Source organism: Magnolia sinica, chromosome 3 (genome assembly GCF_029962835.1).
Source record: "Magnolia sinica isolate HGM2019 chromosome 3, MsV1, whole genome shotgun sequence".
Taxonomy (NCBI): domain Eukaryota; kingdom Viridiplantae; phylum Streptophyta; class Magnoliopsida; order Magnoliales; family Magnoliaceae; genus Magnolia; species Magnolia sinica.
This window is the reverse complement of record NC_080575.1, coordinates 67,688,083-67,760,171: the sequence shown is the minus strand read 5'-3', so window position 1 is coordinate 67,760,171 and position 72,089 is coordinate 67,688,083. Positions and strand designations below refer to the sequence as shown.

At 38.9% G+C, this 72,089-nt stretch overlaps 2 non-coding genes across 2 annotated transcripts; both read left to right on the top strand.

The window, feature by feature from the left end:
* The first annotated feature begins 24,687 nt into the window (after positions 1-24,687).
* On the top strand, positions 24,688-24,795 carry LOC131241627 (small nucleolar RNA R71). Its single transcript, XR_009169187.1, has one exon. It is a non-coding gene; the product is annotated as a small nucleolar RNA R71 (small nucleolar RNA).
* A 13,151-nt stretch (positions 24,796-37,946) lies between these two features.
* LOC131241736 (small nucleolar RNA R71) lies at positions 37,947-38,053 on the top strand. Its single transcript, XR_009169297.1, has one exon. It is a non-coding gene; the product is annotated as a small nucleolar RNA R71 (small nucleolar RNA).
* Positions 38,054-72,089: the final 34,036 nt, after the last annotated feature.

The following is a 72,089-nucleotide window of genomic DNA, read 5'->3' as shown; positions in this document are numbered from 1 at the left end:
TATCAGAGTATGCAATACAGATCAGCTATGCAAATGATGAGTTATAAATAACCAAATATCAGATGTCGTATCTAGACCATATAAATGCAGAAACACAATAACCCAAAATACCATATGACACAGATGTAATGCAATATGTGGTGTGAATGGAATGACCATGCTAGAGTGTGAAGTCGAGATGATAGTACGTAGTATCACAAGCTATGGGGTCCATCACAAGGGACTTCTATCCAAACCAGTCCCATACCTAAATTTGGGTAGTCAGACTCAATGTGGTAAACTCCTGATCCCAGGTTAGTTGCGCACCCTAACTGAAATCCTGACCATTGCAAAGGCACATATAATAAATAGTTGCGCACCACTAGCTCGAGTGGATAATGAATGAATGAATGAATGAATATGCAACTCCTACCCAATAAGTCCACATAGCAGTACTATTCAACTCTGGGATCATCACTGGGGTCTAGTACACTATACACCAGCTTGCCGCCCCATTAAGTTCACAACTGGGTAAGTGAAAAAGACCTCACCATCCGCCTGACCAGTAGTCGGCCAATATCTACCCGGCACGTCGATAGTGGACTCATTCACAAGTTGGTCAAACTCAGCCTAGCTATGCCTACTCCCTCAAGCGGGTAAGACCACACCACCTTCAAACCAACCACAACACAGTGGGAGATGCGGCCTACTAGTATACGGCCCTCATGTGCTCATATATATCCACTTGATCTCGACGTTTAGGTGTCCTTTGGTACCAAGAGGGTTTAGGGATTTTCACCCGGGGTCATCTATGGCAGCCCGATGCTAATAACATATTTTTGGCGTCCCATCTGGCTATCCACGATATGCCTATGGAGGCTATGGCCCTAATGTCGCTAGGGCGTATAGTAATCACAACACACAATGCCAGATGCAAGAGTCATACAATCCAATCATGCACCAATCCTGCACAAACCGTGCACTCATGTGAGACAATCTCCGCTTATCAGGGAATCTCATAATAACCTGCCTAATGACATATGTAATGGTCAACCACATCTCATAACAAACATGAAGATGATGCGTATGGCATGTATCATGATGCTATGCTGTCACATACTCATAATCGGTATCAATAACCAGCATCGACAATCGGTCTCGATAATGTGGACATTTAACTAACATTGCCTCTAAGGAATGACCCGCATAGAGCCTAACATATAGTGGACCTATGGCCTCACACAAGGGCCTAATATACAACACCATGGGCCTCACTCAAGAGTTTAATATGCATCACGATGGGCCTCTCACATGGGCCTAATATACAACATAACGGGCTCCATCGCTTGGCCCTCAAATGGACCACAATGGGCCTCATCATATAGGCCTCACATACATTACATACGCCTCAAATGCATCAAGCCCAAGGCCGAATGCTCATCAGAATGGGCCTCAAATCTGGGGCCACATATACATCACAATGGGCCTCCACAATTGGCCTTGATATTCGGCCTCGAGAATCGGAGTCGACCTTGATAATCAGAATTGGCCTCAATAATTAGAATCGACCTATCAGAATCAATCTCAATAATCGGCCTCAACAATTGGAATCGGCCTCGACAATCGGAATCGGCCTCGACAATCAGAATCGGCCTCGGTAGTTGGCATCGAGAGTCAGAATCGGCCTTGACATTCGGAATCAACAATCGGCCTAACAAAGGGCCTATGGGAAGGTCACAATGTGGACATTTAATCATCATTTCCCATCAATGTGGACCTTTAACTAACATTGCTCCCAAGGAATGGTGCTCATAGGGTCGATCGTATAATGAGTCCATGGTCTCATACAAGGGTCTAATACACATCATTATGGGCCTCGCTTATGGGGTATATACACATCACATTGGGCCTTACTCATGGGCCAATATATATATAACATCAGGCCATATCAAATAGGTCGAATCAAATGGGCCGAGTCAAATGGGCCGATTTAAATGGACCAAATCAAATGGGCCAAATTCAATGGGTTGAATCAATGAGTCATATGGGCCGAATCAAACAGGCCAAATCAAATGAGCCTATTCAAATGGGCCGAATCAAATGGGCTGAATCAAATGGGCCAAGTCAATTGGGTCAATCAAATGGGCTAATTCAAATATACCATTCATCCATCTATAGAGATCACTTTAGAACATTAACCTAACAATGAATCAGATCAAAAGATCATCTGGACCATACCACAAATAGCAGTGGTGATAATGATTCCCACTGTAAAAATAATAATAATTTAGAGGGCCCACCATAGCATTTATTCCCCACCCAGACTGTTCATAAGGTCATAAAGACTTGAACAGTGAGGAAAACAAATATCACGTGGGTTCAAAACTTGTGTAACCCAAAAGGGGTTTTAATGGTAGGCATTTAATTCCTCTGTTTTGCAGTGTGGTCCACTTGATATTAGATCTATCTTTTTTTTAAAGTCTCAAGCCTTAAAACGAGCTTGCCAAAGGATGGACGGTTTGGATGAAACATATCCACACATGGGACCCACAGAACTTGCTAATGTCAATTAGCAGATGGGTCCCACCATCTAGATGACTTGGATATCACGTCTACAACATGGAGGGGACCCACCATTCAAATGGATGGACGGCTAGGATGTAAGGTGGGTCCCATGTGCAAAGAACACATACATCAGAGGTGGGTCCACACATGTGGACCCACAGCATTGGGGAAAGCTGATATTTGTGGTTATCTACGTCCAGCAGCATCTGCTACTGGACGGTGCACGTTCTGCACCAGAAGACGGTGGGGCCCACCACATTGGACGGTTGGGATACCCCATATACTTCGCAGGTGGGTACCACGTAGGGCCCACCATCAGTTATTATATTTTATAATATATAGATATATAAGTATATATTTTATTTTATTATTTATTTATATATATTATTATATTATTATTTTTATAAAAAACAAAACTGGCTGCAATGTCCAGCGTCTAGATGGACGGTTGGACGAAATGCATACTCATCAAGTGGATGAAATCCACTTCAACGTGGGTCCCACAGAAATATTGTATATATATATATATATATATACACACTATCTACTATATAATATTTTATACATTATATATATAAGAAGGCTAGGTGTTTAGATCCATCGTCCAGACTTGTCTGGACAGTACAAATCACGTATGCTAAAGGTGGGTCCACGTGGTGTGGCCCACCATATATATATTTATATTACAATATATCACATTATATAATAGTATATACATATATATATATATATGTAAGACCCGTATCCTATATTGTATCATTCTGTAGGCTTCCGCAGTGCTACCGGTCGAAATCTGGTGGCCCGCAATCTGTTATCAGCATTTGTGCACGATCTTAAGTCATGTCCAATATATCTAAGTCGGCTCGACTCAAAACTTATACCATTATGACCGCATTGTCGCCGCGGTTCCAACGTCGTATCTCATGCATTAATGCGACGCTTAGATCATAAGTTGTGGCCCACGAATTATAATGACTGTAGACTGCACGTTGCGGGACCCACCTATTGCAATGACATGATTTTCTAAGCCATCATGGTGTGATGTGCTAGGTAATCATTTCCTCTCCTTTTCCCAAAAGTCAACACCCTCCCTTACCAAGTAATTAATGATGACCTTCATCATTAATTCAAGCCATAACTTCTCTCTCTCTCTCTTACCTCTCTCTCCCTCCCTCTTTCTTCCTCATTCTCCTTCACAAGAACCATAGATGTCCAACCCATCCCAAAAAAATCCAACCATCTTCCACCTTAGATCCTCACCAATCCAACCTTTATATCATCATCTCCACCGTTGACGAAGCTTCGTAAGGGCGTTGAAGCTTAAGGGTAGAAGTTGAAGGGGAAGATCTTGATGTGGGTGCTTCTTTCTCTCTTTCTCCCTCTCTCTTTCATCTTTTTTTTTGTGATGATGTGGCCATGTGGCCCACCTGGATGGACCCCACCATGAAGCATGTATTTTTCATAAGCCATCTAGCAGGTGGGGCCCACTTTAAATGTGCTGCATGCAAACCGTCCAGCCGTGAATTGTGTACGGACAGTGTGGTGCACTAGCAGGAAAACAAAACTATCAGCTTGATTCAAAATTTGGGTAGGCTGCTAATACAGGCCCCACCTTGATGTATCAATCCAATCCACGCTATCCATTCCATTTCCCAGCTCATTTTAGACGTTAAGCTAAAAAATGAACCCAATCCAATTTTCTGGCGGGCCATGGCATAGAAAATCTTGATTTTTACCATTAAAATCAACTAGGACCCACCTTGAGCCAAAACATACTGAATATTAGGCTTGTTTAGTCGGTCTTGAGCTATGAAATGCAATAGCTGGAGTGGATTCACCTGATGCGGGCCTCACCTAGGAAAAACCTCAGAAATACATGTTTTTTTTAAAAAAATAAAAATAAAATAACAACAGCAGACGCTGCTCCTGCTGCAGACCAGAGGACAGCGCAGCAACGTCCTGCTACATTGAGGACGCTGGAGGAAGGGGGTCCCAGCCACTGGCCCCACCGTGATGTGTGATGTACATCCATATCGTGCATTGGGTGGGTCCCCTTCGGTCTGTGGACCACCTCAAAAATCAGCCGTATGTGGGACTTAGGTGGCCCACACAATAGGAAACAATGTTGAATTGAACATCTTCTATTGAAACCCTTTTGAGTGATGCAGAAGTTTTGGATCATTATGAAATTTGTTTTTTTCTCTTCATCAGGGTTTGTGTGACCTTACCAACAGATTGGATGATAGGTAAACATTATGGTGGGCCCCACGTGGGACCCACTAATATATGTATTATATTCCACACCATCCACGGTATTAGATGGTGGAACCCACCATGATATATGTGTTTTATACCCAGGCTATCCGTGCCTGGATGGTCTTGTGGGACCCATGCATGAAGTATGCATTCGATCCACGTTGTCCAACCACATGGATATGGACCCCATAGTGATGTACGTGTATAATCCATGCCGTCTGTCCGTACATGAGGCATGACACCCATGATATATGTGTTGCACCTACACCTTCTAGCAGCAGGCGCTGTTGGAGAGGTAGACATAAATATCTACTTGATCTAATACTGGCGGGCCACCACGTGGCCCCACCTTGATTTATATGTTGTATCTGCTACCGCCTAGCAGAATGGGCCGTGGACCCACTCAGACGCCATGAGTTTCATCCTCACCGTCCATTTGAGGATGGTGGAAATCCACCCTGATGTATGTACCTCACTTACACCGTCCAGCTAAACAGTGTTGGACGGTGCTGTGTACTCCACCATGATGGATGTTTTGGATGCACACCATCCAGGAGTGGACCCCATGTGATGTATGGGTTACATTCAACTGGCATCCATTCAGTGCATGTGGGACCCACTCCACACGTGTTGCACGTGTGGAGGTGGGCCCCTAGATGAGGTATGTGTTTTATTCAATCCGTCCAGATGGACGGTGGTTGGGTGGGACCCTCTCTGATGTATGTGTTTTATATATACACCATCCATCTGTTTCATCCACACGGTCCATTGCCCAGATGTGGGGCCTACCATGATGAATGTGTTGCATCCTAACCGTCCAATTCCTGGACGATGAGACATGGCATACCTCACACCTGTTATATATTATAATATTATATTATATTATATATGTGTATATATGATATATATCTGCTGCATTGCAGCCGTGGGATCCACACACGTGTGGACTCCACCATGCTATGTGCATTTCATCAACACTGTCCAAACGGTGGGCCCCACATCAGCAGTATAGATGCTGCTTTGACGCAACAAGATCTGTGGGCCCCTGCTCGAGCTATGTGTTGTACCCATCCATCCACACATGTGAGGACCACACGTGTGGGGCCTACCATGTAATGTATGGGTTTAATCCACACCATCCACTATGTGGGACGGTGTGACCCACTAGGATATTTATGTCTTATCCCCACCGTCCAGTGATCTGGGTGGTCGACCACACTATGATGTAATTATTTCATCCACACTGTCCAGATTGTACTGGACGGTGCTGGGCAATGTTTGGATGGTGCCAATTTACATAGACAATGTTTGGATGGTGCTAATTTACCTGGACAATGTTTAGACACTACTGATCATCATTAGTGAGCCATGTGCCCCATGGAATGGTAGTGTACAATGATGCACATGTTACACCTACAACTATTAAAATGATTTTTGGTGTGGTCTAAGCCCATTTGAGGCCCATTAGTGTAGCCCATTTATGTAGCCCACTTAATGTGTATGAGGCCCTTTAGTCTGTCCCATTTATGCATCCCACATGATGTATATTAGGCCCAAGTGTAGGGCCCACCTATTGTGTATTTAAAGCCCATGGGCTGTGGTCCATTGTGATGTATTCAAGGCCTATGGGCAAGGCCCATCGTGATGTATTGAGGCCCATGTGTTGCGGCCTATTGTGATGTATCGAGGCCCATGGGTTATGGCCCATTGTGATGCATTCAAAGCCAATGTGATGCGGCCCATAGTGATTTGTAGTAAGCCCATGTGAGTGGCCCATAGGGTTGTGTAGTAGGCCCATGTGAGCGGCCCATAGTGTTGTATATTAGGCTCGTGTGAGCGGTCCATAGTGTTGTATTTTAGGCCCGTGCGATGTGGCCTGCTTGATGTATAAAACTCCTTGTGTAAGGCCCATTGAGACTGTATAGTGCCCACCTTGATGTAAATTATGGCCGTTGATGAGGCCAATGTGATATATTTATGGCTCAGTGTGATGTATATTAGGCCCTTGTATAAGGCCATGGGCCCGCTGTACATTTGGCTCTATGTGGGCCACTCTTTGGGAGTAATGTTAGTTAAATGGCCACATTGTTGGGCAATGATGGTTTAATGTCCAAATTGTGACCTTCCCTTAGGCCTTGATCGGCCGATTATAGAGGCCGACTATCGATCGATTCTGATTGTCGAGACCGAGTATCGAGGCCGATTCCTATTTGTCGAGGCCGATTATATAGGCCGATCCCGATTATCAAGGCCGAGTATCGTGGCCGATTTTGATTTTTTGAGGCCGATTGTTTAGGCCGATTCAATTGTCAAGGCCGAGTATCTTGGCCAAGGCCGATTCCGATTCTGATTGTAGAGGCCGAGTCAGATTGTCGAAGCTAATTATCGAGGCCGATTTTGTTTGGTCGAGGCCAATTCCATTTGTCGAGGCCGATTCAATTGTTGAGGCTGATTTTGATGGTCAAGGTTGATTTCGTTTGATGAGGCTAATTCCATTTGTTGAGGCTGACTCCGATTATCGAGGTCGATTCCAATTGTTGAGGCCAATCATCAAGGTCGATTCTGATTATCGAGGTTGATTCCAATTGTCAAGACCTAATGTAATGTATAAAAGGCTATGGAGCCCTTTGTGATGTATATTAGGCCTGTGTTAGAGGCCGATTGTGATGTTTATGTGGCCCATGTGATGTGACCCACTTGATGTTTATGAGGCCCGTGGTGTTGAATTTTTGGCCCTCTTGAGAGTCCATGGGTCCACTATATGTTAGGCTCTATGTGGGTCATTCCTTGGGGGCAATGCTGGTTAAATGTCCATGTTATCGAGGTCGATTATTGATGCTGGTTACTGATATCGATTATGAGTATGTGACAGCATAGCATCATGATACATGCCCATATGCATCATCCACATGTTTATTATGAGATGTGGTTGACCATTACATATGACATTGGGCAGGTTATTATGAGACTCCCAGATAGGCGAAGTTTATCTCACATGAGCGCACGATATGCGAAGGATTGATGCATGACTGGATTGTATGACTCATGCATCTTACATTGTGAGTACTGTACGCCCTAGCGACATCAGGGCCGTAGCCTCCACAGGCATATCATGGATGGCCAGATGGGACACCAAAAATTTTTTACTAGCATCGAGCTATCATAGATGGCCCTGGGTGAAAATTTCTAAACCCTCTTGGTATTAGAGGATGCCCTAGCGTCGAGATCGAGTGGATACATGAGCGCCCGAGTGCCAAATACCAGGAGGCCGCGTCTCCCAATATGTCGTGGTTGGTTAGGAGGGGGTGTGGCCTTACCCGCCAGAGGGTAGGGGGCATAGCTAGGTTGAGTTTAACTAGCTTGTAAATGGGTCCGCTATTGACGTGTCGGGTAGATATTGGTTGACTACTAGTCAGGCAGATGGTGAGGTCTTTTCCACTTGCATGGTCTCGCGTCAATGGGCGGCGGTTGCATGTAAAGTGTATTAAACCCCTGTGATGATCCCAAAGATGAACTGTACTGATATGTGGACTTATTGAGCAGGAGTTGCATACTCATTCATTCATTCATTCACTATTCACTCGGGCTGGTGGTGCGCAACTATTTGTTACATGTATTGTCGCAATGGCCAGGATTTCAGTTGGGGCGCGCGACTAACCTTAGATCAGGAGTTTACCACATTGAGTCTGACTATCTAAATTTAGGTATGAGACTGGTTTAGATAGAAGTCCCTTGTGATGGACCCCATAGCCTGCAATACTACATACTATCATCCCGACTTCACACTTCAGCATGGTCATTCCATTCGCACTGCTTATTGCATTACATCCGCGGCATATAGCATTTTGGGTTACTATGTTTCTGTACTTATTTGGTCTAGATACGGCTAGTGGTATTCGTGAACTCATCAGGAATTATATATTGCATTGCATCCTCAGCATTTGATATTTAGCTCTTTATGACTCCTCATTTGCATAGCTGATCTGTATCACATACTCTGATATCATTTGACTCATGAACTTGTCAGGATTTCTGCTTTACTTTAATATCGTATGATTCATGATCTTACCAGTATTCCTGATATTGTATGATTATGGCATTGTGTTAAATACTTGGTACTTACCTTGTGCACACACTTACACCACCCTCTAAGCTTTCTATAAGCTTATGCATAATAGATGTGTGTAGGTGATGTAAGGTTGCAGCAGCGTGGAGCTTGGAGCATGTAGCTGACTTCTAGAGCTTTAATTTTTATATATGTATTTTCCTTTTAGCATTATATTCAAATGTTTATATTAGTGGATATGTGATCATGATGTTGCCTTTATAATTTAGGTATACTTGTGGTTATGCTTATTACGAGATAAATGTACACTGAAAAAGAAATCCTCCTTGTAGGATCCCAGGATCGGAATCTGGTGTATAGGCACTAGAAGTCGAGATGGGATACTATGGAGGCTGTCGGCACCAGATTCGACGATCGGGGTCCTTGTGAGTCCGATCTCCAGGTTTGGGGCGTGAAATATATATATATATATATATATATATATATATATATACATATATATATATATATATGTATATATATATAATACGTGTGCATATACGTTTGTGAGAGAGAGAGAGTGAGTGAGGGGTGACAGCGTCCAGGCCCTTCCTTTCTTTTTTCTTTTTTTTTCTTTTTTTTTTTTAGGTTAGCTTGTTAGTATACACCCATATCAATACACACACTTCATGTTAACCATCCCCATTAGGGATTGATACCAAGACCTCATGTGTTGAAACGAGGCATCTCCACTCAGTCTGTCAGTTGAGTTATGGACCTGGGTGTCTAGGCCCTAGACAGCGGATGCAGTTCATGGTGGAGTCTCACTGTCCTTGATGGACGGTGCGGATGAAACACAAATTAGTGGGGGCCTCTTCATCAAAACGGATAGAGAGAGATGGTGATGGAGGGGCCCCACCACCATGGGCCCCTCATGATTACAACACATACATTATAATGGGTCCCACCTATAAGTGGGCCCTCAAATGCAAATCGACGGTAGATCACCCACCTATCAGCCTCTAGCTCCTTAGACTTGGAGTCGCCTTAGCTTCGATCTCAACAGAAGATGATGAAATTTTGATGGTTGAGATGTGAGATGAGAGGGTGGGAAAGTGGGCCACACTTAGTTTTTGGAAGTGAGAGCTTGGATGTTAGAGCTCTCATGGAAGTTGGGAATTGCTAGAGAATGAGAGAGAGAGAGAGAGAGAGAGAGGAATGATGGATTGATATGGGATGGGTGTTGTAAGGAAGGGGAATGGGAAAGCATGGGTTTGTTTGAATTTTTTGTAAAAGAGGGATGGGTAGGGAGAGAGAGAGTTAACTTGGGAAAAAGGAGGGATGGGTGTTGGTACTTGGGATTAGATGAGGTGGCATTAAGGTATGGTGGTGTACTTGACATGATTTCATGTGACATGTTTTAGAGATTCTCTCGTAATTTGCAACACACTGTTTCTTTGGAATGAACGTGGGCTCACATCTCTGGCTCAAGTGTTGGATCAGTGCGCGAGTCACGGCGTTGGACCCGCGGTGACAGCGCGGTTGCTAGGGTATAAGTTTCGAGTCAAGCCAACTTTAGTATGCAGGACTCGGCTTAGGATCACACACAAACGTCGAATATAGGTTGAGGGTTGCCAAAATTCCATCGGGAGGACCACGGAAGCGTACGGAACGGTACAGACTATGATACGGGCCTTACAATGGTTGGTGAGTTAAACTATTTTCTTGGACTACAAGTCAAACAGCTCGAAGATGGGATATTCATCTCCCAAACCAAATATGCATTGAACTTGGTAAAGAAATTTGGTTTTGAAAATGGTATGAATTTTAACACTCCTATGAGTACAACACTTAGATTATCAAAGGATGAATCAGGTAAGAGTCTTGACTCTCGACTTTATCGCATCATGATTGGTAGTCTACTTTACTTAACTGCCAACATACCTAATATTTCTTTTAGTGTCGGCATTTGTGTCAGATATCAATCTGATCATAAGGAATCTCATTTATCTATTGTTAAACGGACAATCAGATATGTTGTGAGTATTGCTAACTTAGGTTTGTGGTATCCACATGATACATCTATACAAATCGCAGGTTACACTGATACAGATTGGCCTAGAAATGTGGATGATGAAAAATCTACAAGTGGTGGACGTTTTTATATTGGAAACTATCTTGTATCATAGCTGAGCAAGAAATAAAATTATGTATCATTATCCACTACAAAAGCAGAATACATAACTGCAGGGAATGCTTGCACTTAGCTTATGTGAATAAAATGAATGTTAGCTGATTATGGAATTACTCAAAATACGATGAATGTATATTGCGATAACACTAGTGTGATAAATATATCGAAAAATCTAATTCAACATTCTCGTACAAAACATATTGACATAAGATATCATTACATCGAGAATTAGTTGAAGATAAGACTATCATGCTGGAATACATTTAAATTTGGAAGCAGCTTACAGATATCCTAATAAAGCCGCTTGACAGTGTCAAGTTCTCAAATTTAAAGCATGATATTGGATTATGTATTATTAAATAATTATTTTATTTTTTTCTTGTATTTATTTTCTATCGTTTATTTGTAAATGATGTATGCATGAAAAGAAAAGAAAAATGAATATATATACATACATTATTTTTTATTTTTTATTTTTTTGGAATTTTCGGCAAGCCCGACACTGACCAGAAAATTCGGCCAAACGAGTATGTGCTTAGGCTAGCCGAACTATGCATGAATGCACAAAAAGGGGGCAAAAATCTCATTTGCTCATTTCACCCATCTTCTTCTTCGGTTCGCCGGTGCTTCATTTAGCCAACTCATCTTCCCAACTCTCTTGTAAGTCAATTTTAAGTATTTTTCTTCTAGATTTAGGTTGTCATTAGCTTAATTATCTACATTTTGTAGTTTTTCTTGAATATAGAAAACATTTTCTTGGTGGGTTCCTTCCAAAATCTGATCTTCATTATTCTTGCTATCTTTTTGTTATTTTTTTTTTCTAACACACGGAACTAAGATTTAGACATGCTATACGCAAGGTTCAAGCAAGTTTCTCTTCCCGATCGAGTCCTCGCGATGTGCAAACCCTAAGTGCTCCGGAGGATGACCCGAAAAATGTGTGAGAATTTAGAACAAGGAGTATAATCATAGAGAGATTAGTCAATGTTGACCATATTACTCAATTTGGTCTAGTTGAACTCCTTTATGAGGTTGGATGGGAAAAAATTTACAATGGGGTGGGACAACATACTGGTTCATTGTTCAAGGCATGTATGCCTCTATCGTTGAAGTCTTTTTGGATGATTTATTCTTTAAAATTAAAATTTTAGAAGTGACTATCACCATAACACCTTACACCATATCTTCCTTGATGGAAATTGAAATGGCAGAAGAAGGGATACCTATTTCCACTCTTTTAGATAAAATGAACCATTCTGAAAAAGAGTCCCTTGCACGTGCGTTATGTCGCTTTAATGCTCAATGGAGGTCAGGTAACGCCTTACCCAAGAATAAATTGTTTCCCAGATACCGCGTCCTACATTGCATCTTCACTTCTACTGTCTATCCAAGGGGATGGAATAAGACCGATCTTACTCCCTTTATGCTTATAGTTGTTCGTGTTGTCACCACAGATATTCATATCTATTTACTTTCCTTGATCTATTATATGATTATTCAATATAGACTGCATCCCAAACATGGCTCGAATCCATTTGGACACCTTATGCCTTCACTTGCATTACAATATCATGTTCAAATTCCTTCATTTGAAGCATCAAAATCCAAACTACCATTCAAATCTTAACATGATGCAGCTAACTCTCTTTCCTGAACAAAGAGGTGATCAGGAAGAAACTCAGGAGGAAGACATTAATATGGAGGACATTTTTTGATAACTTGGAAGCTTCCGAAGATACGAGTGACTCAGACTATCACCCCTCTCAATTTCATGAGAGGTTGTCAACATCAAAAGAGAAAATGATGCTTTGCAAGTATCTCAAGAATCATTAGTCCAAACTCAACAATTGAATATGAAGTACATCAAAAAGTACTTTCATAGATTCAGTAAGAGTTTGAGGATTAATGATCCTACAATACATACTCCATCCTCTTCTTAGTCAGAGTGAGATTATTTTTGGTTATTGCTTGCTGGGTCTGTAATAACTTAATATTATGATGGTTTGGTATCATTTGATACAATACTTAATACTCTGTTTGATACACTAATTTATACAGTGTTTGATACTTATATAATATACTCCTTTTGACCTGCATTGATATCTTCCTACACTTCTTACTGATAATGCATCTATATTTTGAATTCTTCCTTTGTCAACTTGTGACAAAAGGGGGGAAAAATAAATCATATACATACGTGATATGTGATTTTGTGATATATGAAGAAATTATTAAATTATGTGGAGAAATTGAAAAATCATTGATGTGTGTGTGTGTGCGTGCGTGTGTGTGTGTTTGTGTGTGTGTGTGTGTTTGTGAATATACTTGAGAATATATTTGGATGGATATTTCTCAGGGGGAGTTATAGGTGAAATACAAATGATTGGCGAATCTACATTTGAACCAACGCTTCATTTTTTATAGTTGAGATCATAAGTTGTGATTATTTTGTGTGTATGAATGGTATGATGTGATGTGTATGATGTATATATATTTTGTCACGAAATTGACAAAGGGGGAGATTGTGAGTGCTTATATTTGTAGCAAACATGAAGTTGTCAAATTTTGCATACAAAGATACCAGTTATATCACAAGTACACTTCAATAGTCTATGGAATCTCATGAAGATTAACTTAAGATGGGCTCAACATCTCAAGACTTAAAGACATCACAATGGTTTCAAGATTAGAAGATCTCTATATAGGCCAACCACCAGGTAGAATGACCCTAGAAAGACTCTAGGTTAGGTGCTTTCAAAAAATGATTAAAATGGGTTAACTTCTGTATAAGCTTACTGAAGTTCGGCCAGCCCAACTTATTTCGGCTAACCTAACTTCAAGTTCGGGTAATTTTTCATTTTTGAAATTTTGAAAAATCTATTGCAAATTCGGCCAGCCTAACTTTAGGTTCGGCATGTCTAACTTGAAATTCGGCCTGCCTGAGGAAAGTTCGAGTCATTTTCTAGTAAAGAATTCTCAGATTTTTGAGGAAATTCGGTCAATTAAATTTTAGCTACGGCTAGTCAAATTTTAGATAAATCTTATCTTGCGCAATTCGATAGTCGTTAGAACTGAATCATTAGAATCTAACCAGCTGAACCTATTCTTAGGTTGATCAAATTTCCAAATCATATGGCTATAAATAGGGACATTCTATCATTCTACTTTACAATGAAATTCACTCAAAAATCTTTAGCAAGTAAGAGAGAAGCTCGAGTCCTCATCAAGTTATTTGTGCAGTATTTATAAATTTCATTTAGCTTGTTCAATTCCTTTTCTCAAGCTAATCTCAAATACATTTTAAAGAGTAATCTATACTCTTCTTGAAAAACAAAGAATTGAGTATGCAACATTAGGGTTTTCATTTTTTTAAAAATACACTAGATCTATATACTCTTTCTGGTTGATCAAATAATGCCTCCTCTACAATCAAGAAAAAAGATCGCTGCTTCAAGCTTCAACTAAATCTTCGAATCATCATTTGAAGATAAGTACATTGTCAATTACTTTATTTTATTCAAGTTTTTTTGAGATAGCCCAAAAATCTTTGTGGGTTGATTTGTGATAGCCCGTGAAAATCAAAAAGGGATTTAATTGTGATAACTCATGAAAATCACAAGAATTGTAAGAGGTTGTTAAGTTAGACCTATGAAAATCTTGGTATAGTGAAAGTCAAAATTATGAGGGTAGTAATTTTGGGAGTGGAGTAGGTATGAGTTTAAGCACCGAACCACTATAACCCCTTGTGCCTCTGTGGTGATTGCTTTTTTCATTATTTGTGATGAATGTTATATTTATTTCATTCTGTATGGTGAATATTGTATTTATTTTATCTTTTCTTGCTAGTTTAAAAGATTGATTTCAAAGATATCGTGATATAAAGTTGTCCTGCCTAAAATACTAGGCGAATGAGATTATTTATTCCGTTTTATTTTGAAGAATTTTGTATTGTCCTATTCAACCCTCCACCCCCTCTAAGACATCGATAGCTCATCTTTTAGAGAAGATAAACATGGACATCTTCTCCCATTATCTGGGAAAAGATGGCATTCCTGGGCATGCTGCTCATGGGAAAAGATAAACATGACCGTGTGAGGATCATGTGAATGCAAGTTAATCCTTCCACATTGTGGGGCCCTCAACTCGAACATCATGAGTATATCGTGCGGGGTGCTCATGAAAAATAGGAGGCCGATGAGACACGTCAGGTGACCAATGCGCGTTAGCAAGCAATCTTCAGGCGTCCTTCGATGCATTATTGTAATACATGGGCCAACAACTCGACAGTCCTATAGACATGGATAATTACTATGGTACATAGATAATAACTTTATATTCCACAATTCTTTTAAACTAAAAATCTTAACACTTGTATTTCCTTATACTAATAATCAAGTAAAAATGTTTATAGGCTCCAAATGATGACACTCATTCAATAGTTGATGGCAATAATGCTCCTTCACCTTGAGTCCCATATATCTCCAACTTTAAACCCATGCATAGCTTTTAATTAATGAGCTATAGTGACCTGATCTTATCATGATGATAGGTTCAAGTCAGTGTAGTTCATTGTCATATATATAACTTCGAGTCCAATTAGTTTGGTTTATCTTCCTCTTTGGATGGATGACAACTTAAAGGAGATATAACTAACCTACATGAGTTCTATTAGAAAATGGACATCTTTTGTGTAGAGCTCAACTAATAGATTTTGTACTATATGATTGATATCTTCTATTAGTGACTTGCACTCACCTCTTTTGGTTAGCCTAACCCACTAATAGATGATCTCCCTATACCAAGATGTACATTTCCTCATGGAGCTTGTGTAGGCTACTTGTTTCTCATTCCTCTTCACATTCATCTAAATATGAAGAAAATAGAATCAATTTAAATCCAAGTTTAATGATGATGAACTATAGTGATCAAAACCTATCACAATGATAAGTATGTAGGCAGCTTTCTCGTTGATCATGGATAGTCCAGTCAAAAAAATATTTTTTTTAAAAAACTTTAATCCTATATTTTTCCTTAAAAAATACAGCAGCTGCCGTATTTTCTTTTTCATACCAAACTATCTATCGACAGATTAAATATTATGCTACTATAAGTAGTACCCACAATAGCAAATATAAGATTACCACTATATTTTAATGGTTTTTAGAGGTGGATACAAGATTGCAGCTATATTTTAATGGTTTTCAGTGGCAAATATATCCGTCGTTAAATATCATCGATACTATATATATTAATGGTATTCAACGATGAATATATTTGCCACAACAAGTTACGCTACAATGGACTAAATTGATCACCACTATATTATAATGTTATATATATCGGTGGATATCTGCCGCTAAATATGTATCGAAGGTGGCAAAAATAGCGGATACATTTTTCACGCCACTATAGCGTACTACAACAGATTTTCACATATATAGTAGAAGAAAAATATGCCATTGTAGGATGTTGTTGTACAAGTGGTGGAGTGTGCGCTTCAAGTAGTATGAGTGCTCTAGTTAGCAAATAGAAATCTGTGTAGAATATAAACTGTAGAAATATAAATGACAAGAATATAAAAAGGACAAATGAACATTAGAGCTGCAAGAATGTGAATTATAGAAGTAAAGGACCAGTCAAAATTGGAGTTATTAGAATTTAAATGGCTAGAAATTAAAGGGAACTAGTATAAACTAAAGTTGCAGGAAAGTAAATGAAAGGAATGTAAAGGATCAATATAAACTGGAGTAGCTAAAATGTAAAGTTTAGGAAAGTAAAATGTAGGACTAGTCTGAAAATGGAATAGAAAATACTAAAACTATAAAAATTCCTTAAAAATGTTAAATCTTGTGTTTTGAGTCGGGCCTTAGCTAGTGGCTACCCACTATGTCACTAGTGGAGTCGTCATTATATAAAATGTAGTCTCGCGTGGACAAGCCTAAGCTCACACCGTATTGGCTTTTGCTCTCCTTCCCTACTATTAATACTTAATGATTTTACAGTTAAGGAGTATTGACTCAAATGAAATAATGTATAATTTTGTAGTCATCACTAGCCAATTAAAGCTCAGAGTCAACAATCGGCTAGAAACTGTAGAATCACTTAACGAAACAAAATATCCAAAAATAATTTCGTTTCAAATAACTCATACGGTTCGTTTATGGCTAAAGATTCTAAGGGCTTTAGTAATGGAAAAGAAAGGAATTAGGCACCATTTTCTACCTGCACAAAACATTGTCTCTACTTTATGAAATTTAAAATTTTTAAGGATTTGAGGAAAGTTCTAGAAGCTACTATGTCCAGGGTCCAAGTGAACGAATGCTAGAAAAAGGAAAGAAAGGAAAATAGAAAGAGATGAAGATGTGGTACCGATATACTATGTGTGAGATGTTGGCGTGAATTAATGGAAATGTAAGAGAAAAACGATGGAAACTAAGGACCCTTAAACTAAAAGAGATAGTCGGATGTCTCTAATTCTATATCTACTCTACTAGTCATTAAACTCATTGAAATCTGATAGCATATTGTTCACAACCCCAAGTGTAGGGCCGCGATGTTGTAATAACTTGATAAGACCGAGGTCGAATCCACAAGAACGAAACTTATATGTATTTTAAAAATAACTAGAACTAGAACTAGAACTAGAAAATTATCTAAATTGAAATCTGATTAATTGAGAGTAATGGTGAATAATGTTGATTAAAACTTATGAATTTAAAGGTGGGAATTAGGGTGTCAAGGATCCACTTGTAGCTATCAAGATGTTACCTTACTTGATTCAAGGAACACAATTGGAATTAGAGTCCTATCCTATCCAATTAGAAGATAAAGCAATTTAAATCAAATCTAAACTTTTCATTGACCTAATTCTTAATGGAGGAGATTTATGGTGATTGGAAGGGATTCCATCACCCTACCGTGCCTAGGAGACGATGGTGAACAACAGGATTTACCAATCTCACAATCTCAAAACAGGAAAAGAAGATATCCAAAGCTATCACTACATCTATTGTAATTTGAGTCACAATAAATCATAAAAAACTGAAAATATTTCTTTAATATCAAACTATAAATCAATGAGATCCAATAAGAACAAGAATCAAAATAAGATAATCATTAAAACACGCTACAAGCTTCACCTCTTAGTCCTAGCTAAGAGGTTTATCCAACCATAGACATGATTGAAACAAAATCTCTTAAATAAAGCATGAAAAGTAAACTAGGGAAGAAGAAAAAATCTTTGGCGGCTGCTCTACCCTTGTGATATGCTCTTTGAGACCTTTTCAAATCCTAGAAGATGCTTTGGAGCATTCTAGGGAGTCCTATTTATAATTGTGAAACTCTAACTCTCGCATGGACTTGAAAAAATCTAAAAATCGCCTCAAATTTACGCACTCTACGCAGTTTGCCAAAATAGACTCAGAGTTTAAACCGCTTCAAATTTACGCACGCTGTACAATTTTTCAAAATAGACTCGGTGTTTCAAAATATGTTTTTTCAGGACAATTTCAGGAGTATGTTTGTTTTTAGGATAATTTCAAGATTCCTTTTCTTCACTTCAAATCTTTGATTCTCTTCATTCCTCACTTAGTTTTCTTGGAACTTTGACATGTGAATTCTTCATTAATGACTTTCAAATCTCCAAATCTTCATTTAGTAATCTTTTGAGCATAAATCTTCCTTTTGGCATTAATTTCACCTTAAGCTCTCGAAATCACCATGCACATGAAACACATGCATAATTAAATCGATTAAGCACTATCACGTTTATAAAACCAAGGTATAAATAAGGAAAAATATGTAATATTTCACACTCAACACACCCCTCAACTAGCAATTTGCTAGTCTTGAGCAAAACATGTGTGCAATGATCTTTAATCTTCAATGTTAAAATCACTTTTAAAAAGCAATCTTTTGTATAATTAAGTATGAATGAGTACAATCTAAAGAAGCGAGAGTGCAATTTTGAAAACCTAGAGCCGAATCACACGAGCAATCAATCAAAAAGTTTCTTCATCAATCATTTAAGAGAATAAGTTCATATATCAAAATTTTCCAATCTGCTTAGTAAATTTTATTTACTTTCCAAAACATACTACTATTTCTTAATGTTAAACATGCTCATTACCTCAAGTTTTATTGATTAATCAAGTACTAATTCTGTATTTATCACATTCTCCTTCTTTTTTCAGTTTTTGATTTTATATAGACGATCCCTTTTATTTATTCATTCTTTTCAAACTTTTCATTCTTTTCCAGTCTTTTCATCATACATGACCTTTTTTTCGATCTCTCTATTTTTTAACTGGTTCTTTTCATCTTTTTAAGGTGGATAAAATTCTACAAATATAATTCTTAATATCTATCAATGATACACATACTAACAATGAGAAATTCTAGTACAATTCACAGAAAGCAATTTGAATGTGGCTTGTGACTTAGATTAACATGATATTTAAACTTCCTCTTAATCAATTAAATGCAAGAATTTAGACGATAGTCTACTCGGTTGATCAAACTCCAACAATTCAAAGTTCAATCTTCATCTTTTCATCATACTCAAAGCATTCATAATTCCACAAATTATCATCTCTCAAATATGTTTTTAACTTGAAAATTTAAAAAAAAATTCATAATTTTTGCTCAAAACTAAGAAAACACTAATTAGTTTACCTAATCCACACTCCCCAACCTAAAACCTACATTATCCTTAATGTAAAAGATATGAGCATGCAATGCACATGAGACAATAAAAAGAAATGGGAAGTAATGGGAAGATAATACCTAAAGAAGGATAATTGAAGCTTTTCCATAGTTCTTAACATGTAAATGGTTTAGCATGAAGACTAAATAAATGAAATCAAACTATCATAATACTAAATCCTAACTACACCTCTGTTAGACTGGGAGGTCAATCCTGGTACACAGGAATAGTCAGAGGCATGGACATGTCCTCTAAATCAAATTTCTCAATAAATGACTTGAGACGATGTCCATTCACTTAAAAAAAATTGTCATTCGTCAAATTCTTTATCTCGATGGCACCATGAGGATAGACATTAGTAACAATGAAGGGATTGGTCCAATGTGATCGAAGTTTACCCGAAAAATGATACAACCGAGAATTGTACAGAATAACTTTTTGCTCGATTATAAATGATTTTCGAAGGTTGTTCCTGTCATGGAATACATTCATCTTGTCCTTGTAAATTCTTGAGTTCTTATAAGCATTGTTCCTGATTTCTTCAAGTTCATTCAATTGAAATTTGTGCAGTGAGCCAGCATTATCGAAATTAAAGTTCAAAATTTTGATAGCCCAGTAGGTCTATGCTCCACCTCCACTAGTAGGTTACAAGCTTTCCCATAGACGAGTCTAAAGGGAGACATTCCAATGGGGGTCTTAAAAGTTGTATGATAAGCCCAGAATGGATCAGTCAAGTGAATCAACCAATCCATACGGTCAGGGTTAACCATTTTTTCTAAACTTTGTTTAATTTCTCTATTAAAAATCACCGCTTGCCCACTTGTCTGTCGGTGGTATGGAGTGTGCACTTTATGAAAGATACTATATTTCTTCATTAAGTTCTCAAATGGCTTATTAAGAAAGTGTGAACCTCCATCACTAATGATGGCCCGAGGCATTCTAAACCTAGAAAGGATATTTTCTTTTAAGAATCGAATGACCGTTTTATGATTATTACTCCGGCACGGTATCGCTTTGACCCACTTAGTGACATAGTCTACTGCTAACAACATGTAAATATTCTCAAAGGATTTGAGGAATGGTCTCATGAAATCGATTCCCCAATAACAAATGCTTCAATAATAAGAATGAGGTTCAGAGGCATCATATTTCAATGGGACAACCCTTCTAATTTCTTACAATGTTCACAAGCTTTACAAAACTCATGAGTATCTCTGAACATCGTGGGCTAGTAAAAGCCGCACTGTAGAATTTTGGTCATGGACTTTTTAGCAGAAAATGACCACCAGAAGCCTGAGAATGACAAAAAGAGATGACACTCTGATGTTCATTGTCTAGTACACATCTTCTTAGAATTTGGTCTAGGCAATATTTAAACAAATAAGGATCATCACAGGAAAACTTACATACCTCGACGAAGAATTTTTTTTTCTTATCTCGTGTAGTCCAATATGGTCGCATGAAACCTGTAGTAAGATAATTTGCAATGTCAGCAAACTAAGGTAATTGGGAGAGTTTAAATAATTATTCATCAAGGAACTTGTCATTTATCAGTGTCAGCTTAAGGGAATCAGGGAGATCAAGTCTTGAGAGGTGGTCAGCCACTACGTTCTCTACTCCCTTTTTTTCTCTTATTTCTATGTCAAATTCCTAGAGTAATAGGATTCATCTTATCAGGAGAGGCTTGACATCATTATTAGAGAGAAGATACTTTAGCGCCGCATGATCAGTATAAATGATGATCTTGGATCCGATCAAGTATGACCTAAATTTTTCCAAAGCAAACGCTACGGCTAAAAGTTCCTTTTCTGTAGTAGAATAGTTCACTTGGGCAGAATTTAAAGTTCTACTCACATAGTGAATCACAAAGGGCTTCTTCTTTTTTCTTTAGCCTAACAGCACCTCAATAACATAGTCAGACGCATCGCACATAATCTCAAAAGGTATGCTCCAGTTGGGTGGCTACATGATAGGAGCAGTAGTTAACATGCCCTTGAGCTTAGTGAAAGCTTCATGGTATTGTTCAGTCCACTCGTATAGTGCATCCTTTTAAAGTAAATCACATAAAGGATGAGAGAGATGGCTAAAGTCCTTTATGAATCGGCTATAAAATCTGGTGTGTCCTAAGAAGGATCGCACATCACTCATGCTCTTGGGTGGAGGTAGGTTAGAGATAAGATCAATTTTATTCTTATCTACCTTAATTCCCTTGGGACGAAATATGTCTAAGAACAATTCCCTTCAGAACTATGAAATGGCATTTCTCCCAATTCACAACCAAATTCTTTTCCTCACATCACTTCAATACATTTTAAAGATTTTATAGACACTCGTTGAAGGATGGACCAAAAATGGAGAAGTCGCCCATGAAGACCTCTAAATATTGGCCCACCATGTCAGAAAATATACTCAACACACATCGTTCAAATGCGGCGGGGGCATTGCACAACCTGAGTGGCATCCTTCTATAAGTAAAGGTGTTAAAGGGACATATGAATGTCATCATTTCTTTATCTTCAAGGGCTATCTCTATCTGATTGTAGCCCGAATACCCATCAAGGAAGTAGTTATAAGAATGACCGGCTAGCCTTTCTAAAATTTGATCAATGAAAGGCAAAGGAAAGTGGTCCTTCCTTATGACATTATTCAACTTTCTGTAGTCAATGCACATTCTCCAACTAGTAGTGACTCTAGTTGGCATGAGTTTATTATCAGCATTGGCTACAATGGTGATTTCAGACTTCTTAGGAACTACCTGAGTTAAACTCACCCATTGACTATCGAATATAGGGTATATGATACCCACATCCAACAACTTAAGTACCTCAACCTTAACCACTTCCTTCATGTTTGGATTTAATCAACGTTGTGGTTTCTTGGAGGTTTTTGCATTATCCTCAAGATAAATGCGTTGAGTACACATCAAAGGATTAATTCCCTTGAGATCCGCAATCGACCATCCAATGGATCCTTTATGCTCAATGAAAGTAGAAATAAGCCTACTCTCCTATTCTTTCTCAAGGTGGGAGGAAATTACCACTAGGTATGTCTCATCTTGACCTAAGTAGATATATTTAAGATCAGCGGGCAGATATTTTAGGTCAAGCTTCGGTGCTTTAAGGTTAGATGGTAGAGTCATTACATCAATTTGGGGTAACTTTTCAAATTGTGACCTCTACTAGTTAACTTCAAGTACCAACTTAACATTAAGCAAGGCATCTATCTCCCTAATCATGTCATCATCTAAATCATGAGAGTGGGCCAAGTACATCTATAGAGTGTCAAAGTAAAGAGTCAGGAGTGCTCTATCTTCCACGAAAGAATTGATCATGTTAATGTCGTAGGTATCATCATCATCCTCTGGCTGTTTGTTCATGTTGAAAAAAGATGTTGAGCTCCAATGTCATATTTTTAAAAGATAAATTCACAATTCAATTCCTACAATCAATGATAGCATTTGATATAGAAAGGAATGAGCGACCAAGAATGACGGGTATTTGAATGCTCACATCTATGATGGGTTGATTATCTAGGATAATAAAATCTACTGGATAGTAGAATTTATCAACTTAGACCAATACATCCTCAATCATCCCTCACGATACACGAACTGAGCGATCGATAAGTTGTAATGTGGTCGTGTGAGTTTTAATTAACCTAAACCCAATTCTTCGTAAACCGAGTAAGGGATTAGATTTACACTTGCCCCTAAGTCAAGAAGTACGTGCTTAATCTCGTAGTTCCTAATTACATAAGTGATGGTTGGGCGAAAGGATCTTTGTATTTTTGTGGCACATCTTTCTTAAGGATGGCACTCAATTTTTCTGTCAAAAAGATTTTCTTTTATATTTTTTACCGTCTTTTGGTCGTACATAAATCTTTCAGAAATTTAGCATATGAAGGGATTGTATAATGGCATCCAGTAGAGGGATGTTAACCTTTACTTACTTAAGCACCTCTAAAATATCTTAAGAGTTAGAGAAAGGTTTTGGTGCAATTAACCGTTAAAAAAATGGAGCAATCGGCTTACTTTGAGGTTTCGGTTCTAACCCATGTAGAGCATTGTTAGGTCTATCATTCTCTTCTATTTCCAGGTCCTTAGGCTTTTCAGCCCTCACTGGAGTAGATTTGTCAATTATCTTTCCACTCCTAAGAGTGGTGATAGACTTAGCCTGCTCCATCTGTTTTGAAGTGCATGGGTCACTGATTTTATATTGTTGTTTTGGGTTGGGGAGAGGCTGAACCGAATGGATCGGTTTCTCCTTAATCGAATTTTTTGTTTCGAGCCCTTGTATGGCCTTTGTAAGGTCTTGAAAGGCTTACAGCATACCCTGCTTAAAAAGCGCTTGGTTTTGTATATGTTTTAAAACCGGATCCTCTTAAGTTTTCCTTTGATTCAAAAATTAGGTAAGGATCCCTTGAGGAGTAGTTGTTTGTTTGTTCCTCCAACTGAAGTTTGGATGGTTCCTCCAGCTTGAGTTATATGTAGTTGAGGTGGGTCCACTGAAAGGTTTTTTTATAGTTGTTTACAGCATTTAATTTCTCATTCAATATCTCTTGAAAAGTAAGAATTGTTGGGCAATTATCAGTTGTATGTATGTTACAAGCACAAATACCACAAAAAACTTCTGCATTCTTTTCAGGTTCTACCTTCTTAAGTTTCATGCCTCAACTTTTCGTATGAGTTTGGCCACTCTTACATTCATATCATCTTCCTCTTTTAGAACACAAATTCCTCCCCTTTCCTTTAATTGAGTAGGTTTAGAAGTGGTAATTATTGAAGAGGTATCCCATGATTGCGTGTTTTCAACAAGTTTATCAAAATAATCTCACGCATCATCGGCTTCCTTATTCATGAATTCCCCATTACACATCATCTCCACAAATTGGTGCATGGGTGAGGTCAATCCCTCATTGAAAAAGCTTGTTATATGCCATGTTTCATAGCCATGGTGTGGACATGAATTTATGACATCCTTAAATTGCTCCCAAAATAGAAAGAAGGTATCATCCTCTTTTTGTGAAAAATTCATGATTGTTTTCCTTAAGGTATTTGTTTTATGATAGGGGAAGAACTTTTTAAGGAACTCCCTTGTCATCTCAGCCCACGTGCCAATGGGCCTTGATCATAAAGAATGTAACCACAACTTAGCCCGTTCTTTCAAAGAGAAAGGAAACAATTTCAATCTAACTATGTCATCAGATACGTTTAGGAAGTGTAATGTAGATATGATTTCATCGAACTCTTTCATATGCAAATATGGACTTTCAGATTCCAGTCCATGAACTTAGGGAGGAGTTGAATTACCCCTGGTTTAATATCCACATTTCCTGCATTCAATGGAAATATCATGCAGGAAGGTGTACTCACCCCTGTCGGTTGCAGATAATCTCGTAGAGTACGAGGCGGGGGTGCATTCTGCACCTCATTTTCCTCTTGAACTTCCTCAACTGGAGGTCGAGGTTGATTTGTGGCCATCACTTCTATTAACTCAGAGGGTCTTAAGTGGTGTCTAATCCTATAATGGAGAGGCAACCCTTCGACTAGTCCTCCTTCACTTAAGAGACGTCAAGTGTTGTCATGATCCCACTTAGGCATGAAACACTATCAGCCCCCAAGTAACTAAACAAACTAAACCTACAACAAATAAGAAATCTAGAAAAGAAAGAGAGAATTGGAAAGAGGTTATCGGATTGGAGTAGCTATGTTATTATCCTACAAAACAGAAAATAATGTTAGTTTCTAAAAATAATTTTAGAAAAGAAATCCTAACCGAAAAATAAAGCAGAAATTAACCCTAACTTAACCTAATACAAAAACTAATTAATCTCAGAAAAATGTAGCCGTAGACCCCGGAAAAGCCACTAAAAGCTTGTTCAAAACCCTAAGTATAGGGTCCTGATGTAGTAATAACTCAGTAAGACCGAAGTCGAATCTATGGGAACAAAACTTGTATGTATTCTGAAAATAACTAGAACTAGAACTATAAAAATATCTAAATTGAAATCTGAATAATTGAGAGTAATGGTGAATGATGTTGATCAAAACTTATGAATTTAAAGGTCGAAACTAGGGTGCCAAGGATCCACTTGTAGCTATCAAGATGCTACCTTACTTGATTCAAGGAACACAATTGGAATTGGAGTCCTATCTTATCCAATTAGGAGATAAGGCAATTTAAATCAAATCCAATTGGGAGAAATGTGATGATTAGAAGGGATTCCATCACCCTACCATGCCCAAGAGATGATGGTGAACAATAGGATTTACCACTCTCACAATCTCAGGAAAAGAAGATTGCAAAGCTATCACAACATCTATTGTAATTTGAGTCATAATAAATCATAAAAAACTGAAAATATTTCTTTAATATCAAACTAGAAATCAATGAGGTCTAATAAGAACAAGAATCAAAGTAAGATAATCATCCAAACATGCTACAAGCTTCACCTCTTAGCCCTAGCAAGAGGCTTAGCCAACCATATACATGATTGAAACAAAATCTCTTAAACAAAGCATGAAAAGTAAACTAGGGAAAAAAAAAATCTTTGGCGGCTACTTCACCCTTGTGCTATGCTCCTTAAGACCTTTCCAAACCCTAGAAGATGCTTTGGAGCATCCTAGGGAGTCCTATTTAAAGTTTTGGAACTCCAACTTTCACATTGAGATGGAAAATTTTAGAAACCGCCTCAAATTTACACACTCTGCTCTGTTTACCAAAATAGACTCTAAAAAGGCAAGCTTAAGAATTCCTAGAGGGGGGGGGGGGGGGGTGAATAGGACTATGCTAAAATCAGAATTATCTTTAAAAAAAATTTAGCTAGTAATGTCATATCATCTTCTGTATCTTTAAAATCAGAATTAGCACAATTTTCTTTTGAAATAGATTTAAAAGATTTAAAAGAAATAGACTTACCTTTAAGAGCTTTAAATTTTAACTCATATGTTTGGAGAGAACCAACTACCTCCTTAACCTTCATATTATCAGTATCTCTTAATTCCTTAATGGCAATGACCTTAGAGTTGAATCTATCAGGAAGATATCGCAGTATTTTCGCACAAACCTCGCTTTCTAGGATTCCATCTCCTAAACCCCACATGGCATTTACTATATCATTTAGTTTCATGTAGAAGTCCATGAAAGTTTCATTTTCTTCCATACAAATCTTCTCAAATCTAGAAGTGAGGAGTTGAACTTTTGATTTCTTGACTATAGTAATTCCTTCATGTGTCATTTTAAGAATATCTCAGGCTTGTTTGGCTGTATCGCATAAAATAGTTCTTTTGAATTCATCAGGTGATAGAGCACAAGTTATAGCATTAAGGCCTTAACATTAACACTACTTTCTCTTTTCTGAGATCCAGTACATAAGTATAATGCAATTTCTCTCATGGGCTTGGTTCCATCTTTGGTTATTACCTCATTCATAGGAAGTTTCCATTTGGTTACAGTGGCTTGCCACACGCTTTCATCTAAGGATTTTTGAAAATTCCTCATTATGGCTTCCCAGTATGCATAGTTAGACTCATCAAGACATGATGGCTTGGTAATAGACAAGCTATCGAAATTTGACATTATAAAAGCTCTAGATATTTTAACTCAAGGAATTTAATCTTTAAAAAAATGAGCAACTTAGCTTTGATACCACTTGAAAATGTGAGCTTAAGAAGTCCTAAAGGGGGGGGGGGGGGGGGGGGTGAAAAGGACTGTGCCAAATAAAAAATTAAAGTGTTGAAATAATAAATAAATAAATAATCTCAATCGCACTAGTATTGAAAAATTGATTCCAACTAATTCGTAGGACAACCTACCCCAAACCAAGTTTAGGTATGACAACCTTATTTCACGAACTGTAAATGCTATCTTGTAAATCTAGCACCCGGAGTTGTCAAATTTTGTTGTGTCAAACTACTTAGAATCTGCATCTTATTTTAATGAGATGGATAGATTAACTTCAAGCATTGTGAGTCATCTTCGTCATCGTTAAACTTTTCTACGTATTCAGGTTGAATAATGTTGTTGAAGCTCAAGGATTACAAGTTCAAGTACAAGAACAAAAGTTCAAGTTGAAAGCTCATTGTTACTACTTTAAAGAATTAAGAACTCAAGCCCTAGCTCAAGCTCAAGCTCAAGATTTGGAACACAAGCTTCATGTATTTCAAGTGAATGAGTTACCGAAGCGATCGATGTTTCGATGGTTCAAACTCATAAATAAGGTATGGATGACCCTAGATTGACCATAGGTTAGGTCATATTCATTGCATATTTTATTTGGGTCATTACATAAGTTTATAGGTCATTTCCTCTACTAGTCCTAGTCTTTGTTCAACTAGTCCAAGCACGGGCTCGACCAGTCCAAGATTTGTTTAGAATTTTCATAATTTTCTGTTAGACCATCAACCAGTTGTGAAGACTGTTTGACCAGTCGAGTGAACAGTGCTCGACCAGTTGTGCAGTGCTCGACTCAAAGTCGAGCAAAGTTGTTTAGTCCCACTCGACTAATCGAATGCATTACTCAACCAGTCGAGCAGGCCACTCGACCAGTCGATCAAGCCACTCGACCAGTCGAGTAATGATCTTATCTTATCGTGCCTAAAATTTTAAAATTTGGTTGGTCCTTCAACTAATCGAACCGACCCTTAAACTAGTCGAGTGAACAGTATTTTCACCTATAAATAGAGGACGAATCTCAGAGTTTTTCATTCATTCCAAGCATAATCAAGCCATCACTCTGAGAGATAAGTTCTTGCATTTCTTAAGCTATATTGTGTTTATTTTAAATTCTCTTAAATAGCTTTTTGTATTTGATTTTATGATCTCCATTCAACTCTATTTCATTAAAGAAGGGAATTGAAATTTTACCCTTTTTGAGGTCAAAATCAAATCAAGCTAGCCCAGGTTGATGTAATCTAAAAATCATTTAGACCTAGAACCCTTTCGCTTGTAAGACAGGACATTGAACATCTTCGTCTACATCGAATTGGTTCTACCAGTCTTCATTACAATGAGAATTTCATATAAGAACAATTTAATTTTGTGTATCTTTTGTGGTTTGTGAGATTCAACTAAGAAAATCTCATTTTTGGTTTTATCTGAGATAAGCTAGAAAATCTCAGAGCGTGGGGTTTTTGCAATTGTGTAAGCCTATCTAAAAACACAATTGTGAAGGTTTTAAAGTGAACCTTAGAAAACCTTATTTAATAGTGAAAGTCAATATCCCGTGGGAGAGGATATTGGGAGTGGAGTAGTTGTGTAGCTATTTTTCAAACAGTTGGTGTATACACACGAACCACTATAATTCCCGGTGTTTGGTGGATGTTTATGGTGATGTATGTGTGGTGCTGAATGTTGTAATTTCCTTTTATGCACTTGTGGTGAATGTTGTAATAATTTAGATTATTTCCTTTGCCTCCTTCTAAGTTTCAGTTTTTGATATTTACAAACGTTCTAAAAATCAGGTTGTCCTACTATAAACCTTGGTTTTTGGTGTAAAGTCATCCTTAGAACTCAGTTTATATAAACCTCTCAATATTTGTGCATTTGAGTTAAATTTGAAGGCTCCTAAAGGTAAGTTCATAGCCCTTAAGTCTTTTAAAAATATTTCTCAAGATAATGCTGGAAATTCTGATTGTGAAATTTCTGAAGATGACATGGGACTATTAGCCAAGAAGTTTTAGAAAATTTTCAAAAGCAAAAAGAGAGTAGATTTTAAAAACCTTCTGACAAGAAAAGGAGTAGATCTAAAAATTGAAAATCTATTAAAGACAGCCAATGCTTCAACTGCCATGAATACAGGCATCTGGTAAACAAATGTCCAAAGAGGGACAAACCTAAAAAGAAAGGTATGTTGACTACACGGGATGAATCGTCTTACTCTGAAGTTTCTTTTGAGTCAGATGATTCTGAACCTGAGTTTACTAATGAGGTCAAGGCCTTAATGACTCTAGCCAGAGTCACTTCCTCAGACAGTTGTAATTCAACTTATGATGAAAATCTGAGAAGCGACCCTGAAAATGATGATGATTTACAAGATGCTTATAATGCCCTATACAGGGAGAGTTGTAAGATAGCCGTAAAACTAAAATTTCAAAAAGAAAAGTTTTTAAAACTAAAAGAAGATTTTGATAATCTAGTTTTAGAAAAATTGCATCTTTTTAATTGTTTTGAAAAAGCTAAGTGTGATTTAGATTTCAAAACATCCCAAATTGAAAATCTAAAATCTGAAAATGAAAAACTAAAACTAGAAGTCTCTTCTCTCGTGAGTTCGAAGGATACTTGGAGGTATGCCCAAGGTGATCCTAAACTAGAAAAATTGCTAACCGGATCAAGGAAATGTGGCGATAGATCTAGTCTGGGCTACGATAAGAATACGCCTCTTAAATATAAGACTACTTCTCCTAAGTTTGTTAAAGGGGAGTCCTCTAACTCAAAAGGGAAAAGTCTGAATCAAAATAGTTTTAATCCTAAAACTTTTCACGCTATGAAACCTAAAAGCAACAATACCAATTATAGAAATCAGAATCATAACCCCTTAGCTGAGAAAATTATAGATTTACTTAAGGAGCTTCTAAAATCTAACTCGAATGGTAGAATATATAAAAACTACAAGTATAGAAAAACCAACAATGCTCCAAAACCCAAAACAGTGATGAAATGGGTCCCTAAGGTTGCTAGTTTGGTTGTCCCCACCACTTTCAAGGCTTCGAGTCAATCAAAGTGGTACCTGGACATTGGTTGCTCTAGACACATGACAGGTGATAAAGATTTGTTCACCAATCTCAAAGATATGACTGATGGTTCAGTCACTTTCAGTGATGGTAGCAATTACAGAATTGTTGGCCAAGGTACGGTTCAACTCTTTAATCTTCCTCCATTTGAGAATGTTTTATTTGTAGAGGGCCTTACGTATAATCTCTTAAGCATTTCTCAAATTTGTGATAATAAACATAACATCAAATTCACCAATCAAGGGTATGAGATTTCTAATGAGAATGGTTCTGTGATATTAACTGGTCGCAGAACATCTATAAACTGTTATATAGTCAGTAATTCAAGCTCGTCTAAGTTATCATGTTACATGGTCCAAACCAAGGAGACCGATCTATGGCATAAACGCTTAAGACATGTACACTATCGTAATCTTTATAGACTAAGCAAAGGTGAAGTAATAAGAGGTCTACCCAAGTTAAAGAAAATGAATAAAATTTATGGCAAATGTCAAATTAGAAAACAAACTAGGAGTGCTCAAAAGAAAGTGAACTCCAGTGCCACATCCAAACCCCTTGAACTCCTTCACATGGATCTCGTTGGACCTACTAGAATGGAGAGTTGAGGTGGTAAGAACTATGTACTAGTAATAGTGAATGACTTTACCAATTTTACATGGGTAGTTTTCATGAGAGAGAAATCTAAAACTCTCGATGAAGTGAAAAGGATACTTAAGCGTGTCCAAATTGAGAAGGAATCACATGTTACTAAATTATGAAGTGATCATGGATTCAAATTTGATAATAGCAATTTTGAGGAGTTCTGTAGTAATAATGGGATATCGCATGAATTTTCTGCTCCAAAGACACCTCAATAGAATGGGGTTGTTAAAAGAAAAAATCGTGTGCTTCAAGAGATGGCTAATGTTATATTAAATAGCATGAAACTTCCTAAAAATCTTTGGGCTAAAACTTTGAACACTACTTGTTATATTATTAACCATGTATATACTAGAAAATTAAATAATAAGACTGCATATGAACTGTAGTTCAATAAGAAGCCAACAATCAAATACTTTTGAGTTTTTGGCAGAAAATGCTATATTATACGTGGCTGGGAAAATTGAGAAAAATTCGACACTAAAAGTGACGAGGGTATTTTCTTAGGATATGCGTTAAATAGTCGAGCGTATCATATTCTCAATAAAAGGACCGATGTAATTCAAGAATCCATTAATGTGGTTATAGATGATCACCTAAATACACTTGTCTCTAGTTCAGAAGATGATGAAGTCTCTTAATTTGATAAACCAGACTCTTCATCTAATCAAAATGACACAGAACTACGGCCAGTTAAAGACCATCCAACTGATCAAATACTTGGGAACCCTCTCACTGGTGTGTTGTTCACTCCCCAAGTAAAGGGTTGTGATGTATTAATAAACTCGGTGAGACCAAGGTCGAATCCCAAGGGACTGATACCTATATGTTATCTGAAACTAACTAGAACTAGAACTAGAATGAGATGAAATCTAAATCAAGTAAAAGGAAGGGAATAATTGTGAGTAAGTTAATTAAAAACTAATAAAAATAAAGGTGAGAACTACGGTGTCAAGGATCCACTTGTAGTAATTGGGAAGCTACCTTTCATAATTCAAGGACACAACTAGAATCAGAGTCCTATCCTATCCAGTTGGTAAGAAGAGATTTTTCAGATCTCTAAACTTCTCATGGATCTAATCATCAACAGATAAGATTGGTGAAGATTTGGAAGTGATCTCGTCACCTAACCATGCCCAGGAGACAATGGTAAACAACAACAATTTACGAATTTCATAGCCAACTATAAGAGAATTGTGAAGGTCAGGAAGGATTTCATCACCCTACCATGCCCATGGGACGATGGTGAACATCAGACCTTACTAATTTCACAATCTTAATACAAGAAAAGAAGACATATCAAGTTATCGCAGATCTATTGTAATTTGAGTCACAACAAACTATTAAAAACTAAGAATATACCTTCAGAAATAACTAGAATCCATAAGAGTTGAACAAAACATGAACTAAAACAAAGCAACCATCCTAATCACGCTACAAGCTTGACCTCTTAGCCCTAGCTAAGAGGTTTAGCTAACCACAGGTATGATTAAACTAAATCTCAAAAGAGAAGAAAAGAAGAAAAAAAAACAAAACAAACTCTCTCTCCTTTGCTTCACGTCCAAACCGAGCTTCTCTCCCCCTTTTCCACGTCCCAGCCTATTCTTTTTATAAGCATGAGTTCAGTCGTCAATTTTGGGGATCCTTACGTGCGTAAGACCTATTTACGCAGTAACATATTGAGTAACTTCGTGTCGGCAAGAAACTGTGAATGGGGAACATCTTTAACGTCCAATCTTTGTTGATTGGGTTGATTTTGGATGGCCGATCACATGAATGGTTTGGATCTTCATGCGGCTCCCTCAAGGTGGAGGACTGAAGACATCAGTGGAGTCAGTTACGCAGCAAAAGCTGGAGATCTGCCGTAACAGCATGTGAAGCAAAAACAAGATGCAACATTCTTGCGTTAAGCCCAGTTCTTGGGACGGTAGAGCAGATGATTGCAAGATCTGAGTCATTCAGACTCCTTGGTGGCGAACGTCCACCCCACAGGAACGCTTTTAACGGTTAAGATCAACGAACCGACCATGATCTTGATCTTGGAATGAAGGTGAAACTCCAATTTTATGGACGCGTGCTGGCTGCAGACGTTCTTGCGCCGATGCTTGGTGGGGCCCATTTACATTGTATTTTGAGAGATCCACTCCATCCACCGAATGCAAATCGAAAAACCAATAAGAAATAGCTAGTTTCAGATTGGATTCTGTGTGGCCCACAGAATATTATACTCCACCGTCCATCCTAAGTTTGATCGAGACTTTCCTGTGTGCGCGCGTATGGGTGCAGATGGTCAACATGGCTTCGACCTTCCCGAGCTCCTTTACAAGATGGATGGCTTGGATCTACCCTTTGGGCCATGATGGTGGCCCACCGGCTTCCGCGGTCCATTCGTTTGTGTAACAGAAGAGACGACAGTTGCCGTTTTTGAAGAGGCACGAGTCCAGGACGATTTGACCATCATGGAGTTGCCGTGCACACCTAGTGCATATGTGCATGGTGCACACCTAACTTAGGTGGGGTCCACGGTGATGTATATATGAAATCTTCTCCGTCCATCTTCTTCCCCTTCTAATTTAAAGGGTTGAGACCAAAATTGAAGTATATCCAGATCTTGGGTGGGTCCCAAATCATTAATTTATGGGATGATCAATCCATTGGGCTACTTCCCCAAGGATTCAACGGATGAATTTCCACGTGTACGGTTAATATATAGTCTTTAGGCCACGCATGGAGTTTCGAGCTGAACGGATGGTGGAAACCCTGTGATCTTGCATTCTGGACCAATTTCGGGCCCGTTTAACGTGAATGGTGTGATTTTCTCGGATCTCTGGCATGTAAATCCTTTGATCTCAGTCCCATGGAGTCCGTCCCTTGCCTTGGTAATTCTAGAGCGTCAATTCCATACATTTAGCATCTTTTTCAGTCCACGCTTATAAATCTACCTTGCAACATAAACATGATTAAAACAGGCCATTAAACAGTATCATGTTCGTAAATCCATGCAATAACTGAGGTCTGATATGTAATTTTTGACCCTCAACACAACCTCCAACCAACATCTTGCTAGTCCCGAGCAAAGTATTCAAAAAATAAGTTGAGATTTACAGGACAATTTCTATAATTAAACTCAAGTGATTTATGAAAAACAATCCAGATCCCAGAATTCTAAGATTCATGAATGTTGAGTCTTACTATCTGCTGCACTCAAGCGCATGGTAAACTTCATAATCAAGTTCAGAATATTAATCCATCAATTAAAAAAAATTCTAAACATTGAGTTCCATGGGTGTATAGTGTAGTCTTAGCTTATCATCATTAAGAGATTCAATCGTCGATTTCATGATAACATTGATGATCAACAAGAGAATTCATGATAACCAAAACTCAAACCAAAACTTGCCTTACAGATCATCTTTTCATTCTTCCAGCTTTTGATTTTTCCATTAAAAGTAATGCCAAGAAGGGGAATCAAATCCTCACATATAGGGAGCAAACCTATGATGAAGACCGTACACCAAACCTTTTTCATATATCATCTATAGGGAATCAAATCTACACCTATAGGGAGCAAACCTATGGTAAAGATTATTCGCCCAACCCTTTCCAAAGGTATCTGTTTTCTTTTTCTTTTTCTTTTTCTTCAACTGATCATGACGGGCAAATTTTCCAAGCTGGTTCCTTACATGCTTAGTGATTACCAAGTTAACCCTTCAATATCAAACTGAAACCTTAATGTGAAAGCAAGATGTGACATTTGAAATTATGACTCAATCAATGTTTACAACTTCTAATTCTGGATTAACAATTCAACTTGACTGTGAAATCTAACAGATACTGAATCCAAGAGTCATTCTAAGTGCCATAAATGGTTGTCAAAATCACTTCAAATTCACAACTAATTCCAGAAAAATTAAAAATTTTCACAATTTTTGTTCAAGACCAAGAAAACACTGATTAGGTTTCCTAATCTCCCACCTCCAACCTAAAATCTACATTGTCGTCAATGTAAAAGATATGAGCATGCAATGCACATGGGACAACGAAAGTAAATAAGAAGTGATGGGAAGATAGTACCTGGATAACGAATTGAGAGAGACTTTCCACAATGATCTCAACATGAAAGCAGGTCAGCAACAGAGTGAAAACAACTAAATCACACTATCCAAAAACAATGTAGGAAGCAAACTAACCAAATGGCATAAAACCGTCTATCCTAGAACAACATAAAGCAAACTACCCTAGTCCTATGAAAGTAGTAAATTCTAATCCTCAACTGTGAAAGCATGAAAAATCTACTCAATCATACATCTAGGTTCTTTTGTTGACCAGTATCTTGGTAAATTTCTCAGAAGGTTTTTCAACAAGATCATCCAAAAGCCCATTTTGCAGTAGGCTTGGATGTCCTAGAGCGTAAATGTCCAGATAAATTGAGGGACCTTAGCATAAAGTTTTCTTTTAATCATCTGAAGTGTCCAAAGTATATACGATTCACCTGTGGCAGATAAAATTTCAAAGTTAGTACACCATGATGAATCAGAGACTACAAGTAGATGAAATTCAAAAAAAAATATAGTAGGTGGTGTAATCTCAGCACACGCCGAAGTTTCACTCTTTAGTTTAATTTTCAGTTCCTCCTCCTTTAATGGTAAACATTCAGGATCTGGGGGAGGAGGTACTTCAGAATAAGGGTTTTCTCGGTCCATGGCAATTACTAAGGTATTGTCTTGTGAGGCATCCAGTATTTCTTGTATTATGGGATCGATTGAATCTACAAAGTGTGCTAAGCAATCATTAAAAGAGTCGAAACATTCAGTTGAAAGGAGTTCATTCATCCTATCGAGATCTGTGCTTATATGTCCAATAACTCTTTTATCTTCATCGAGAGTAGAAATGAGCATAATCTCTTATTTATTTTCAAGGTGAGATGAAATCACCACTGGGTATGTCTCTTCTTGACCTAAATGGACATATTCTAAATCAGAGGGTAAATGTTTTAGGTCAAGCTTCGGTGGCTTGAGGTTAGATGATAGAGGCATGACATCAAGTTGGGGCAATTCTTCAAATTGTGGCCTCCACTGGTTAAGTACCAGTGTAGTATCAAGCAAGGCACACCTCTCCCTAATCATATCATCATCCAAGTCATGGGAGGGTGTCAGGTACGTCTCTAGAGGGTCAGAGGATAAGGTCAAAGGCATTCTATCTTCCACGAAAGAATCAATCATGTTAATGTCGTGAAAATCATCATCATCCTCTGAGTTTCTACCATTATTGAAAAAGATGTTTGACTCCAATGTCATATTCCCGAAAGACATAGTCATGACACCATTCCTGCAATTGATAATTGCATTTAAAGTGGCAAGAAATGGGCGACCAAGAATGACGGGAATCTGAGTGCTCATATTATTGATGGGTTCGGTGTCAGGATGATAAAGTCTACAGGGTAGTAAAATCCATCGACCTGGACCAACACATCCTCAATTATCCCTCTTGGTACATGAACAAAGTGATCAGCAAGTTGTAGTATGGCAGGGGTGGGTTTTAATTCACCCAAACCTAACTGTTTGTATACCAAGTAGGGAATCAGATTGACGCTCGCTCCTAAGTCAAGAAGTGCGTGATCAATTCGATAATCCCCGATTACACATGATATGGTTAGGCTACTGGGATCTTTGAATTTTTTTGGTACATCTTGCTTCAGGATGGCACTTACTTTCTCCGTCAAGAAGATCTTCTTTTGAATACTCTGCCGTCATTTGGTCGTGCATAGGTCTTTCAGGAATTTGGCATATAAATGTATTTATTTTACGACATCAAGTAGAGGAATGTTGACTTTCACTTGTTTCAACACCTCTAGAATATCCTGAGAGTTAGAGAGAGGTTTTGGTGCACCAACCATTGGGGAAATGGAGCAACTGGCTTCTTTAGAAGTTTCGGTTCTAATTTTTGTGGGGCATCACTAGATCCATCATTGTTGTCCTCTTCTGATTCCTGATTCTTTTCGGGCCTAATTGGAAGGGTTTTATCAATAATCTTCCCACTTCTAAGAGTGGTGATGGATTTAGTGTGCTCCATTTGATTTGAAGAGCTTGGGTTGCAAACTTCCTATTGCAGCTTTGGATTGGGAAGAGGTTGAGCTGGGAGGCTCCCCTTATTCCCATTCATGTTTTCAGCCTTAAGTCCTTGTAGTATTTTGTTAAGGTCTTGCAAGACTTATAGCATACCCTGATTGAAATGATCTTACTTTTCAAAATATTTTAAAATCGGATCCTCTTGAGGTTTCTCTTGTTGTAGTTGTGAGGTTTGATTAAAGAAACCTTGAGAGGTAACAGTTTGTCCATTCCTCCAACTGAAATTTGGATGATTTTTCCAGCCAGGATTATACGAATTAGAGATAGGTCCATTGAAAGGTCTTTGATAGTTATTTACGGCATTGACTTGTTCATTCAATACTTCTCGAAAGGCAGGTATTGTAAGACAATTTTCAGTTGTGTGAATGTTGCAATTACAGATGCCGTAAATAATTTCATTAACCTTATCCTTCTTTCCTTCCATGGCGTCAAATTTTCTTATGAGATTAGTCACTTTATAATTGAGATCATCCTCTTCTTTCAAGAGATACAATCCACCTTTCTCCTTAGATTGAGTTGGCCTAGACGTGGTGTTCGAATTTGGGTAATGGTCCCATGAATGTGTTTTTTCAGCAAGGCTATCAAGGTAATCCCATACCTCATCGATATCTTTATTCATGAATTCTCCATTACACATTGTCTCGACCAATTGGCGCATGGAAGATGTCAGTCCATCATAGAAAAAATTTGTAATGCGCCACGTTTCAAAGCCGTGTTGTAGGCATGAACTGACAAGATCCTTGAACCTTTCCAAATATTGAAAGAATGTTTCATCCTCCTTTTGGGCAAAGTTCATGATTACTTTTCTAAGGGTAATCGTTTTATGATGTGGAAAAAATTTCTTTATGAATTCCCTTTGCATATCATTCCATGTGCCAATGGATCTAGGACGCAGTGAATGTAACCACGTCTTAGCCTTCTCCTTTAGGGAAAAGGGAAAGAGTTTCAGCCTGACTGTATCCTCAGATGCATTAGGAAAGTATAAAGTAGCAATGATCTCATCGAACTCTTTCAGATGTAAGTATGGACTTTCTAATTCTAACCCATGAAATTTAGGAAGGAGTTGGATAACCCCTGGCTTGATGTTCATATGTCCTGTATTTTTAGAAAAAATCATGCATGAGGGCGTACTCACCCCCGCCGGTTGTAAATAATCTCATAAAGTACAAGGTGGGGGTGCTTGATGCAGCTCATCCTCATCCTGAGTGTCCTTGTGGCCATTACTACAACTAACTCTGGGAATCTCGAGCGGTGTCTAGTCCTACGATGGACAGTCAGCCCCTCAACTGATCCTCCTTCAGTCAAGAGACGTCGAGTGTTATCATGAATTCACTTGGGCATGTAACTCTCACATCCCTCACTTCAGATTCTAAACCTAGACCTAAGAGGAAGAATAGAAAGGGCACTTTAGAAATAAAGAGGAAAGATAGAAAGAAGTTACCAATTTGAAGTCCTAAGTTAAGAACCTGCAAAACAAAATAAACCAAGTTCATTTCTAGGAAATAAGACCTAATCTAAAGAACATAGAAAGTAAAGAAATTAGGATGAAGTTACTAATTTAGAAGATCTATCAACAACCCTACAAAACAGGAAAGTTAGTTCTAAAAATCAAATACAAAGAAAAATCTAAAACTAAAGTTAGTAAAATCCTAATCTTAAACTAATTCTAAAACCAATTAATTTCAGAGAATCGTAGCCGTCAGTCCCCGGCAATGGCGCCAAAAACTTGTTCACTCCCCAAGTATAGAGTTGTGATGTAGTAATAAACTCGGTGAGACCGAGGTCGAATCCTAAGGGACTGATACCTGTACGTTATCTAAAACTAACTAAAACTAGAACTAGAATGAGATGAAATCTAAATCAGGTAAAAGGAAGGGAATAATTATGAGTAGGTTAATTAAAAACTAATAAAAAAAGGTGAGAACTAGGGTGCCAAGGATCCACTTGTAACAATTGGGAAGCTACCTTACATAATTCAAGGACACAACTAGAATCAGAGTCCTATCTTATCCAGTTGGTAATAAGAGATTTGTCAGATCTCTGAACTTCTCATGGATCTAATTATCAACAGATAAGATTGGTGAAGATTTGGAAGTGATCCCGTCAACTAACCATGCCAGGAGACGATGGCAAACAACAGCAATTTACCAATTTCATAGCCAACCATAAGAGAATTGTGAAGGTTGGGAAGGATTCCATCACCCTACCATGCCCATGGGATGATGGTGAACAACAGACCTTACCAATTTCACAATCTCATACAAAAAAAGAAGACATATCAAGTTATCACAGATCTATTGTGATTTGAGTCACAACAAACCATTAAAAACTAAGAATATACCTTCATAAATAACTAGAATCCATAAGAGTTGAACAAAACATGAACTAAAACAAAGCAATCATCATAATCACGCTACAAGCTTCACCTCTTAGCCCTAGCTAAGAGGTTTAGCTAACCATAGGTATGATTAAACTAAATCTCAAAAGAGAAGAAAAGAAGAAAAAAAAACAAAACAAAAATAGGAAAACAAAACAAACTCTCTCTCCTTTGCTTCACGTCCAAACCGAGCTTCTCTCCCCCTTTTCCACGTCCCAGCCTATTCTTTTTATAAGCATGAGTTCAGTTGCTAACTTTGGGGATCCTTACGTGCGTAAGACCTATTTACGCAGTAACATATTGAGTAACTTCGTGTCGGCAAGAAACTGTGAACGGGGAACATCTTTGACGTCCAATCTTTGTTGCTTGGGTTAATTTTGGATAGTGGATCACATGAATGGTTTGGATCTTCATGCTGCTCCCTCAAGGTGGAGGACTGAAGACGTCAGTGGAGTCGATTACGCAGCAAAAGCTGGAGATCTGCCGCAACAGCGTGCGAAGCAAAAACAAGACGTAACGTTCTTGCGTTAGGCCTAGTTCTTGGGACGGTAGAGCAGATGATTGCAAGATCTGAGTCATTCAGACTCCTTGGTGGCGGATGTCCACCCCACAGGAATGCTTTTAACAATTAAGATCAACGAACCGACCATGATCTTGATCTTGGAATGAAGGTGAAACTTCAATTTTTCCGGACGCATGTTGGCTACAAACGTTCTTGCGCCGATGCTTGGTGGGGCCCATTTACATTGTATTTTGAGAGATCCACTCCGTCCACCGAATGCAAATCAAAAAACCAGTAAGAAATAGCTAGTTTCAGATTGGATTCTATGTGGCCCACAGAATATTGTACTCCGCCATCCATCCTGAGTTTGATCGAGACTTTCCTGTGTGTGCGCATATGGGTGCAGATGGTCAACATGGCTTCGACCTTCCCGAGCTCCTTTACAAGATGGATGGCTTAGATCTACCCTTTGGGCCATGATGGTGGCCCACCGGCTTCCGCGGTCCGTTCGTTTGCGTAACAAAGGAGACGGCAGTTGCCGTTTTTGAAGAGGCACGAGTCCAGGACGGTTTGACCATCCTGGAGTTACCGTGCACACTAGGTGCATATGTGCATGGTGCACACCCAACTCAGGTGGGGTCCACGGTGATGTATATATGAAATCTTCTCCGTCCATCTTCTTCCCCTTCTAATTTAAAGGGTTGAGACCAAAATTGAAGTATATCCAGATCTTGGGTGGGTCCCAAATCATTAATTTATGGGATGATCTATCCATTGGGCTACTTCCCCAAGGATTCAACGGATGAATTTCCACGTGTACGGTTAATATATAGTCTTTAGGCCACGCATGGAGTTTCGAGCTGAACGGATGGTGGAAACCCTGTGATCTTGCATTTTGGACCAATTTCGGGCCCGTTTAACGTGAATGGTGTGATTTTCTCAGATCTCTGGCATGTAAATCCCTTGATCTCGGTCCCATGGAGTCCGTCCCTTGCATTGGTAATTTTAGAGCGTCAATTCCATATATTTAACATCTTTTTCAGTCCACACTTATAAATCTACCTTACAACATAAACATGATTAAAACAGGCCATTAAACAGTATCATGTTCGTAAATCCATGTAATAACTGAGGTTTAATATGCAATATTTGACCCTCAACATGTACGCACTCATAGACAACTAGAGAACATATGTACCTATGTATGCTTCACTTCCTAGATTGAGCCGGCCAATGTAAAAGAAGCACTTACTGACGAAAACTAGATTGTAGCTATGCAAGATGAACTTAATCAATTTGTAAGAAATGATGTATGACATTTGGTTCCTAGACTTGATGATAAACATATAATTAGAACTAAGTAGATCTTTAAAAATAAGTTGATGAATTAGGTAACATTATAAGAAACAAGGCTAGACTGGTTATATAAAGGTACACTCAAATAGAAGGCATCGATTATAATGAAACCTTTGTCCTAGTAGCTCATCTTGAATCTATCAGACTGTCACCCCTAAACTCAAAAACTGGGCTCATAGAATTCTCGATCGTCAAATCCGGTGCCGACAGCCTCCATAGTACCCTATTCTCGGATCCCAACGCCATACGCCAGATTCCGATCCTGGGATCCTATAAGGAGGATTTTCTAACGTACATTATCTTGTAAGAAGCATAACCACAAGTATACCCAAATCACAAAGACAACATTATTATCACATATCCACTAATATCCACCAATATCCACATATATTATAAATTGAAGCTCCAGAAGACAGCCGCACGCTCTAAGCTCAATGCTGCTGCGACCCAACACCACCTGCACGTATCTATCGTGCATTAGCTTAAAGAAAGCTTAAAGGGTGGTGCAAGTGTGTGCGACGCACGTGCCAAGTAAATAGATATCAGAGTAAATGGAAATACTGGCAATCCATAAATCATACAATATCAAAGTAATGCGGAAACATACTGGTAAGTCCATAAATATCATCAGCCTTATCCAGCCTATGCGATGCAAAAACATAATAAGCCAATATCATGTACTGAAGAAGCAATGTAGATCAACTATACAATGCGGAGACATAGTAAGCCAAATATCATATACTGAGAATTCAATGCAATATACAAATCCTGATGAGTCCACGAGTACTGTTAACCTCATTTAGGCCATATAAATGCAGAAACATAGCAACCCAAAATGTCATATGCCGCGGATGCAATGCAATATACGGCGCGAATGAAATGACCAAACTGGAATGTGAAGTCAGGATGATAGTACGTAGTATCGCAGTCTATGAGGTCTATCACAAGGGACTTCTATTCAAACTAGTCTCATACCTAAATTTGGATAGATAGACTTAATGTGGTAACTCCTAATCTCAGGTTAGTCGCGCGCCTCAACTAAAATCCTAGCTATTATGAAGGTACATATAACAATTAGTTGTGCACCACCAGCCCGAGTGGATAGTTTATAAATGAATGAATGAGTATGCAACTCCTACTCAATAAGTCCACATATCAGTACTGTACATCTCTAAGATCATCACCGAGGTCTATTACACTCTACGCCAGCTTGCCACTCCTATCCGAGCGCACAACTGGGTAAGTGGAAGAGACCTCACTATCCGCCTGCCAATATCGGGCCCGGCTCATCGATAGCGGACCCATTCCTTAAGCTGGACAAACTCAACCTAGATATTGCCCCCTCACTCAGGCGGGTAAGGTTACACCCCTTTCCAAAAATCATGACATAGTGGGAGACGCGGCCTACTAGTATACGGACCTCATGCGCTCATATATATCCACTCGGTTTAGACGTTGGGGCGTCTCCTGGCCACGAATATTAAGGGATTTTCACCCAGGGACATCTATGGCACCCGTATGCTAAAATAAAATATTTTTGGTATCTCATTTGGCCATCCACGAAATGCTTGTGGAGGCCACGGCTCTAATGTCTCTAAGGCGTATAGTAATCACAACACAATGTAAGATGCATGAGTCATACAATCTAGTCACGCATCAATCCTATGCATACCGTGCACTCATGTGAGACAACCTTTGCCTATCAGGGAGGCTCATAACAACTGCCCAATGGCATATGCAATAGTCAACCACATCTCATATCAAGCATGCAAATGATGCGTATGGGCATGGTTCATGATGTTATACTATCACATACTCACAATCGGTATTGATAATCGGCCTAGCAAAGGGCCTAAGGGAAGGTCACAATGTGGAAATTTAACTATCACTGCCCATCAATGTGGATATTTAACCAACATTGCTCCCAAAGAGTGGCCCACATAGAGCCAAACATATAGTGGGCCCATGGCCTCACACAAGGACCTAATATACATCACCATGGGCCTCACTTAAGGGCCTAATATATATCACTATTGGTCTCAGCACATGGGCCTTAAGTACATCACATCGGGCCTTACTCAAGGGCCATGTATACAGCACAATGGGCCTCGGCATATGTGCCATAAATACATCACATCGGGCCTCACTCAAGGGCCCCAAATGCATCATGTTGGGCCTCACCAAATAAGTCACAAATACATCACTTGGGCATCACAACAATGGGTCTCACATACATCAAGTGGGCCGCATCAATGGGCCACACCAATGGGCCTCATATACATTAAGTGGACTGCATCAATGGGCCACACCAATGGGCTTTATATACATCAAGTGGGCCACATCAATGGGCCGCACCAATGGCCCTCATAAACATCAAGTGGACCGCATCAACGAGCCGCACCAATGGGCCTCATATACATTAAGTGGGCCGCATCACATGGGCTTTATGTAAGATGGACGGCGTTGATGAAACACATTTATCATGGTGGGGTCCCACCGTCCAAGTGGATAGTGAGGATAAAATGCATATTTTGGTGGGCCCACCGTCCCATTTAAACGATGGAGCTGAAACACATACATCAACGGGCCCCACACGTCCAGATGGACGGATGGTGTATATAAGACACATATATCATGTGTGGGGTCCACACATCCTAAACGAAAAGGACGAACAGTTTGGATTTCACGTCAAACCCACAAAACTTGCTACGTCAGTACAGCAGCTGTATAGGTAATGTAAGGTACACCAGCCAATCAACATCCACCGTCCATGGATTGGACGGTGTGGATATAACACACCAATTCAAGGTGGGCCCCACACACTACCATTATGGGGTCCACGTCCAATGAATGGCAATTTGTACAAGACACATACATCACAGCAACCCATAGAGCTTGCTGATGTCAATTAGCTATATAGCTAGTGCGTGGTAGCCCAGCTAATCCGTTTCCACGGTAGGTGGGTCCCACGTGGGGCCTACCATAACGTTGATTTTCCATCCAATCTGTTTATAAGCTCATAAAGACCTGAATAAAGAGGAAAAACAAATTTCATATCGATCCAAAACTTCTGTGACCCAAAAAGGGGTTTTAATGGTAGACGTTCAATCCCTTGCTACTTTTGGTGGTGTGGGCTACCTGAGTTCTGTGTAGGCTGATTTTTGGGAACACCCCATTTTTAAAGGGGACCCATCAAATACATAGTGCAGATATTGAACATACATCATGATGGGGCCTGTGGTGGGGCCCACCATCCCTCTCTTCAAACAAGCAGCAAGGACGCTGCTTGCTACAACGCCAAGAGGACGTTAGCAGCAACAGCGTCTCTATATATATTATTTTTTTCTCATAGTTTTTCATAGGTGAAGCCCACATCAGAAGGATCCAACCCGTCGGTTGGGTCCTAGGGCTCATGACAAACCTAACAAGCCCAACATTGGGTATATTTTGCTGTGTAGAAACATCACAATGGGCCCTAACAGTTTAAATCACCCAAAACCATTGTTTCTACATTTCAGCTCAACGCCTAAAATGAGCTGGGAAAAAGGGTGGACGGTGTGGATCGGATACATACATCAAGGTAGGGTCCATGTGAGTGTGACCCGCTAGCTTTTGAATTAAAGATGATATTTGTTTCCTTTCACGCAGTCCAGCAGCCTCAACTGCTGGACGATCCACTAATGGATGGTGGACACAATACGTCCATTAAGGTGGGGTCCACATACACGGCCCACCAGGTACACCATCCAGGCGAGCCCATACAGCTTTGTATGGCGGAGATCAAGTGGGCCACACCCATCATAAGAGAGAGAGACGGTGAGATAAAGGGACCCCGCCACTATAGGCCCCTCTTTACTTACAATCACATACATGAAAATGGGTCCTATCACAAATGGGTCTTACATCAAATATCAAGATCTAAGGCTATGAACACCCACCGATCATCTTCTTCTTTAGCTCCATAGACTCCTTGGCTCCAAAGCTTTGATTTTGATGAAGGATGATGAAGTTTGTAGGGTGGAGATGAAAGATCTTGGGGTAGGAAGGTGGGCCACACTCTAAGCTCTCTCATATGAAGCTTGGACATTGGATCTCTCCTTTGGGATTTGCTTAGAATGAGAAATGAGAGAGGGAGGAGTGGTGATGGGATGAAACGGGATGGATTCTCTTGACTTTTGGTAAGAAAGGAATGGGCTAAGAATGGGTTACTTTGACTTTGGGTGAGAGAGGGATGGGTGTGATGAGATATGTACTTGACTTGTACATTGAATGATTGATTTGACATTTGGTAGAGATTCTCTCAGGATTGCAAATGCGCGGCGTTTCCTTGAGATATGCACAGGCCCACAACTCCTGGCCTGGGTATTGCATCGATGTTCGAGATGCGGCGTTGGAACCGCAGTGACGATGTGGTCGTAAGGGTATAAGTCTCGGGCCGAGCAGACTCAGATCGATAGGATGCAAGTCAGGGTCACGTGTAAATGCCGATTACAGATCGCGGGTCGCTGAAATTCGACAGGGAGGACTGTAAGAGTCTATAGAATAGTATGGACTAGGATACGAGCCTTACAGAGACTATTCATATCCATTACTTGTTACAAAAATTTCAAAATCTATCAAATGGATGTCAAGAGTGCTTTCTTAAATGGTGATCTGCATGATGAAGTATATGTAGAATAGCCTAAGGGTTTTGAAGACCCTAAATATACTGATCATGTTTATCGCCTGAAAAAAGGCACTCTATGGATTAAAACAAGCTCCCAGGGCATGGTACGAAAAGTTGACTAATTTCTACTGAGTTATAATTTTGTAATGGGGAGTGTTGATAAGACACTGTTTGTAAAGAAACACAATAATCACATTCTAACAGTACAGATATATGTTGATGACATTATCTATGGATCTACTAGTTCTAACATGTTGTTGAGTTTAAAGAATTGATGAAGTCCAACTTTGAAATGAGTATGGTAGGAGAATTGAACTACTTTTTAGGTCTGCAAGTGAAACAGCTTGCTGATGGGATTTTCATTTCTCAAACCAAGTATGCTTAAACTTGGTGAAAAAGTTTAGATTTGAGAGCAGTAAAAACTTCGATACTTTTATGAGTACGACACTTAAGCTCTCTAAGGATTCAACAGGTAAAAGTGTATATCCTAAGTTATATCATAGTATGATAGGTAGTTTATTATATTTAACTGCGAGCCGACCTGATATAGCATTCAGCGTAGGTATCTGTGCTAGGTATCAATCTGAACCTAAAGAATCCCACCTGATTGTTGTCAAGCGTATTTTGAGATATGTCGAAAGTTCGGCCAATCTTGGCCTTTAGTATCCACATGATACTAATGTTCAATTAGCCGGTTATACGGATGCTGATTAGGCTGGTAATATTGATGATCGCAAGTCTACCAGCGGTTGATGTTTTTATGTCAGGAACTGCTTAGTTTCATGGCATAGTAAGAAAAAGTGTTCAGTATCGCTATCCATAGCTGAGGCTAAATATATTACAGCTGGCAATGCATGCACTGAGCTTGTGTTGATAAAGAGGATGTTAAATGATTACGGATTTGTGCAAATTCTATGGTTCTGTATTGCGATAACTCTAACGCAATTAACATCTCTAAAAATCTAATCCAGCATTCACAAACTAAGAATATTAACATTAAATATTATTATATTCATGAATTAGTGGAAGATAAGATTATTTCATTGGATTATATTCAAACTAAAAATCTGCTTGCAGACATTTTCACAAAACCACTTGACAAAAATAGGTTTGCTAAATTAAAATTGGATATTGGTATTTGTAATATGATTTGAGTTAATTGTGTTTGCTTCTACTATATTGCATGTTTTTATTTATTTATTTATTTTTTACAGAATTTAAAAAAGAAAATCAGAAGTTGCTAAAAATTGGAAATTTTTGAGGTTACACGACTAGTCGAGTACACACTCGACTAGTCATGGTACGACCGGTCGACTATGTACTCGACCAGTCGAGTAGCACGAATTTGGAGTTTTTATAAAGTGGAAAAGGCATTTTTTTTCGTTCTTCTCTTCTTCTCCAACCAACCCTTCCATGACCAGTCGAATCCACCTTCGATTGCAACTTGGTTAGTGCATCTTTTCCATTTTTCTTTCGGATTTAGAATTTTTGCACTTCTATTTCCTTGATTTTGTAGTTTATTTCAAGGTTTCTAGTGGTTTCTTTAGTTATCTTGTTAAAAATCTAATTTGTGTGAAACCCTTCATTTCTTTCTTGTATTCTTTTTGTGCAACTTGAAATGGAATGTAGAAATAAGAAGAGAACCACTCGGGGTCCTTCTTATTCCCGTTCCACACCTATTTCGATGTGTACTCTTCGACCACCTGAAGAGGACCCAAAATATGTGTGGGATATTCGTCTCTGTATTGTCATTGTTGAGCGGACTGTCAATTCCAACCATTTGAGTCCTTTCATTAGCGTTCCCCTCCTTGAGGCTATAAGATGGGCTAACATATTGAATTGGGGTGGACCCGCATATCGATCCATTGCTCAGGCCATGTTTACATGCATTAGTGATGTGTATAATGAAAATTTAACCTTCATTATTTTATTTCGAGAAGGTACATTTCCAGTAGATCATCACTTGATTTCTAACTTAATGGATATTCCTGTTAATGATGAAGGGATTCCAATATTACATTGTCTGAGAGATTAAATGTCACACCCCAGACTCGGTAACCGGAATCACAAGGAATCCGATGGCCGGTTCTAGCCGTAACAGCCTCCATAGTACCCATTCTCGACTCCTGAAGCAGGTTCCGATCCTGGGATCCTACAAGGAGGATTTTCATAATAGTATAATTATTTTTAATACGAGCATACCTAAGATCATAGCAAGTACATCTGAGAATAACAAAGGCACACATCGCAAAATTCACTATAAATTTGAACTTTTAGATCATCCACAAGGTCCAAAAGGACATACATGAGAATAAAAGGAAAAGAGAGAGAAATCAGCAACACTGGAGTCCTCACTACTCAACTCTACTCCACGCTCTGCTACTACGGCGCCTACTTAGAGTCTCTTGCACCCATCAATCGTGCATAAGCTTATAGAAGCTTAGAGGGTGATGTAAGTGTGTGACAATGGTGCACAGAAGAATAGTAGGAGGTATAAGGAGAGAAGCATGATCAATAAGCATCTCACTAGCCTTACTAAGGCTTACCATCAACACGATGCAATGAGTAATGGGTGCCATACTAAGGCAATGCATGAAGGGGGGCTTGTACAGCCAATGCTAATGCGATGCAAGTAATGTCAGTGTTCATATCCAAACCATAAGTCAAGTACATTTCCAATCATAAGGAAATCACCAGGGTTCATTACACTGCTGACTGACTGCCATTGTATAGACCCCGCATAGTCAAACGATCGTAAGAGACCTCACTACCCGCCTGTGGACAACCAATCACCAACAAGGCCTGAAGGTAGCGGACCCATTTACGAGCTGGTCAGACTCAGCCTAGCAATGCCTCCTCACACCAGGCAGGTAAGGCCACACCCCTATCCAACCGACTACACGACAGTGGGAGTCGCGGGTTAACGATATAAGGCCCTCATGCGCTCATGTATTCCACCTGGTCACGGCATTGGAGCAGATCCTTGGCACCATGAAAGTTTTGGAATTTTCACCCATGGGCATCCTATGCACCCGGTATGCTCAACTAATATTTTCGGTGTCCAGACATACGGCCAACCACGAATACCCCTGTGGAGGTAAGGCCCTGATGAAGTAAGGGCGGATATCCACAAGCTATGCAATGCCAGATGCATGAATCACACAATCACCCATGCATCAATCCCAAGCATCCATCTCTCGGGGAGCTACCAACATATCCCACACAATGGCACAACCATGGCCAATCACACCTCAACCAAGCATGCATATGATGCGTATGGGAGTGGGCCATGAAAATGAATAGGGGTGCCAATGAGGTGAAGATGAACTCTCTACCTAACCATAAAGAGTATAGATACTTAACCAAATCCTCATAAGGAATACAACCTCTAGTGGGGGCCCATATACCTGGGGTAGCCCACGAGACTAAGGAGAACAATGGTATGGGCCTAAATAGATGAAACGGGCCTAGCAAGGGTCTATGGTGGACCTTTGACCACCCATAAAAGCTCATGGGCCTACCTTAGGGCCACCAATGTGGACATCCAACCACAATTAGTCCCCAAGAGGTAGCCCATCTCTAATTGATCATGGATCAAGGCTCAAGGACCACAAAACTTCAAAAATAAGAAATGGGTAGCCATAGTCATACCACAAACACTCATGCTGGGCTTTAGAAAGGGCGGCCCAAGGCCTATCCAAAACATGGGTCCAAGGGAAACACACATAGCCCAACTCATAATTACCATTATGGGCCCATAGGGGAAAGGTTAGGGCCCAACATAAAGCCACTAATCCCATATATTGTGGTGGCCTAGTGGGCAACCCATTGCTCAAACCACATGAGTAAATGCCATGCTCTTAGTCAAGTAAGTTGGGCCTACAACCTGGCCCAAGTATTAAAGTTGATTTGGTGGGCAACCAAGGGCCCATCTACTTGTGTAATCCGGCCCACTAAGCCAACACAATAGTATGGTAAAATGGCCCAAGAGTTCAATGGGCCTATCTGGAAAGTTCCAGCTCAATTGGGCATAAAGAGTTCAACAACTAGCTACATTCGTGGACCCAATTAAATTCAACTGTGGTGGGCCTCAAAAGTACATCTATTAAGCCCAACATTTAAGGAATTAAAGGTATAAATTATTTCCTCTAAGATCTTCACAATGTGGTGGGCCTCACTCCTCAAAATTTCAGCCTAAAGGCCAAGCATAATTATAAGATGTTGTTATCCTAAATTTGGGCACTCTATTGGAGTGGGTCCAGGGCCTCTAAAACTCTGAAAATCGAGGGTCAAGGTCCCTCATCATGCATACAATGAGAGGTAACCCAAAAAGGTGGCCCACCATCAGATGAAATATTTTTGAATTATGGTTTTATCAAGGCATATTGCTGGACTGCAGAGCAGAAAATCTAGCAGTCCAACTATCTTGGCCCATTCTTTTGGATGTCCAAATGAGGTCAGTTGGGGCTGAAATTTTACAGAGTGATACTCTCATAGGTGGGCCACACCCTCATAAAATTTCAGAATTTTTGAACATCTATAAATATTTTAATTCATTTAAAGAAGTCAATCTGTCCTGAAAATCGGACTGATCTGGACACCATGTTGTAATGGGCCGGTCCAGCCACCACTATGGTGTGTACAGGTGTCCATTAGCCCCAAAATTTTGTAATTGGGTCCCACCATGGGTGGTACACCTTTATGTTAATTTTTTTATATTTTTTACACACCCAAAACTATTTTAATAAATTTTAGAATTCTAACCTGTCCAGGGTGGATTGCTGCTGGAACAGTGCAGAAAATCCAGATTGTCCACCTCACTTAGACCACACCTTTGGGACCCCTATGAATGTCAGATGGGGCTGAAATTTGGGAGACATCAAGATGATATCACCACACTTTAGAAAAGTATATTTGGTGGTTATGAATAGTCCCCCAAACAATCCCAAAATCTGGTCCAAAATCAACCAGAAACTGTCCAGAAAATTCTGGACAGCAACATGTACTTGGATAAAATTAATTATATAAATTAAATAAAAAGGGGAAATACTCTAAGAACTAGGTGCTATGGCCCTCTCTATTGGGCCCCACAAATGTCCAAAATAAATCCCAAGGTTACCACACTTGCATGCATCAATGAAGGTCAGCAAATAGGACACCCAACCATAGTGTAGGTGGGTATGGATATCCCACCCTAGCTGGACTTTTCTGGACTATCCAGGCCCACCAAGTGGACTACACACATCATCAGAAATCATAGGAAAGGTAGAAGAAGAGAAATAAAAATATTCCGGCCATTGGGAGAAGCCTTCGTCACTATTGAGCCTTCCCCAACACAATCACACACATACATTGCATTTCCATCTACATTTCACCATGGATCTTCATCATGCATGATCTACACTTGAGATGAATGGATGAGATACCATCCCAACCATGATGCAAGGGTCTAGATGACCCATCAAGTTATGGAATGTGGAGAACCCTCCATGATGGGGTCCATTAAGAGGAAACCCCATGCATGGGACATGCATGCATAAGATAGACCATTTGGCCACATCCAAGGAATTGTGTAGGATCTACACCATTGATTGGTGGGTCTTACATGTTCCGAATGAAAGAAGAAGAAGATCTACATTATGAAAAGGATATTGCATGGAATAAAGAAACACCCACCTAAATATCTTCACCAAAACTTGGATCACCAAGCTCCAAATGCTCCAAGGAACCAAAATAGATGGATGAGATGGGTTTTTAATGGATGAATTAAGAGGAAAAAGGAGAAGGGGTTGGAGAATTTGGAGATTTTTGGAGGAAGGTTGCTAGGGAAGAAGAGAAGAGAGAGAGAAATGAGAGGGAAAGAGAGAAATGAGAGGGATAGAGAGAAAAATCTCTTTTAAGCTAAGTAATCATGAGTTTCTTACCTTAGATAGAGAAGAGAAATCATGGCAATAGGGAGTTAGAAACAATGTTGTAGGGTTAGTAGACTTTTTAGGTTAGTGGGTGGTATTTTAGAGATGGGTGGTGTAGGGATAGGGCCTAGGTAGTGTGTGTGTGGTGTGTGTTGGAAATAGTTTCAAGAGATGGGACCTACCTAGAAATCCATGCACACCACCTCTAAGTGGGCCACATGATCATGATCAAGGGCTTAAAAAATGAAATGCACCCAACTTACGATCTACACATCGGATGGACGCACAAGACGCGTCGTTGGAACCGCGGCGATGATGCGGTCACAATGGCATAGGTCTCAACTCGATCCGAATCGGTCTTCACGACTGGGCTCACGGATGACCGCAAACACTATCTAAGGGTCACGGGTCATTGGGATTCGACCGGTAGGACCGCGGGATCAAGATGGATGGAATACATACTGACACACACACACATATACACATGCGAACTCGGGTTGGGTCTCACATTAAATGAATCTGAAAAATGAATGTTAACAGAGTTTTATGGAACATGAACTCGGATTGGAATTCTGGTATTGCACTCAGTTCCAAAAATATGTTAACCAAATACAGACTTCTTCATCGAATCTTTATTTCAAATGTATATCTAAGATCTAGTAACAAGACTAAATTAACTTCTTTTATAGTGTTCATTCTTTACTATGTTGTTTCTAGTATTCAAGTGTGTCTTCCATCTCTAATTTGTTATATGATAATTCAATTTCATCTCCATCTGGGCCATACGATATACCTTTCACTTATTTAATGACCACCCTTGCTATTCATTGTCTTGTGGTCATGCCTACTGGAGAAGCTCCTATTACCCTTCTTCCTTTCAATAATTCCAACATTAACAAGATGAATCTGAAGTTGGCTCTTGCCCAAGTTGATAGGGATGTTGGAGGAGCTGCTGAAGAAGCTGGAGAGGAAGATGTTTTGCCTCCTCATGATGTGACTATGGATAATATTTTTGATGAATTAGAATCTGGCTCTGAAGTTGATTCTGATTTTCTGTCATCTGATTTTGATGATCGGTTGAGAACCTTAGAGGAAAAGGTGGAAGGTTTGTATGTATCCCAAATATGGCGCAAACCTCGATAGTGCCACAAAACAGGCCGCATACTCCATCATGGACATGTCCCCCTGCACCAGAGTCTCGAACTCTAACGCTCTCTAACGACGAATGTGGTCGGGGAAGTACTGCTCCTCGAATCGATCAATAAAATCCTCCCATGTCCAGACAAAATTAAGCCCTGCAACATGGGTAATAGAGGTCCACCAGTGCTCCACCTCACCCTGGAGAAGAAATAATACCAACCGGACTCACTGCTGGGTCGTGCATGCCATAGTATTAAAAATCTTCTCCGCATCGGAGCACCATCTCTCGACTGCTGTCGAATCTGGCTCGCCTTAGAAACGCGGAGGATCAAGCTATCTGAACTCTTAAAGAAGGACGCTCCCACGCTCTTGCTCTACCTGGGCTAGTGAAACGATAGGGTGCGTGTCCTGTCCCTGAAGGGCAGCTATCACAGCCTGTAACATCTGCTGTAAATGGGAGGAACTCACAGGTACGGTCGAATCCGCACCAGTCTCAGGTGGAGGAACAACATCTGTAGGCTGGGGAGCAGGGATCTCTGGGGGTAGAGTGAGAGTTGTAGGTGGTAAAGCGAGAGCCTCAGGTGGTGGAGCGGGAGTTGCTTGGGTCGCTCATGTGGGCTGTTATATGAAAGAATAAGGACGTCAATAAACCTTGAGAATCTCTTGAATACACGCACGTTAAGGAACTAAATCGGAAGGTTATGTACTCGAAACCTAATCGTCCTAAACTTATAGCAAACATGTGATGTTGTTCTTGGTTATTCCCAAGTTATGCTCTGATACCAACTTTTGGCAGCCTCCATAATACCCCATTTTTGGCTCCCGACACCCATACACCAGGTTCCGATTCTGGGATCTTACAAGGAGGATTTCAAATATAATTTTGATTCAGTATAAGCATAACCATAAGCATAACCCACGAACAATAACCACAAGAACACCATCACACAATCCACTATGATCAAAAACTTTAAGGTACAATGTGTACAAAGGAAGATATAAGATAATAATAATGGAAACTCATGAAGCTCGACTGCACGCTCCTACTGCGGCGAAGATACGGATACGTACTGACGTCATCTGCACGCATCAATCATGTATAAGCTTATAAAAATCTTAGAGGGTGGTGTAAGTGTGTGCATAATATGAACGTGCTCAGAATGCAATGATAGAGTAATGCGGAATCATATTGATGAGTACATAAATGCAATCAGTTGTACCAAGGCTATTTGGTGCAAGATATGAATGCTATCAGCAATATCAAGACCATACGATGCGAGATGCAACTCAAGCATACCAATCCTCATCCAAATCTACATATCAATGCAGCTTATCAAATATCAGTACGGTTCTCATTCGAGATAATCACTAGGGTTTAGTACACTCCAAATGGCACTGCCCCTTTCCCAGGCGTGCAGCCCAAGTGAGCATAAGAAACCTCACTATCTGCCTGGTTAATAGTCTACCAATATCTATCCGGCACGTCGATAGTAGACCTATTCACGAGCTGGTCAAACTCAACCTAGCAAGGCCTCCTACGCTCGGGTGGACAAGGCCACACCCATTTCCAACCGACCGCGACACAGTAGGAGACGCGGCCTCCTGGTATTTGGCCCTCGTACGCTCATGTATCCACTCGATCTTGACATTAAAGTCATCCTCTGGTACCATTGGATTTAGAAATTTTCACACAGGGACATCTATGGCGCCCTGATGCTAGAAACAGTATTTTCGATATCTAATCCGGCCACCCACGATGTGTCTGTGGAGGCCACAACCTTGATGTCGCTAGGGCACACAGTAATCACAATCACACAAATGCAAATGTGCATGAGTCACATAGTCCAATCATGCATTAATCCTGTGCATACCGTGCGCTCATGTGGGGTAACTCCGCTTATCAGGGAGTCCTAGAAACCACCTACACTATGGCATATGCAATGGCCAATCACATCACATAACAAACATACAGATGATGCATATGGGCATGTATCCTAATGTTATGCTGTCACAAACTCATAATCGCCAACGGCAGCCAGTATCAGCAATCGACACCGATAATCGGCATCGATAATCAACCTCTGCGCAAGGCGAGGTCCATAGATGGATGGACGATGATGGACCAATTAAAATCAATGGGGCCCAAGCGTTTAGGTTAACCTACGAGAGAATGATGAGGAAAGGCCTAACAAGACCTAAGGGAAGGTCATAATATGGACATCTAGCCATCATTTCCCATCAATGTGGTCATTTAACCAACATTGCTCCCAGGGACTGACACTCATAGGGCTAATCGGATAGGGGCCCATGGCCTCACACAAGGGTCTAATACACATAATCATGGGCCTTGCTTATAGGGCATATACGCATCACATGAGGCCTCACTCATGGGCTAATGTATAACATCGGGCCGTATCAAATGGGTCGAATCAAATGGGCCAAATCAAATGGGCCGGTATAAATGGGCTAAATCAATTAGGCTGATCAAATGGGCCGATACAAATGGGCCGAGTCAATGGGCTGAATCAAATGGGCCAAGTCAATTGGGCCAATCAAATGCGGCAATACAAATGGGCCGAGTCAATGGGTTAAATCAAATGGGTCGATTCAAATGGGTCGAATCCAATGGGCCGATTCAAATGGGTCGAATCAAATGGGCCAAATCAAATAGGCCGATTCAAATGGGTCAAGTCAAATGGGCCGAGTCAAATAGGCCGATTTGAATGGGTCCATTCGAATGGGCCGAATCAATGGGCTAAGTCGAATGGGCCCAAACCAACCACACCATTCATTATAGATAGAGATCATTTTAAAGTATTATCACAAAATGAATCATATTCAACGATCATCTGGACCATACCACAAATGGTAGTGGTGATAATGATTTCCACTGTTGGATTCCAGTGGGCCCCACCATAGTATTTATTTTCCATCCAGTCTGTGCAGAAGGTCACAAAGACGTAAAATGAGAGGAAAACAAATATTATATTGGTCCTAAACTCTTTAACCCAAGGGGGGTTTCCATGGTGGATGTTCAAACCCATTGCTCCTTGTAGTGTGGTCCACCTAATAACTGGATCTGTCTCATTTTCAGTCTCAAGCTTGAGACGAGCTAGCAAATGGATGGACGGCTAGATGTAGCACATCCATCATGTGGTGGGTCCCACATAATGGATGGACGGTAGCCAAATGGATGGATGGCTGGCCAAAAGAATGGACGGCTGGATGTAACGTATACATTAGAGGGACCCACAAAGCTTACTGTCGAGATGTAGCAGTTATGGCTGTAGGCCCACCGTCCATCAGACAGACGGTGTGGATTGCACAATGATGGACGGTTAGGGGATACATGGTGGTCCCATCCACATGGACAGTTGGGGTGGTGCAAACCACTCAGCAGGTGGTCCCACAAACCCTGTTGACGTCAATACAGTAGCCATACAGCTGCTGTATAAATTTCAAATGGTGCAGGTGGGTCCCACATGGGGCCCACCACAATTATATAATATCTAATATATATAGTATTATTATTATATATATTTAATATCTAATATATATATATATATTAATATGCCTACCTAACATCCAGCGTCCAGCAATGGACATCAGGATGTATTCTGTGGAGACATTACGTGGGTGTGGCCCACCCAAATACATCCTTAATATATTATATAATATTATATATTACATATACATTTATATATATATAATATAGTATAATATATTATAATATCATAAGAAAGTGTGGGAGCTCCCAGTGTCCAGAGAGTCTGGACGCTGGCAAGTCTTCACGTTGGACAGTGTGGGTCCACGTGGTGTGGCCCACTAGAAATTTGGTTGCTGAAATTTGTGTTTTGCCTGGACAATACATGTGCAACACATATATATATACATGGTGGGGTCCACACCAGTGGGCCACTACCCTGATCAAGCTGACATTTATGCTCTCCTTCAGTCATGCCTGTCCAAATGGACTGCCACGTGGGCTCACTTAGTGGCCAGCGTGGATAAAATACATTCATCATGGTGGGCCATAAAAAAATAGGGAAGAGAGTGTCAGAGAGAGAGAGAGACAAGAAGAGGGGAGGGACCCCGCCACTATGGGCCCTCCCTTTTACAATGCATACACAAGTGGTTCACACAACAAGTGGGCCCTTAGAAATCGAAATCAACGGTGGATCACCCACTTATCGGCCTTCTTCTTTAGGTTCTTGGACTCGTATGCTTCTTGCCTTCTATTTTAATGGAGGTTAATGGAGAATGAATGGTTGAGATGGGAGATAAGAGGGTAGGAAAGTGGGCTATACATGTATTTAGGAGAGAGAGCTTGGATGTTGGAAGCTCTCATGGGAGTTAGGAGGTTGCTTAGGAAATGAGAGAGAAAGAGAGGTGATGGATTGATATGGGATGGGTGGAATGGGTGTTGTAAGGAAGGGGATGGAGAGGTATGGGTTTGTTTGAAATTTTGGTGAAAGAGGTATGGGTAGGGAGAGAGAGAGAGTTGACTTGTGGAAAAGAGAGAGTGGATGTTTGTACTTGGGATAGGGTGAGGTGGCATTGAGGTATGGTGGTGTACTTGACTTGATTTGATGTGACTGGTCGTAGAGATTCTCTCAGAATTCACAATGCATGGTGTTTCTTCGGAATGAATGCGGGCTAACATCTCTTAGCCCGGGTATCAGATTGGTGTGCGAGTCACGACGTTAGAACTGCGGCAATGGTACGGTCGATAGGGTACAAGTTTCGGGTCGAGCTGACTTTTGTATACAAGACTTAACTTAGGATCACATGCAAACGTCGGATATAAGTTGAGGGTTGCCAGAATTCAACCAGGAGGACCGTGGAAGCCTATGAAATGGTACAGAGTAAGATACGGGTCTTACAACCAGTCTAAGAAGTTTCTCGACCAGTTTAAGATTTATTGTGAATTTTTTGAATTTTCTATTAGACCCTTGACCAGTCATGGAGACTGCTCGACCAGTCGAGTGAACAGTAGTACTCGACCAGTCGTGCAGTGCTCGACTTAAAGTCGAGCAAGGTTTTTTGTTCACACTCGACTAGTCGAATGCATTGCTCGACTAGTTGAGCAGGCCACTCGACCAGTCGAGTAACAACCTTATCTTATCGCGCCAAAAATTTTAAAATTTGGTTGGTCCTTCGACTAATCGAACCGACCCTTAGACCGGTCGAGTGAACAGTATTTTCACCTATAAGTAGAGGACGAATCTCAGAGTTTTTCATTCATTCCAAGCATAATCAAGCCATCACTCTAAGAGATAAGTTCCTGCATTTCTTAAGCTATATTGTGTTCATCTTAAATTCTCTTAAATAGCTTTTTGTATTTGATTTTATGATCTTCATTCAACTCTATTTCATTAAAGAAGGGAATTGTGATTTTACCCTCTTTGAGATCAAAATCAAATCAAGCTGGCCCAAGTTGATTTAATCTAAAAATCATTTAGACCTAGAACCCTTTCATTTGTGAGACTGGACATTAAACATCTTCGTCTGCATCGGATTGGTTCTACTAGGCTTCATCACAAGGAGAATCTTTAGATAAGTACAATTTAATTGTATCTTTTGTAGTTTGTGAGATTCAGCCAAGAAAATCTCTTTTTTGGTTTTGTCTGAGATAAGTCAGAAAATCTCAGTGTAGGATTTTTGTAATTATATAAGCCTATCTAAAAACACAATTGTGAAGGTTTTAAAGTGAACCTTAGAAAACCTTATTTGATAGTGAAAGCTAATATCCCGTGGGAGAGGATATTGGGGGTGGAGTAGTTGTGTGGCTATTTTTCAAACAGTAGGTGTACACACACGAACCACTATAATTCTCTGTGTTTAGTGGATGCTTATGGTGATGTATGTGTGGTGCTAAATCCTGTAATTTTCTTTTATGCACTTATGGTGAATGTTGTAATAATTTACATTATTTCCTTTGCCCCTTTCTAAGTTTGAGTTTTTGATACTTGCAAACATTTTAAAAATCAGGTTGTCTTACCATAAACCTTGGTTTTTTGTGTAAGATTGTCCTTAGAACTCAGTTTGTATAAACCTCTCAATACTTGTGCATTTGAGGTTGCTTATAATTATGCTATCTATCTTTGTTTATCTTTCTAATTCCGCATTTATTTTTTAATTTGGCATAGTCCCCCCCCCCCCCCCCCCCCTCTAGGACTTTATGCTCGGCATTTTCATAAACATTTGTAAGAATTAGGATCTCATACAAAGCAAGAGAAAATAAAGTTATCTATTACAAATATTCACCACTTTTGCATAAATGAAATTATAAACATTTTCCACAAATGCAAAAAGTAAACATTCACCACAACACCAAGAGTTATAGTGGATCGCTGTGTACAACAACTGTTCTCAAATAGTCACACATACTTCACTCTCACTAATTGCTATCCACATGATATTGGCTTTAACTATAAATAAGGTTTTCACAATGTCACCTTAAAACCAAATACAGTTGTAATTTTAAAGGGCTATCATAAACAAAAAACCTCTCACTGAGATTTTCTGTCTATATCAAGAAAACCAACAAATGAGATTTTCTAGCTATCTCAATAAAACAAAACAAATAAAGACAAAGAATACTTATCTTCTCTTTTGAAAATGTATTGGTCGATGTAGCCATAGAACTGCTTCTCTTGTAGTAGATTGTTCAATGTTCAGTCGTATAGACAAGGGTTCAAGGTTCTAGATTAATTTTAAATAGATTCAAACCAAAGGCTACTTATTTGAATTCCTTAAGATCTTGTAAGTGCTATAGTTTATATCCCTGTTTGTTGTCAAATTTGTGGTGCCAAAATCACTATTATACTCTGTTATATATAACTTGCATAAGTGAAGCTCTCTCAAGGATCAACATTCATAATCAAGCTAAAGCTCACATCAAGCAAAGCTCACAAGTACAAGGATCAATCTTGAATGCAAGAACTGCTCACAAGACAAGACTCAAGCTGCAAGACTTCAAGAAGAGTACAAGGCAGTTTGTAAAGAACTCAAGACTCTTTCAAGATTGAGCTACATCAAGATTGCAACTACATCAAGACTTCAAGGCTTATACTTCAAGGTCACTTGTTCCTAATGTTTCAATGTCCATACTTCATGGTTGAGGTTTGACTGACCATAGGTTGACCTTAGAAGTAGGTCATTTTGGATACATAAGTCGAATGTTTATTTTACATGAGTTTGGTCTGTTCTTCGACTAGTCCTAGGCCTTCTTCGACTAGTCCTAGAGTTGCTTCGACCAGTCTAAGAAATTCCTTGATCAGTCGTGAGTTTGTTACAAATTTCGGATGAAATCTGTTAGGCTTCGACTAGTCCAGGAATCTGTTCGACCAGTCGTAGGAATAGTGTCGACTGCATCTACGACCAGTCGAAAATCTTCAACTCAAAATCCAGCGATGTGTTATAGGTTCTTCGACCAGTCGAAGGAAACCTACGACCAGTCGTAGGTGACCTACGACCAGTCGAAGGTGACCTTCGACCAGTCGTAGAATGGTCAGAGCTTATCCCGCCGGATCTTTCAAATATCTGTTATTGCTTCGACTAGTCGAAGAGCTCCCTAGACCAGTCGAAGACACGATCTGCTCACCTATAAATAGTGCACGAATCTCAGAAGAAATTCGATCACGAACCTCAAAAGAAATTATTGAATTAATTAATCTATTCAAGCTAATCTTCGTCAAACTTCTGAGAGATAATTCTGTGCTCCATCTAAGCTAAGTGTGCTTATTTAATATTCTCTCTCCTTAGCTTTATTTTAATTGATTTTATTTCTGCTATTCCAATCTGATTTGATAAGAGGAATTATTATTCCCTTTCTTTGGAATCAAAATCAATTAAGGCAAGCCCTATTTGGTTTAATTTAAAATCTATTAGAATTAGAACCATTGTAATTGAGTACTGGACATTGAACTTGGACATTCAATCATCTACTCTGATTTGGTTCTACCGGGCTGCTACAATGAAGGAGATAATCAGGTATTTTACATTTAATTATAAATTCCTTTTTGTTTTGGTTTCTTTCAAGATTTGCCAGAAAAATCTTGTTGTTTTGGTTATCTGAGGAGAGCCAAGAAAACTCAGAAGTGGGATTTTTTTAATTGTGTAAGCCCACATACAAAGACACAATTGTAAAGGTTTTGGGTGAACCTGGGAAAACCTATTTTTAGTGAACGCTAATATCCCCTGTGTGAGGATATTAGGAGTGGAGTAGCATTTTGTGTGGCTGTTGTTTAACAGTTGGTGAACACACAGGCGAACCACTATAATCCCTTGTGTTGTGGTTGAATGATTTATTCTTCTAATCTTTAATTATTCTTTTGTGGGATGTATGTATGGTGGTGAATGTTGTAATCATTTAATTCAAGTATTGTGAGAATGTTGTAATAGTTTAGAATTTATTTTCTGCTATTCCTTTATTGCTTGATATTTTAATTTCTTTTAAAAGTTGTTCCAGCAAGGTTGCCCTGCCATTTTTATGGTGTATGACTGTCCCTAGAACAATACATTTGTGATTCAATTTATTTTAATTCAGTTTGTATTTATTTCTGTATTCCTCTTCGGTTTGAGATTTGATACAAAGATCTTTCTAGAAATAAGGTTGTCCTACCATAAACTCTGGTTTTTGGTGTAAGGTTGTCCTTAGAACAACATTTGTATCAACCTCTCAAGATCTGAATTTTTAGGTTATTTTACTTTCCTGCATTGTGATTTATTTTGGCTATCATATTCATTTTAAATTCCGCTGTTATAAATTTTATTTGGCATTGTCCTATTCACCCCCCCTCTAGGACATATAGCTTGGCCTTTTCAGATCTCAAAGAAGAGAATTTACTCTCTTTTTAAAATAAGATTCAAAGAATAAGAGATCTAGGAATTAAAATAAATAAGCTATTAAAAAATATTATAAATACTGTGTAATAGCTTGACAATAATGGGGACTTCTCTCTTTCTTGATGAAGGATTTGATGTACTTGTATTGTTAATTTCGGATTGAGAAAAGGCCTCTATTTATAGGCAAAGAAGTTGTTGCTTCGATTCGTTTAAGACAGTCTTTGACTCGTCTAAGAACCAGATTTCATTCCAACAAATTTTTAAATTTGGGCGCAAAATGATAAAACAAAACTTTAACTGGTCAAAGGCCCTGCTCAACTGGTCGAGGGCCCTATTCGACTGGTTAAGCAAGGGCTTCGACTGGTCGAGGGTGCATAAAATTTGAACTGATTCAGTGGTTGGACTTCAAGTTGAGCAACCCTCGACTGGTCGAAGGCCCATCTTCTAGTCGAAGAAGTAACAAAAAAATCCATTTTTCTGAGTTTAAACTAGGACTAGTTAAAAAAGTGTTTACACTATTTGAACCACAGCTTAGACTACTCGAACCTAAGCTTAAACTAGTCGAACTTTAGCCTAACATAAGCATAAAAACCATTTAAGTTATGTTTTGAAAGAACCTAAGCCTAAGGTCTTTCTAGGGTTTGTTATACCTGATATGACTGAACTTGGAAGTAACTTAAACTTCATAGAACTTGTTCTTCTACTTAAATCTTCAATAGAGCTTGACGTTGAAGATGGAGCTTGATCTTCTACTAAAAATTTAGTATAAATTGAACTTAATCATCTTGAACTTTCCTTCTTGATCTTGAACTTCCATAGAGTCTTAAACTTTCCATCTTGATCCTCTACTTGACTTGAACTTTAATAGAGTCTTGAACTTTCCATCTTGATCCACATTGGAAAGTCTACTTCATAAGTTGTTTTGTTTAAACAAAATTTGAGAAGCAAAGGTGTGCTTTATACAATATAGCACTTACAATCTCCCCCTTTGTCAAATTCGTGACAAAATATTACAACAACTAGAATGACATCTTGTATTCGTGATTCCATGTTGTAGAAGATTTATTACAGCTTTAATGAATGTATGAAAAGTTTACTACTCCCCTTCAATGTGAACTTCCCCTGTACTATGACATATAGTTTTTCCATTTCAATTTCAATGCATACTCTAAGCATAAAAATGTAACATTCATTACATCAACATTCTCCACATCTCATAATATGCTATGCATCAACATTCATCATTCATATCTCAATATTCATATCATTCATATCACATCATTATTTATTCTACTAGTAATAATCAATCATCTCCCCTTTTTGTTACATTATGACAAAGGAAAGAATAATCATGCAAATAATCATATCAAAAGCAGTAAAATAAAAAGATGAAAATATCAATAGTATGCATATAAAATGTCAAGTTAAGAGAGTCATCAAGATAAGAAGCATTAGAGGTGAGTAGAGTATGAGAGTGTTCATCAAACGCACACACAAAGTTATAGTTATACAAGCGAAATATATATAAAAAGTACTAAAAATTGCCTAGTCGGATCCAGAGGAAGAGGGAGGAGGTATGGAAGGATCAATCTGGTGCAGTCCATAGGCAATGTGATGAAAGTATTTTTGCATATATTTCATTGAGGATTTGTGACTTTCAGTCAAATTGTCTTGAGATACCTTCAAATCAACCACTGTTTCCTCTAAGGATTTAAGCCGATCATCAACCTGGGAAGGTTCATAGTTTGGATCAGCTTCATCATCTGACTTATCAAGCTCGGCAAACATGTCATCCATCAATGTGTCCTCTGGTAACGATGCGTCTTCTTCTTCTTCATCATCTCACGGGGCAGGAAGGTATGCCAGGTTCATGTTGTGTAGATTTATATTATCAAAGGGTAATATCGACTTCGATGCCTCAGTTGAACGAATGACAATATTGCAATAAAGGGCAATGGAAGTCATGAGATAGGCGAAAGGAATCGACCCATGACGAAGATGAATTCGAAATTGAATAATCAAATAACACACTAAAGAAGGAAGATGGATAGCAATACCAGAGACAACAGAGTGAAGTACAAAAGTCATGTGGTGATCAATAGGGACTATCCCTTTTCAAAAATTAATTGTAAATGTCAAATTTTCAAGAGACAAGTCGCTTATGGATGCATACATGCCTTGCGCTATGGAGCGGTAAACCATTCCGCCCCAACCGAGAATATTTTCCCAACCTATAGTAGTAAGGATATGCAAAAGTTGATATGGTGCAATGTGGTCTACATTTATAATCCTTTCAATAATAATTTCCTTAGTGTAAGAATCCTTAACCTGCTCTAAATCTTCTTCAGGAGATCTTAGGGTTCTCACGCTAATGGGAGTTGACCTAGAGGAGAAGCTGCTATGGCCCTTGTGAGTAGCCTTCCTCCTAGTACGATGCTCCATTTAGAGGTTACAAAAGAGAATATTAAAGAGGATAGATGGGTTGAGTCTAGATTAGATTTTTGCTCAAAACCAACTAAAGAAGGTTGTAAATCATAAATACACCACAAATAGAAGATAATCTAGCAAAGAGCAACCCAAATCTAGAAGAAAAATGAAAATAAACCACTTACAACAAAGATTTGGAGATAGATTCGTCAAGAGAAGCCATGGCTAGTCGATGAAGAAGGTGGAAAATGAAATAGAAAACTAATTTTCCCCCTTTATGATGCAAACCCGTGCACCTCAACTAGTCGAGTATGGTCCTCGACCCGTTGAAGGTCGACTAGTCGAGGCTGTATGTAAGACCCCGTCTATTCCGTATGACTTTCTATGCTTATGTACATAATGATCGACACTCTTAGGTAGACCTGAATTGGTCGTTCATAGTACACACCCAACTGATCGGAACCTCAAGACCCCGAAACTTATTTCATATCGACCGCCCCGTCGCTGCGATCGTGGAGGTACAACCCGTACGTCTGTACGATACTCCGTTAGTGAGATACGCTGTGAAGAATCATTAGTGTATCATGTGCGTAAGGCGCCATGTACTCCATTCCACACATGTGCATAACACATGTCATACACACATGCACATGCCACACATGGGTGAGAGAATCTCTACCCATGTGTGTGATTTCACACACCCATACCTCCCATCTCTCATATGCTCCCCAAAGTCAACACCTCTCCATTCTATACCCTATGTATGACATCATCACACCATGTCATCCCTTGCTCCTTTAATCCACCATTAATTACAAATCATGAATTAATTGTCATAATCTTAGTCTAAGCTAACTAAGATAACATTAATTGAATTTAACCACATATTAACAATTTCTCTACATATATCCCTTCATTCCTTAACATTTCACCATTTTTCTACACAAAGGGAGAGAGAGAGAGGAGTGATCTTGGTGGGCCATCAAGTCCATCAATCCCATCCCTTCCATCCATCTCAACCATCCATCTAATCCATTATGGTGAGTACAGCCCCCTCCACTCTTATGGTTTGTTCTCTTTTTTATTATTTGGATAATTAATAGTGGTAATGATTTGATGATAATGATGTGATCAACGGTGTGGATGTATAGGAGAATACATATAAAAAGATGACTAATAGTGGATGATGAAGATAGTATGATTGATGGTGAAGATAATTATAATAATGATGATGATGCTATTAATGGTGTGGATGCATTGGAGAAAATATATAAAATCAATTTATTATGGAGTTCATATGGGACCCATTAATAGTGGGCCCCACCAAAATGTTGGTATGACATGCAAATCATCCAAGCATTGGCCCATTGGGCTGGCCAAACTCACACACACACCCATGTACACACGTACACATGATGTATGTGTTAGATTCAAGCCATCTATCCATCTCCCTTGATCATTCTAGGTGGGACACACCAAAAATAAATAAATAAAATCAAGCAAATCAAAGGTTCAAGTGGACCACACTTTTAGAACAGTAGGGACAGTGATACCACCGCTGGACTCATGGGAACCCACCTTGCTGTTTGTAAAAAATAAATAAATAAATAAATAAATAAAGAGATGGGAGGATGTTGCTGCCGTCGTCCAGAGACGCTGAAACAAGCAGCGACTCACCTTGCTTAAAAAAGAGGGAGGAGTGTGGAACGCACAACAGGCCCCACCCATTATGTATGTATTTAATCCACACCATCCTTTCAATTCCCTAGCTCATTTTAGGCATTGACCCCAAAAATGAAGTCAATCCAAATCTCTAGTAGGCCACACCATCAAAAACATTATTTTAATAGTGATAAACTGTTAGGGCCCACTGGGATGTTTCTGTATGTCAAAATATATTGAATATTGGGCTTGATAGGTTTGTCCCAGGCCATAGAATGCAACAGATGGACTGGATTGCATGATTCTTTAATCAGATATTCTATGTTATGTAACATATCTTGAAAGTGTGTTTTGTCACTAATTTGACAAAGGGGGAGATTGTAAGTGCCATAGTTTATAGCCCTTTGTGTTGTCAAATTTGTGGTGCCAAAGACACTACTATGAAGCTTGCATATATGAAGAACAATGCTCTACTTAAGATCAACTTTGATTAACAAGCACTATTCATAAGTCAAGACTCGAGAAAGTGAGATTATTCGACTAGATTCAAGAAGCTTTCAAGTTCAAATTCAAGATCTCAAGAAGCTTTCAAGTTCAATCTCAAGATCTCAAAAAGCTCTTAAGTTTGAACGACAGCAAGACTTCAAGCTCCATTACTTTCAAAGGTCACTCGTCTCTAAAGTTTCAATGTCCTTAGTCCTTACTTCACTGTTAAGGTATGACTGACCTTAGGTTGACCTTTAGAGTAGGCCATTTTGGATACATAATTCATATGTTTTATATAAGTGAGTTTGGTCTGTTCTAAGACTAGTCCTGGACTTTGTTCGACTAGTCCTGGACTTTGTTCGACTAGTCCTAGCACTGCTTCGACCTGTCTAAACATTTCCTGGATCAGTCGTAAGTTTGTTACAAAAATTGAAAATTTTTTGTTAGGCTTCGACTAGTCCTGGGGACTGTTCAACCAGTCATACGAATAGTGTCGACTGCATCTACGACCACTCGTAGACCTATGACTTAAAGAACAGCGTTGAAATTCGGCCACCTACGACCAGTCGAAGGGATCCTACGACCAGTCGAAGGAGACCTACGACCAGTCGTAGAGGTCCTTAAACCAGTCGAAGGCGTGATTTGCTCACCTATAAATAGAGCACGAATCTCAGAATAAATAAGGCCATTCAAGTTAATTTAATTTGGTCTTCTGAGAGATAAGTCGATGCTCCATATAAGCTAAGTGTGTATATTTAATATTCTCTTTCTTTAGCTTTATTAATTGATTTTGTTTCTTGCATTCCAATCTAATCTGAACAGAGGAATTGTTGTTTTTCTTTTTCTCGAATCAAAATCAATTAGAGCTTGCCCTTTTATTTTAATTTAAAATCTATTAAAACCTAGAACCATTATAAAGTGAGTATTGGACATTGAACTTTGACATTCAAATCTCTACTCCGACTTGGTTCTTCCGGGCTGCTACAACGAAGGAGAAAATTAGGTATTTTACAATTTATGTAATTTACATTGTTTAGTTTTATTTGAGGTTAAGCCAGAAAAATCTCAAAGTTGTTGGTTATCTAAGGAGAGCCAGAAAACTCAGAAGTGAGGGTTTTTGAATTGTGTAAGCCCTTTGAAAAAGGCACAATAGTGAAGGTTTTGGGTGAACCTATGAAAACCTAATTGATAGTGAACGCTAATATCCCCTGTGTGAGGATATTAGGAGTGGAGTAGCCTTCTGTGTGGTTGTTGTTTAACAGTTGGTGAACACATAGGCGAACCACTATAATTCTTGGATGTGTGATTTATATTTCCTATCTTTTATCATTCAGAATTGTGGAATGTATGTGTGAATGTGAATGTTGTAATCATTTCATTTCAAGCATAGTGGGGAATGTTGTAATAATTTAGATTTACATTTCAGCATTATATTTTTGCTATCTCTTTATTACGTTGAGCTTTAGTTTCTCTATTTGTTCTAGAAATAAGATTATCCTACCATAAACTTTGGTTTTTGGTGTAAGGTTGTCCTTAAAACAATTGTTGTTTCTATTTCTCTATTTTAGGTTGCTTTCCATTCCTATACTGTGATTAGTGTATAGTGCTATCTATCCTTTATTTCATATTCCGCTGTATTTATTTTTAATTTGGCATAGTCCTATTCACCCCCCCTCTAGGACATATAGCTTGGCCATTTCAAGTACCCAATTAGTCCGATATGACCCTCAATCTACAAGATCAACTAGTCCAATCTCAACCTTTGATTGGGACATATCCAATCCAACTGTTCATTAACTAATAAATCCAACCATACATTTAACCATCCATCCAACGATACAACCTTCAAACCATCCATATGCTAAAATCATCGAAATATTAGTCCATCCATCTAAACTGACCATCCATCTCGCTAATCATGTGGCCACTTACAATTCTACCTATCCAACTCACCACCAATCCACAGGTACATCATAAAGTCTATGCCCCGATCACGCATGAACTCATCTAGCTGTACATTTATATATCCATCTATCCATACATCCATCCATCCATCGATGTATATATCGATTATCCATCCATCTACATCGTCCATTTATGTACCATTGAATACATCACACCCATGGGTTAATTCAAGCATCAAATACAGGACACCATGTACACCCATTTCATGAATGCAAACCTCTCACACATGCTACATGCACACACACACACACACTTATCACACATGTGGCATGAACACACATGAGGCACACGAATGCAGTACACATGAGATGCATGGTGCACATGTGGCATGCACACACACATGGAAAACTCATGCGACACACATGAAATGCATGGTGCACGTGTACACTAGGTAGCCCACATTTAAAAAAATAAATAAATAAAAAATGTGAGGAAGTGAAGAGAGAAAGAGAGAGAAGAAAGAGAGAGAGAGAGAGAGAGAGAGAGAGAGAGAGAGATTTTTTTAAAAAAAAACAAGGAAAGAGAGGTTGCTGGTCATTCAGGTTGCAAAGAAAGGGGGAGAGAGAGAGAGAGAGAGAGAGAGAGAGAGAGAGAATAAAGAGAAAAAGGAAGAAAGAAAAGGAGGAAAAGAGAAAAGGGAAGAGAGAGGAAAAAAATACTTTTTTCTTCTTATAAAAAAGTGAGTATATGTCACTTGATATTTATGAAAAAAATTTATACACACACACGCGCGCGCGCATATTTATTTGTTCATTTGTGCTTATAATTAATCTTTACCATCTTAGATTATTTTTTTGATGTAATTACTTACCATGCTTCCTAAAAATGTTATTTAAAGTTTTATTACATCGGTTGTCGTTATTTTAATATACCTTAATTTGAGTTTTATATTTTCTTATTGTTAATCCTACATTAAAAATTCATTTTTTCCTTTTTGACTTTGTTTTGTTAGAATTATTACAAAAATCTTGAGTTCATATATACAAATTTATAAATTCTTAGATCTAATAAGGCACATTGCATGTTTATTATTATTATTTTTCTTTTTTACGTAGAACTTAAATCAAGATCTAATATATTACGTTACATGTTTATGTTTTTGTAGGACTGTAATCATGTATGGATAATTTACATTGATTGAAATTTTTACTTTTAGTTTGATATATTATATACATTAAGTATTATGGATTGATCTAAGAATGGCAGTCAATGAAGATTTTTAGAAACATTTAATTCATGCAATATTAAAATCATGCATCATTGAAAGATTCATGCAATATTAAAATCATGCATCATTAAAATAATTATGACACGCCAGAAAATATGTGGGGCGATTAAGTCCTCTGGGTTGAAAATTCCTAAAACGTAAATAAGTAGGGCGATCAAAACCCTTGACTTGAAAGTCCCAGAAACCCAATTAGTACCTCTTGGAACCTCTATTGTACCCTTTAAGTGGGTGAGCATGTCAGGATTACAAAGGGTTCCTACTGTCAGGTTCGGTAGGGTAGTAGTCTGACCAGCTAATGTACAAATGGGTCCCTCACCAAGTGCCATTTGGATGGGTGAGCATGTCAGGCAAGAGGTTCTCATTGCCGGGCTAAGTGTTGCATTGGCACGGGTGTTGGCCAAACGGTGTAAACTGACCTTGGTGTTAAAAAGAATAAACCGAACTTGTTATTATGGAGCATAGCATATGTTGATTTCATTCATTCATTTTCTTTGAATCTGCATTGAAAAATCTTATTTATTAATCTCCTCATCTACTGATTTACTTAAATAAATATTGTATTTTTTAGTACAATTTTATTCAGATTATATGAGGTTATTTTTAAAACCTGTGTTGAGATTACTCACCAGGCTTCGCAACTTACCCTGTTGGGATTTTAAAATTTCAGGATCGGGATCTCATGGAGGAGCTTAAAGAGATTTTTTTATATTTAAATTTATTTTTCAGTTCTTTAATATTTTATAAATAAGTTGTAATGAACATTAAGTATAGTATGTTAGTATGGCGATGACATGAGTTTGGTAATAATCTTCAATAGTCGAGACATGGATATTTTATTTTATTTTTTAATAAATATTTATTTATCAAAATTTTATATGGTTATATTTTATAAATGAGAATCATTTTGTCAATATATGTGTGGACTATGAAATGTAAACATATAAAACATAAGTCATGCCTTCGGGTACAGAATCGGGGTCGGATATACTCAGGTGCCGGATTTCGGGGCGTGACATTGTTTCTTATATTTTGATGAACAATATTCTTGGTTTCTTTTCTGTAGTAAACATGTTTGACAAAATGCATGAATGATGAAGTAGACTTTGCTTCTACACTTTTTCTTACTTGTATCCCTTAACATATGTATTTAGAAGTAAGTGTATGTTAATTGTTTAGTTAAATTTTAAAAAGTCCTATTCACCCATTTAGGATATTAGTCATATCTTCAAACTTCACTTATAGTGGTAAAACCGTAATTTCAATTGGTATCAGAGCGGGTTCCTCTTAAAGGGCTTAACAACCTAGGGGAGATCCTTATTGAAGTTGAAAATAGGTCCAAGATTGAGAAAACATTAGTCTCAAGACCTCCTCTTTTTTATGGATCTAATTATGCCTACTGGAAAGCAAAAATGCACATTTTTCATAGATCCTTAAATCATGTGGTTTGAGACATTGTTGAAAATAGTTAGTATGCACCTATGGACCAAATTGTATCAGATGACGGTGTTACCACTTCTAGACCCAAACCACAAGCTCTTTGGACTGACTATGATAAATCTAGGTCCAGTTATGATGCCAAAGTTTTGAACGCCATTTACTATGCGGTTTCATAAGAATAGTTCAAAAGAATATGCATGTGTGAAACAGCCAAACAAGCATGGGATATGTTGGAAACCACCCATGAATGAACTAACACAATAAACACTCTAAGCTTCAGCTCCTAACCACTCAATTTGAGAACATCAAAATGGAGGAGATGAAATGTCCATGGAATTTTACACCAAACCTAGTGACATCTGCAGCTCCATGTGGGGGTTGGGAGAAAAAGCTCATGTTCCATAAATTTGTAGGAAAATCTTAAGATCCCTACCAGAACAATTCTCCTCAAAGGTCACTACAATTGAGGAATGTAGAGCCCTATGTTCTACTAAATTTCTATTCCCAACCATTATCGGTTTCTCTCGAACCTTATCAAGAGTATGCAAAATGTCATCTTCATCCAGAAGGCACCTCAACATATAGGACTAATCTTCACAGTTGTTGTCGCCAAACTGTTGACCCTTGAATTGCTCGACGATTAATGTCTTGGTGGCCATCTCTAAATTATATAAATCATCACTACTTAGCGATCATTTAAGGTATTGGCACTAATCATCAATATTTCTACCTTTTTTATACACACACCCGTACACACCGCAATGGGTACTTGAACTCATGACCTTAGTGTTGAAACTCTTGTGAGTATACTATTACGTTATTAATATTTCTACTTGTTATTC